Raw genomic sequence first — 72089 nt, forward strand, 5'->3', positions numbered from 1 at the left:
TGGGTCCAGCTTAGACTCAAGGACATGTCAATGTCATTGGAGCCTATGAACAGGACCAGGAGTTTTTTCTGGGTCTGGTCATATCAACAGGGAAACTCTGGGCCCTAGTTGTAGCATGTAGTTGTCGCATAGAGCTAGTTAGTTGAATTTGCATTCAAATGATCAGCCATTCAAATGCTGCCGTGGCATGATTGTGTTGCTGCCATGGCAAGCCTGCTCAAATTAAAGGAGCACATCTATAGCATACAGTCGGTTTATAAAATATAATTATAGCATATAACTCAGAGCTTTTCCTGACAGGTCATACAGCAAAAACTGTCCCTACCTATAAGATCAGTGATCACCCCCCCCAAAAAAAAACAGACAGACTCCAGACATTTTACATTATTTCTAACATAGACATAGCCAAAATAAAGGAAGCACTTGAGTAATTGAAGGATACAAAGTATATTGAAAGCAGGTGCTTCCACACAGGTGTGGTTCCTAAGTTAACGAAGCAATTAACATCCCATCATGCTTAGGGTCATGTATAGAAATGCCCATTATTTTGGCTACCATGGCTAGAAGAAGAGATTTCAGTGACTTTGAAAGAGGGGTCTCAAAGGAGCATAAGGGGTTTAAATGGTGTGTGTGTGTCTCAGTTACCAGATCTCAACACAATTGAACACTTATGGGAGATTCTGGAGCATTTTTTACCATCATCAACAAATTGAAGCATTGAAGCTGTTCTGGCGGCTCGTGGTGGCCCAACGCCATATTAAGACACTTTATGTTGGTGTTTCCTTTATTTTGGGCAGTTACCTGTACATTCTACATTCTTACTCACTCTTTCAGTATTATCAGTAACCATCTGTCCTATGAGGAACTTTAAACTGTACATGATGCACCACAGACACTCATCATTCCACTCAAGTTCATCCCTCACACTAATAAGAAGTCTAGTGCAATCTCAGACCTGTCATTAGGAGATTTAGGGTTAATAACATATCATTACATGCAAGACAACTTAAAACTATGTCTCATCTCATAGCTAGACTAAAGACTTGTCCAATCGTAGCTGATTAAAAATGAAATGTTATTGTAGTGTGACTCTCAAGGGTGTTTTTCTAGATTAACTGCTATAGCCAATGACTGTTATCATTCAATATACTGTATTTCAAACACCCTAAGTGCAGCTGGCTTTCTACCATCTCAATTCACATCATTTTCTCACATGCAAGAAACACCTTGGACTGGTTGAGTTGGTGGATTGCATGATGGTAACTTGCCAATCTAATGACCACAGGTTGCCCAAAGCCAGCCAAGCAAAGCTAGCTAAAAGCTAGCCCATAGTCAGCCCAAAGTTAGCCCATAATCAGCCTAATGCCAGCCCAAAGCTAACCCAAAGGCAGCCTAAAGCTAGCCCAAAGCTAACCCATAGTTAACCCTAAAGCTAGCGCAAAGCTATACCAAAGCTAACCCAAAGCTAGCCTGCCAAATGAGCTCTATGCTCTGCTGGACTTCGAGGAGACAGCCAAGGCAGTAACTCTGCATGTTAACAGTAACAGTGTGAACATTGACACGTGCTGAGGCACAACTCCCAGTCAAAACACACACACGCGCGCACATCAGCTACCTCACACGCGCGCACATGCAGAGTCAATACAGGACTAAGATTGAATCGTACTACACTGGCTCTGAAGCTCGTCGGATGTGGCAGGGCTTGAAAACTATTACAGACTACAAAGGGAAGCACAGCCGCGAGCTGCCCAGTGACACAAGACTTCCAGACGAGCTAAACCACTTCTATGCTCGCTTCGAGGCAAGCAACACTGAAGCATGCATGAGAGCACCAGCTGTTCCGGATGACTATGTGATCACGCTCTCCGTAGCCGATGTGAGTAAGACTTTTAAGCAGGTCAACATTCACAAGGCCGCAGGGCCAGACGGATTACCAGGACATGTACTCCGAGCATGTGCTGACCAACTGGCAAGAGTCTTCACTGACATTTTCAACATGTCCCTGACTGAGTCTGTAATACCAACATGTTTCAAGCAGACCACCATAGTCCCCGTGCCCAAGGACTCTAAGATAACCTGCCTAAATGACTACCGACCCGTAGCACTGATGTCTGTAGCCATGAAGTGCTTTGAAAGGCTGGTCATGGCTCACATCAACAGCATTATCCCAGAAACCCTAGACCCACTCCAATTTGCATACCGCCCCAACAGATCCACAGATGATGCAATCTCTATTGCACTCCACACTGCCCTTTCCCACCTGGACAAGAGGAACACCTACGTGAGAATGCTATTCATTGACTACAGCTCAGCATTCAACACCATAGTGCCCTCAAAGCTCATCACTAAGCTAAGGATCCTGGGACTAAACACCTCCCTCTGCAACTGGATCCTGGACTTCCTGACAGGCCCCCCCAAGTGGTAAGGGTAGGTAACAACACATCTGCCACACTGATCCTCAACACGGGGGCCCCTCAGGGGTGCGTGCTCAGTCCCCTCCTGTACTCCCTGTTCACCCATGACTGCATGGCCAGGCATGACTCCAACACCATCATTAAGTTTGCCGACGACACAACAGTGGTAGGCCTGATCACCGACAACGATGAGACAGCCTATAGGGAGGATGTCAGAGACCTGGCCGTGTGGTGCCAGGACAACAACCTCTCCCTCAACGTGACCAAGACAAAGGAGATGATTGTGGACTACAGGAAAAAAAAGAGGACTGAGCACGCCCCCATTCTCATCGACGGGGCTGTAGTGGAACAGGTTGAGAGCTTCAAGTTCCTTGGTGTCCACATCACCAACGAACTATCATGGTCCAAACACACCAAGACAGTCGTGAAGAGGGCACTACAAAGCCTATTCCCCCTCAGGAGACTGAAAAGATTTGGCATGGGTCCTCAGATCCTCAAAACATTCTACAGCTGCACCATCGAGAGCATCCTGACTGGTTGCATCACCGCCTGGTATGGCAACTGCTTGGCCTCCGACCGCAAGGCACTACAGAGGGTAGTGCGTACGGCCTAGTACATCACTGGGGCCAAGCTTCCTGCCATCCAGGACCTCTATACCAGGCGGTGTCAGAGGAAAGCCCTCAAAATTGTCAAAGACTCCAGCCACCCTAGTCATAGACTGTTCTCTCTGCTACCGCACGGCAAGCGGTACCGGAGTGCCAAGTCTAGGTCCAAAAGACTTCTCAACAGCTTCTACCCCCAAGCCATAAAACTCCTGAACAGCTAATCATGGCTACCCGGACTATTTGCACTGCCCCCCCACCCCATCCTTTTACGCTGCTGCTACTCTGTTAATTATTTATGCATAGTCACTTTAACTCTGCCCACATGTACATATTACTTCAACTACCTCAACTAGCCGGTGCCCCCGCACATTGACTCTGCACCGGTGCCCCCCTGTATATATAGCCTCCCTACTGTTATTTTATTTTACTTCTGCTCTTTTTTCTCAACACTTTTTTAGTTGTTGTTTTTATGTTTGTATTTAGTTATTTTTTTAAATTTTTTTAATTTATTTTTTAAAACTTTTTTGTTAAAAATAAATGCACTGTTGGTTAAGGGCTGTAAGTAAGCATTTCACTGTAATGTCTGCACCTGTTGTATTCGGCGCATGTGGCCAATACAATTTGATTTGATTTGATTTGACATGCACACACACACACACACACAGCATCAGCGAGACAGCCTCAGTCTGTCCTGCCTCCTCAACTGTGTGTGTGGCTCAGGGACATCACAGAATCATACATATTTCTGCAAACACTATTGGAACCTCTGAGAGGTGACTTCTAGGCATTGCCTCGTCTAAAGTCAGTCAGAAAACTAAATAATAACCAGGTGGCGAATCGCATCTCTGCATGTCTGGCAGACATATCAGTGTGGATGTCGGATCACCACCTCAAGCTGAACCTCGGCAAGACGGAGCTGCTCTTCCTCCCGGGGAAGGACTGCCCGCTCCATGATCTCGCCATCACGGTTGACAACTCCATTGTGTCCTCCTCCCAGAGTGCAAAGAACCTTGGCGTGACCCTGGACAACACTCTGTCGTTCTCCGCTAACATCAAAGCGGTGACCTGATCCTGCAGGTTCATGCTCTACAACATTCGCAGAGTATGACCCTACCTTACACAGAAAGCGGCACAGGTCCTAATCCAGGCACTTGTCATCTCCCGTCTGGATTACTGCAACGCTGATAGATTAATTTGTATTTTAAGAATAATGACTAAAGGATTTCACCCCAAATACAGTATAAATGTGTGAACGGTGTTAGAGTTATAATGTAGTGTCAACCCACTAACAGAGGGGGAGGAGTTAGAAACTGCTGAAAAAGCATTCCAGGGTGAAGGGGACTGAGAAGCTGTTTAAAGGTGGGCGGAGCAAAGTGCCTTTGTGTGTAAGGGGGTATAAAGGCTGTGTATGTATTTTTTGGCGCCAGAGCTCTCCATGATTAAAAATACAGATCATTCTTGCTGGTTGCGGACCTTTGTTTAATTCATGATTAAACCAGAGAATTTACACCCTCTGTGTCACACCCTGGCTCTGGGGACTCTATATGTTGAGCCAGGGTGTGTAGATTCTATGTGTTCTAGTTCTGTGTTATAGTTCTATGTGTTATATTTCTATGTTGGCCAGATTGGTTCCCAATCAGAGGCAACGAGTGTCAGCTGTTGCTGGTTGTCTCTGATTGGGAACCATATTTAAACAGTCTGTTTTTACCTTAGTGTTTGTGGGATCTTGTTTCCGTTTGGTTTGTTTCCGTGTTGGTTGTGTTAACCGTAGGACTGCACGTTTCGTTTGTTGTTTTGTTGTTTATATTATCACTAAAGATAATAAACATTAAGTATGTTTGCAACTAACGCTGCGCATTGGTCTACTCCGTCTAACGATCGTGACAGAAGATCCCACCATACCAGGACCAAGCACCGTGTCCAGGAGCAGGCAGCCTGGACGTGGGAGCAAATATTGGACGGGCAGGGGTCCTGGACCTGGGAGGAAATCCAGGCCGGGATGGACCGCCGTCCATGGAGTGAGACGGTAGAGGCGCGACGGAGAGAGGAGCAACGGCGTCAACAGTGTCGTCGTCGGACGGACGAGAGGCAACCCCAAAAACATTTTAGGGGGGGGCATACGGCATGGGCGACGGGGCAGCAGGAGGCAGCTACAGGGCGTAGTAGGAGGTTAGGTGAGGAGGCCACCAGGTTAAGGGGGCTATTGGCGCAGAGGGAGCAGGAGTTAGTGGTGCAGAGGGTGGAGCTATTGGAGGCGATAAGGGAGAAGGTGAGAATTGAGGCACGGCGAGAGGAACTCGGTAGGCAGCTGAGGGAGCGGAGGGTTATGACGAAACCCAGTCCCGCTCCTCACACCAAGCAAGTGGTGTGCGTCACCAGTCCGGTCCGGCCCGTTCCTGCTCCCCGCACTAAGGGGATGGTGCGCGTCGCCAGCCCGGCCCGGCCTGTTCCTGCTCCTCGCACCAAGCCTACGGTGTGCGTCGCCAGCCCGGCCCGGCCTGTTCCTGCCCCTCGCACCAAGCCTACGGTGCGCGTCGCCAGCCCGGCCTGTTCCTGCTCCCCGCACCAAGCCTACGGTGTGCGTCGCCAGCCCGGCCCGGCCTGTTCCTGCCCCTCTCACCAAGCCTACGGTGCGCGTCGCCAGCCCAGCCCGGCCCTTTCCTGCTCCCCGCACCAAGATTACGGTGTGCGTCGCCAGCCCGGCCCGGCCTGTTCCTGCCACTCGCACCAAAGCTACGGTGCGCGTCGCCAGCCCGGCCCGGCCTGTTCCTGCCACTCGCACCAAAGCTACGGTGCGCGTCGCCAGCCCGGCCCGGCCTGTTCCTGCCACTCGCACCAAGCCAGGGGTGCGAGTCGTCAGCCCGGTCCAGCCCGTTCCTGCTCCACGCACCAAGCCAGGGGTGCGCATCGTCAGCCCGGTCCGGCCCGTTCCTGCTCCACGCACCAAGCCAGGGGTGCGCATCGTCAGCCCGGTCCGGCCCGTTCCTGCTCCACGCACCAAGCCAGGGGTGCGCATCGTCAGCCCGGTCCGGCCCGTTGCTGCTCCACGCACCAAGCCAGGGGTGCGCATCGTCAGCCCGGTCCGACCCGTTCCTGCTCCACGCACCAAGCCAGGGGTGCGCATCGTCAGCCCGGTCCGGCCCGTTGCTGCTCCACGCACCAAGCCAGGGGTGCGCATCGTCAGTCCGGTCCGGCCCGTTCCTGCTCCACGCACCAAGCCAGGGGTGTGCGTCGTCAGTCCGGCACAACCCGTGCCTGGGTCACCGGTGCCTGGTCAGGTACCGGTCAGCTGTTCCACACCGGAGCTGAAGCAATCCGCTCCTACGATGTCCAGTCCAGCTCCAGCCAGCGGGGCCAGACCGGACCAGGGGCGCTACGGGGGGATTATTGGAGGGTGGTGGTCAAGCCCGGAGCCGGAACCGCCTCCGAGGAGGACTGCCCACCCAGCCCTCCCCTGGTTTGTCTATGTTGAGGCGCGGTCGCAGTCCGCGCCTTTGGGGGGGGGGTACTGTCACATCCTGGCTCTGGGGACTCTATATGTTGAGCCAGGGTGTGTAGATTCTATGTGTTCTAGTTCTGTGTTATAGTTCTATGTGTTATATTTCTATGTTGGCCAGATTGGTTCCCAATCAGAGGCAACAAGTGTCAGCTGTTGCTGGTTGTCTCTGATTGGGAACCATATTTAAACAGTCTGTTTTTCCCTTAGTGTTTGTGGGATCTTGTTTCCGTTTGGTTTGTTTCCGTGTTGGTTGTGTTAACCGTAGGACTGCACGTTTCGTTTGTTGTTTTGTTGTTTATATTATCACTAAAGATAATAAACATTAAGTATGTTTGCAACTAACGCTGCGCATTGGTCTACTCCGTCTAACGATCGTGACACTCTGGGAATTATTCAGAGCATTAAGTTTGATTAATTAGAGATAGAAATTCTCGTGACAAATGTTCCTTCGGGCGGAACTCAAAATACGTCTTTATCGTTCTGAGGACACCCAAAACCGTGCACAGGCGGATGATAGCGTCCGTATAGAATAGACCTGGCCTTCGACGTTAATGTTATAAACAGGCCGGTGATTAATCTTATGAACGATAAAGACGTTAACGAGATTGAAAAAGCATTTAAATCCGAACTGCAAGGAGAAGGTCAGTAATTTTTATTCATGGATTTTGGTGTAATTTTTTGAACTTGTATGAGAATAGTAATTCTTGTGGAGGGCAGAGAATAGTTACCAAAATCTCATAAGAGAATTAAAAGGGAAGAAGGGGGTCTGAAATGACTCAAGATGAATGGCCATCACCAAAATAAACTAGTTAATATTGAGATTGTACGGGGTACAGTGTTTACAATATAAACAGGAAGGGAGATAATTATCATCGTGTAAGATAGATAGCTAATGATCCATCGAAATACGTGATAATTGTTTCAAGGAAGGGACTAAAATAGGTCGCGTGAGAAAAAAAATGGTTGTCTCATCCGTTTCATGAAACTGGTGTTTTAAAAAAACTCTGGGTTATGGGTTGGATAATTTAAATGGTTAATTACAAAAGCAGATCATAAACATTGGGTCAAGAGTCGCACCAAATAATAAGTCCCAGGAAAATAATTCTGGATTGAATTATTACTAAACGGGGGGGATTTCTTATTTTTCCACCATGGGAAATAAATATTCTAAAGAGGTCAGAGAATTAACGGGGGATGAAAGATATAGCATATGTTAAGGGGATTGAAGAAATATGTTTTATGGATCCATTTGGGAGAAGAGGTATGGATTTATTGGGCATCTCGATGTGGAGAAATTAGAGGCTAAACTGTGGAACGGATTTGAAGAAACAGCGAGGGGAGGGGCTAGACACAGCGAGAGTATGGCTTTTGGAGAGTCAGGAAAGACTAGAGAATTTTGCTAGAGAGTGTAAGGCCCTGTGTAAATACTGTAACAAAACAGGTCATAACCATCGCGACTGCAGAGCTAAGGGAAAGGGCAATGTCCGGGAAATGACAGTCTATTTTTTGGTTCCACGCGTAAAATGTTTGAAGAAGTGATTTGTGTCGATTAAGAATTGGCTAAAAACACCACGAAGCGATTATTTGAGAGTTACCTATACATTTCTAACGATATATACGTATGAACTTTCTCACCCAAACGTAGACATACGTCATGGGTGAGAAAGTAGAGAATATTTACATTTGCATTTTGGTCATTTAGCAGACGCTCTTGTCCAGAGCGACTTGCAGGAGCAATTGGGGTTGGGTGCCTTGCTCAGGGGCACATCGGCAGATTTTTCGCCTGGTCGGCTCGGGGATTGGAACCGGCGACCTCTCGGTTGCTGACACAGTGCTCTTGGTTACTGGGCTACCTGCCGCCCCATATGAGTTTAAGGTTGTGCCGTTGTTTGATTATGTGATAAGGTTATGTGATAAGGTTTAAAGGTAATCGGACCATAACTAATGTGGTTATAGAAGTAATGTATAAATAGTAGAGAGCCAATAGAGGGTTCCATTGAACTATTATGTTTTGTTGGGCATTTCAATGGCATAAGGTGAAATCTGTGTGTATGAGTGAATTCAACGGCTGGTATGAATGGTAACCGGATACTACTGAGTATTTGGTTTGTTGATGTTGAATGGAAGATTCTTAGCGTGGTTGGGGTTAAATAGAAAGACTCACTTATTCAATAGGGAATGGGTGTAGGGAGAGAGAGTTTGTACTTGTATTAAAAGTTGAATTAGATAGCTTTAGAAGTATTCTAGATAGGTCTATGAAAATATGTTACAAGTACGAATGACATTATTTCCTAAGAAGGAAGATGGTTAGGGCAGGTCCCCGCGCCTCCCCCGTTGTGTAGGAAGGAGCGGGGGGGGGGGGGGGGGGGGGGGGGGGGGTGAGAGACAGTACATAGTTCAGATGATAGGAATATCATTACATGTATGCTTATCAACAATATCAAGTATTTGTTTTATTAATTAGGGCCGAATCAGAGAGAACAGTTAAAGAAATTGAATAGCGGACTGAAATGGCGATAGAGCTGTGAAAATTGAGTTGAGGACAAAGGAGAATAATTTATTGCTCTGGTTAGCGGGAAAAAATAGAGACAGTCCAGCGAGTTAGATTGAGCTGTAAGATTTCAAGTAGAGGTCTAAATACTTGACTGGAAGGAAGTGCTTTGATAAATTCAAATGGTTATTACTTTATTGTATAGGTTGGGTAACACCAGTGGTGTATGAAAATAAGTGGTGAATTCTAAAACGATAATTTGGTTTCGTTACGTGAACAATGGGATGTCATTTTTACTATTAGGATGATGGATTGAACAAACATTGGTTGTAAGTATGAAGTTATTAAACAATAGGTTTATATTAAAAAAATATAAATGCAACAGGTTGCAATGCTTAAATTAATAGAAAGGGGTTATAGGGTTATATTAGAAGGTGTAGTGAACTTAATGAAACGTGGTATTATATAGTGTCTTCCAGGATTGATGGAAGTCTCCTATAGCATTATGTTAAGGGGATGCCTGGGATAAAATATAATGTCTTACTTACACGGAGTATGTGATTGTATTGGCTAATGAATGAAATATGACATTTACAGGGGCGAAAGGAACAATAGATGGGGAGACAGATTTTCCTATGGTGTTGGTAAAATAATTGATAATGGATCATTTGAGATGAGATCACATGGAGCAGATTTAGGGGTTAAATAATCATTGTGAGATTAGTTATGAGGAATTAGATTGATACAAACGATTATTGATGAGTTAGGACTGGGGATATCTGTATCATGTTTTGTGTGTACTTACCATCTTTAGATTACTGATGGTAATGGAAGGTTGACAAAATGTATAACCAGGAGAAAGAGATTAGCTTATCTCATTGGAATGTTGCCCAGGGCTAGGGGGAGCAGTAGTGAAGTTAGGCAGTATTTAGGTCGTAAAAGGGAGCTACCAAATTAAGTGGGGCCTGGCTATCTTTGATTGTTGTTTTTCAATTGGGTTTTTCAAATAAAAAACAACACACCTAGTATGATGTTTATAAAGGGTTGTTATGTTGAATTTAGGGGATTTTCAACAGTTCATAGGTGGTGTTTACTATGCTGTGGGATGGAACGGTTTGTTGGGTGATTTCAATGGCCTCTGGGCTCTGTTTTGACTTTCTGGTGTTGATTGGTCATCCACACTGGTGGTTCTGGGGGCATGAGAGGAGGACTTTGGAATGGTTTATTTGATCAAATTGAGGGTAATTTATAGTGCTGTGAAAAGTGTGAAGAATATTATAATTTGGTAATAATAGGATTTGAAACATTAAAATAACAGAAGAGGGAGAGAGCTTTCCCTAAATGAAAGATACCTGTTGCTAGTCAATTGTACTAATCTTGGATTACTTTTACGGGATAGAAGTAAGTTGAGATATTATCAAATGTTGTCATTTTACATTTCATTTTTATTATGCTTTAATAAACAACAAGTTGGTATTTGAAACTAAATTAATGCAGTAATCAGAGGAAGGCACAATCTAATGCGAAACAGCTATTACCTAGATCATTGATTTAGTAATAAGATCAGGAAGATAGTAATAACAGGAAGCTGGATATGATAATTTAAGATAGGGACTAGCTGTCCAGAAATAGATGAAGAATGATGAGCTTTTTGGGAATGATAGACTGCTGTAAAGCTTGGGTACTCCATTATGTACTGCATACTGGTAAATTAAGTGATCTTATCTATGGGAAGGCAATGGCAGCCCATGGTAAAATCATTTGGAACTCTGAGGAGGAAGAACAATTTATGAAGAGAAAACGTTGCTCACTTCCCAAACAGTCTTAGCTTTTCCTACATATAACAGGGATTTTACCCAAATGGTAGAGAGTAAAGAGGGATATATGACATTGGTCGTGATTTAAAGATGGTGATGAGGGAGTTTTTTTAGTGGGCTATTAGATATTACTGGGTTAATCACAAACATAGAGTTTTTTTATTCTTTGTTGCTAGGCAGAAGACTTAGGTGACCGAGGGTCGAAGTGCTTGCTCTTACTTCAATCCATGGCTGTCTTTTGTCTCTCTTCAAACATTGTGAAGGGGGCGGCACCAGGGTTGAGCAGAGTTCAGGCTAAAACCTGTCTATCCTTTGCTATCTTCTTGATTGATTAAAGCATGAAGGGGGGTTTGTGTTAGGTTTGAAAGATTTAAGTATGGACCTGTCATGTCCAACCATCAGTCTTCAGGTCAAGCCCGGGAGAGCCGGGGTAGAACAGAGTTTGAACTAAACATGAGTGTTTTTACAAGATAAGAGATTGATTGATTGGATTACTATTGATTCTGAACTGAATGAAAGTCGAATTTAGCCGCCATAAAAGACAAAGGAAGTGGGAGGAGCAATAAAGAAGCAAGGGACAGTCTCAAAAATAAATAAGGGATGGCAATTGGATGATAAATTACCAATATTACCTAAGTGATTGTTTAGGTAGGTGGTAATATTGACACATGAGCAGAACCATGTGTCAAGAGGGGGGAAGAGGCTAGTGGTAGGATTAAATAATATACGAAGGAGAGGACAAAATACTTTTTAAAAAAAACTTTTTTTTTAGATACAGTCTAGAAAGAGAATACTGATGTGAGCGGTATGTCAGAGGTTTTGTGCCCCACAGGTGAACTAAAGGAGAAGGTGACCCACTCTATCTAACCAGGTGACTGGTGAGCATCCAGTCCCTAAAGAAGAAAGACTGGAAGCAGGCCTGTTGGGAAGGGCCCTATCAGGTTATATTGGTCACTGCCTTTGCCATTAGAATAGCAGAAAGAGCAACCTGGGTCCACGTTACCCACTGCAAAAAGGTAAGAACACATACAAGCACCACTGAACACACGCAGAGTTAGAGAGAAGAACTGGACCAATAGGGTCTGGGGATCACCTCTGTTAACGAAGATCTCCAACCCCGACCTATCATCACTGTAGTGTGTTCTCAGGGTGTGAGTATGGGGTGATACCAAGCAGAAAGACTGAGGACAGGAGAGGGTTGGCGGTTTTTGGGAATAGGGGTAACTTGAGCTGCATCATAGTCTCGGCAATGGTCTTGATATGTCAAGATCCACCACCAATTACGCTATGCCCTTACCATTGTTAAGAAGTAAAAGAGAAGAGAAGCGACCCGACATACTGACCGTCAAGGACGAGTGGCCTACAAAATGGGAGTCAGAGAAGGGCAGACTGTCGGATTCAAAATAAGGGTTAGGGACGTAGCCAATGGGTGGGGTACATGTCAATAAGCAATTTGGGATGATAAAATCCCATTATATTCGTGTTCAGCCCCCACGGCAGATTGTTCCTAGACTCAAGTGTTTAAACACACTTGGGGACGGGAATATGAGACCGGGCGGGACTGAACATCCAGATGGGGGGTAAAGAGAAACAAAGACATCACCAATTATCAATTGGAGATAGTAGTAATGTGATTGACTTGAGTTCAGAAGCACAGGAGAGAATTCTGAACCTCACAGCCCCTGTAACCGATGTGTGGTGGGCGTGTGCCAGTAAAGGCAGTATAAGGCAGAGAATACCAAAAGGGTGGCTGGATACGTGCGCCCTGGTTCTACTGATTCAGCTAGTTAGAACTAGTCACCAGGAACCAAGGAAAGGGTTAAACAGACGTAGGAGGAGTTTTAACAAGAAGGAGAATAGCCCTATTTAGATGGATGCGATTGGGATACCAAGGGGGGTATCGGATGGATAACAAGCTATGAAAGAATTAGGGGAAGGGTTTACTACCACGTTCTTTTGGTGGGTGACAATAAACAAAATTGTGAAGTGGATTAATTATATCTATTACGACCAACAACGATTTATTGGCGGGACTAGGGATGCAGTAAAAGGGATCTCTGAAATTATCCGCCATCCCACTCATGACTTAGTAAAAGAGATTGGCTCTAGATCAGGCAGAAAGGGCCAATGTCTATAGAATGATAAGCCATTGTTGCAAATTTATTCCTAACAACACCACACTGGATGGGACAGTCACCAGAGCTCTTGCAGAATTAACTGCACTAAGTGAAGAATGTACTGAGAACTCAGAAGTTAGTACATCGTGGATAGGGTGGTTTGATGAAATGTTTGGTAAATGGAAAACCATAGCAGCCACCATCTTAGGGGCGGTCAGTGTTTGTATGGTATTCTTGTATTATGTGGTTGTTGTCTTGTTCCCTGTGTCCGAGGATTGGTGAGTAAGGCGTTGGTGAAATGCAGTATCTCAACAATGATGAGAGATGGACCGACTCCGGACTCTGACCAGGGGAATGTGAAAAACGATCCTCCAGGCTTGGTGGATGACGAGGATTTTGACCCTGAAAGACCGCAATTGGATGAAATGTTTATTAGTTCTGACGTAATCTCTGAGATGAATCATGCTTGTAAATACATTTATCCTGAATGTGAAAACATTTAGTCAAAGGGGTGGATTGATAGATTAATTTGTATTTTAAGAATAATGACTAAAGGATTTCACCCCAAATACAGTATAAATGTGTGAACGGTGTTAGAGTTATAATGTAGTGTCAACCCACTAACAGAGGGGGAGGAGTTAGAAACTGCTGAAAAAGCATTCCAGGGTGAAGGGGACTGAGAAGCTGTTTAAAGGTGGGCGGAGCAAAGTGCCTTTGTGTGTCAGGGGGTATAAAGGCTGTGTATGTATTTTTTGGCGCCAGAGCTCTTCATGATTAAAAATACAGATCATTCTTGCTGGTTGCGGACCTTTGTTTAATTCATGATTAAACCAGAGAATTTACACCCTCTGGGAATTATTCAGAGCATTAAGTTTGATTAATTAGAGATAGAAATTCTCGTGACAAACTCGCTGTTGGCTGGGCTCCCTGCCTGTGCCATTAAACCCCTACAACTTATCCAGAACGCTGCAGCCCGTCTGGTGTTCAACCTTCCCAAGTTCTCTCATGTCACCCTGCCCCTCCGCACATTCCACTGGCTTCCAGTTGAGGCTTGCATCTACTACAAGACCATGGTGCTTGCCTACGGAGCTGTGAGGGGAACGGCACCTCCTTACCTTCAGGCTCTGATCAGACCCTACACCCAAACGAGGGCACTACGTTCATCCACCTCTGGCCTGCTAGCCCCCCTACCGCTACGGAAGCACAGTTCCCGCTCAGCCCAGTCAAAGCTATTCGCTGCTCTGGCACCCCAATGGTGGAACAAGCTCCCCCACGACGCCAGGACAGCAGAGTCACTGACCACCTTCCGGAGACACTTGAAACCCTACCTCTTCAAGGAATACCTGGAATAGTATAAAGTAATCCTTCTTCCTCCACCCCCCTTAAAAACAAATAAAAAATAAAAAAAAGGTTGTTCTCCCACTGGCTATCATAAGTTGAATGCACCAATTTGTAAGTCGCTCTGGATAAGAGCGTCTGCTAAATGATGGAAATGGAAATGGAAAAAGCCTGAGTCGTGAATCCAACAATTGATGCATTTTTTGTGTGGGTAAGTGGACTTGGAGTATGCTAGCTCACTTTGTTACAAAGTACCACATAATCTTAAACCGTAGCCTTTGTTGTAGTTAAAACATTTTTTTAAAATTCAACATCGAAGTAAACATAGGAGTTTAGCTAACAGAAAAGTGTGATAACTAATTAAACCTATATGGGTCACCACAACATCGCACCTGCAATGAAGAAGAGGCAGCTCACTTGCATGCTCGCTCACTCGCTCTCTCTCTCTCTCTTTTGCCACACTGTGGTTCAATTCAGTCGGAAACGGCAGCATCCAATATGTCAAAGCGATCAAGTGGGTTCTTGAGCAATTACTGTTTGATCACAGGTGAGTTAGCCCAGACACAACACACACACACTCACATACAAGGGCACAAGCACACACACACACACACACACACACACACACACACACTGTCTGTTTTAACAGTGGGGTAATTCACTGGGCATAATAACTCAGCTGGATGGTTTTTATGTGCCGCGCTTATGCTGGCAAAATGTATTCCTCAAGAGCTTGGTGTGACGGCTCTGGGTTCTCTTTTTAATTAACACGTAAGCCTGTTGATGTTAATTCATTCATTCATTGAAAACAGACTTATCATTCCCCACTAGGAAAGATCAGACAGAAAATAAATGATGGATCCTAACCAGTCACGAGCGCAGCAGTTGAAATGTCTACCATTTATTCTGCTTGTTTTTCCCTTCAATAAAATGTCTGGTTTTTAGGTAGCACTTTGTTAATTCCTTTAGTTGATCAAGCACATCAGAGAGTATGATATAGTATGTTGATGTTAAAAGAGTAAAGAAGAGTAAAAGAAGCAAAGTAAATGGTGGCCTTTCTAGGCATACATGGGGCATAAATAGGACATAAATAGGGCATAAATAGGGCATAAATAGGGCATAAATAGGACATAAATAGGGCATAAATAGGGCATAAATAGGGCATACATGGGGCATAAATAGGTCATACATAGGGCATACATAGGGCATACATAGGGCATACATGGGGCATAAATAGGGCATAAATAGGACATAAATAGGGCATAAATAGGGCATACATAGGACATAAATAGGACATAAATATGGCATAAATAGGGCATACATGGGGCATAAATAGGGCAGACATAGGGCATAAATAAGGTATAAATAGAGTATAAATAGGGTATACATAGGGTATACATAGGGCATAAATAGGGTATACATAGGGTATAAATAGGGTATAAATAGGGCATAAATAGGGCATAAATAGGACATAAATAGGACATAAATAGGGCATACATGGGGCATAAATAGGGCATAAATAGGGCAGACATAGGGCATAAATAGGGTATAAATAGAGTATAAATAGGGTATACATAGGGTATACATAGGGCATAAATAGGGTATACATAGGGTATAAATAGGGTATAAATAGGGCATAAATAGGGTATAAATAGGACATAAATAGGACATAAATAGGACATAAATAGGGCATACATGGGGCATAAATAGGGTATAAATAGGGCATAAATAGGGCATAAATAGGCAAACGCAATGTATTATGATATCATGAACGTTCATAAATAGATGATAGAACGGGGGCATTGAAGGTCTTTTCTTTGTCAACATGTTTTCCCTCTGCAACAGACACTACAGACACTACAGACACTACTTGAAGAGATGTCCGGTAGGTCATCCTTGATCATTCTTGTACATTTTATACAAACGATTGGTACTTACTTCATGGGCTTGAACAGCGCCTGTCCGTAGTTCTGGAAAGTCATGATGAGCTTCAGTTGAGTTCCTCCTGACTTCATGGCTGTTTAGGGAAGAGACAAAAAGGTAAAAGGTCAATTTACTTTACCATCTTGAGGTACAGAGACACAGACACGCACACAGGCACACACACACACACACCAATGACCCCCCCCCCCCCCCCACACTAGGGATGTGACAAATTGAAACATTTTCTTAACGATTAAACAGCCATCTTTTGATCGGTTTTCCACATGAATTCACAAAGCAGAATATGTTCCTGTCGCGTATGAGCACTAGGGGGGGCAATGAAGTTCTATTTACCGCAGTAGGCTGAATCTCAAACCGAACACTTGGCTCCTAAGCCCTTTATCGAGTGGCCACTTACTGTTGTGTTCGATAGTGATAATTCGAGTCTGAAGGTGTTTTAGCCAAAATGAGCATTGAGACGATGCGTACTCGATGTCCCAACTGCCACTTAATATAAATACATTTGCAAGCATTGTCTCCCTCGACCTGTCCAGTAGCGGTGTATGGGTAAAATCACATTGTTTGCTCTATAACCTGTTAGTTCATATACCTTGCGACCGTGATAAATATAGGCCTAAAGGCCGAGAAAATAAGAAGACACAGTGGCAGAATATATTCAACCACACCTTTGTTTTATCACAAAACCGGAGAGCAACATCTGTCCAGTGAAGTCCACAAAACATATTGCATGTAACAAACAGTTACATGACCTACAGAATGGTCAAGAAAGTTAATGTTTCTGACATTTTCGGACCACTAAACTATTGATTTAGAACCACAGAGAGTTACCACAAGTCGCAAAGAAAACAGGAGCTGCCTCCACTATTCCAGCACCATTTCAACTTCAATCAAATCACCTCTGCTTAGTCTAATACAGTGACAACTAAAAGATACCAGAAACGATTTAGTCCAATCAACATAAGCTAAATATGATGTGGCTGTCCATTGTTCTGATTTATGTGTGTGTGCGTGCGTGTTCGTGCAAGTAGACAATCATGTTGACTCACCCAACTTGTAGAGAAATGCCAACGCCATCCTCCTCTCTTTCATGTTGATGAAACGGTCTATCACTCTGTCATACAGTACATGCTTTTATTTTTGTTGTTGTCCTAGGCTACCTGGCTAAACTGCTTGCTCGCTAGCCTAACTTCCATTCATGGGAAACGTTAGCTAGTTAGCCTTCTACATCTAGCTACATACAGTGGGGAAAAAAAGTATTTAGTCAGCCACCAATTGTGCAAGTTCTCCCACTTAAAAAGATGAGAGAGGCCTGTCATTTTCATCATAGGTACACGTCAACTATGACAGACAAAATGAGAAAAAAGAATCTAGAAAATCACATTGTAGGATTTTTAAGGAATTTATTTGCAAATTATGGTGGAAAATAAGTATTTGATCAATAACAAAAGTTTCTCAATACTTTGTTATATACCCTTTGTTGGCAATGACACAGGTCAAACATTTTCTGTCTTCACAAGGTTTTCACACACTGTTGCTGGTATTTTGGCCCATTCCTCCATGCAGATCTCCTCTAGAGCAGTAATGTTTTGGGGCTGTCGCTGGGCAACACGGACTTTCAACTCCCTCCAAAGATTTTCTATGGGGTTGAGATCTGGAGACTGGCTAGGCCACTCCAGGACCTTGAAATGCTTCTTACGAAGCCACTCCTTCATTGCCCGGGCGGTGTGTTTGGGATCATTGTCATGCTGAAAGACCCAGCCACGTTTCATCTTCAATGCCCTTGCTGATGGAAGGAGGTTTTCACTCAAAATCTCACGATACATGGCCCCATTCATTCTTTCCTTTACACGGATCAGTCGTCCTGGTCCCTTTGCAGAAAAACAGCCCCAAAGCATGATGTTTCCACCCCCATGCTTCAGAGTAGGTATGGTGTTCTTTGGATGCAACTCAGCATTCTTTGTCCTCCAAACACGACGAGTTGAGTTTTTACCAAAAAGTTATATTTTGGTTTCATCTGACCATATGACATTCTCCCAATCCTCTTCTGGATCATCCAAATGCACTCTAGCAAACTTCAGACGGGCCTGGACATTTACTGGCTTAAGCAGGGGGACACGTCTGGCACTGCAGGATTTGAGTCCCTGGCGGCATAGTGTGTTACTGATGGTAGGCTTTGTTACTTTGGTCCCAGCTCTCTGCAGGTCATTCACTAGGTCCCCCCGTGTGGTTCTGGGATTTTTGCTCACCGTTCTTGTGATCATTTTGACCCCACAGGGTGAGATCTTGCGTGGAGCCCCAGATCGAGGGAGATTATCAGTGGTCTTGTATGTCTTCCATTTTCTAATAATTGCTCCCACAGTTGATTTCTTCAAACCAAGCTGCTTACCTCTTGCAGATTCAAGTTCAAACAGGTGCCATTAATACAGGTAACGAGTGGAGGACAGAGGAGCCTCTTAAAGAAGAAGTTACAGGTCTGTGAGAGCCAGAAATCTTGCTTGTTTGTAGGTGACCAAATACTTATTTTCCACCATAATTTGCAAATAAATTCATTAAAATTCCTACAATGTGATTTTCTGGACTTTTTTCTCAATTTGTCTGTCATAGTTGACATGTACCTATGATGAAAATTACAGGCCTCTCTCATCTTTTTAAGTGGGAGAACATGCACAATTGGTGGCTGACTAAATACTTTTTTCCCCCACTGTATTGAACTTCCATCCTATCAGGCCAGGGGCACAACAATGTATGAATTAATGGTTGGATCAGAATCGCCGTTATAATCATTGGCCAGTACAGAGAATTAAGTAAAACCACAATTCCAAATCCCTATTTCCATCCATGGCTAATTTAGGAAAGGGACAATTTTAGCTAGCTAGCTAGCTAGCTAGCCACCAGAGGACAACAACACAAGGAGATGCAACAATTCAAGTTGTTTCTGTCAATGAAATATGCTCTCAATGTGATTTGAGTGAAGCCAAAATCCAAGTTGGCTTCCTTTGACACTTTGTTTTGGTGCGCCAGGACCATTCACAGTTGAGCTTACTCAGTTTAGCTCAGCGCTGATTGGCTAATTATTAATATTTTTTTAATCAAGGGAGGCCAAATGCTCGCTAGCTTCCCTTGCATTCAATGCTACGGGCGGCAACAATGTAATGCTCGTTTGAACCAGACAGCATCAGATAGATGGCCTACACGTAGAGAGATAGAGAGGCGCTGTTTCGCTCGCTCGTATGCTTTCTCCTGTGAGATACATTCACTCTCTTGCGAATTGTAGGAAAATTATGAAACACAGAGAGACGAAAGATAAATAATTTAATGTTAACAAAAAAAAACATTGGTCAATTTTGGGGGAAAGCCTGGCTTCCCTGGGCAACCATGAATAGGTGCCACTGGACCTGTCTTGTGTATGAGTCACTAGCTAAGAAACACAGGCACTGGGGCAGACAGACACATACTCTGATAGACAGTGAGATGTGCAAGTATATCGGTCGCAAGTGATTTCATCAGCTGGTTAAGCTTGTTGTAGCCTGCCTGCTGCTAGCTAACTTCACTGACAAACACAGGGATTTAATGTTAGCTAGCTAGCTAAGGATGTTGGGAACTGCACTGATAAACAGCATGTAGCTTGTCACTTATTTACAATAGTTTGACAGCTTGTTGATGAAGTTGCACACTGTAGACAGTGCAGCGTAGCAGCAGTGTAGCGCAGCAGCAGGCTCGATAGGGGCAGAGCAGGCTGTTCGCTGCTGTCGCTGCTGTTGCTTGTCTTTCTCTGCCACCCCCCCCCCCCGCTACAGTACACTCAAAAAAAAAAAGAGTTATTTAGAACCTAAAAGGTGTTATCTAGAACCTAAAATGGTTCTTCGGCTTTCCACATAGGATAACTCTTTGAAAAACCCTTTTTGTTTCCAGGTAGAACCCTTTTTGTTCCATGTAGAACCCTTTTGGGTTCCATGTAGAACCCTTTCCACAGACTGTTCTCCATGGAACCCAAAAGGGTTCTACCTGTAACCAAAAAGCGTTCTCCTATGGGGACAGCCAAAGAACCCTTTTGGAATCATTTTTTCTAAGAGTGTTCACATACAGGAGCAAACATCTGCTACACATTTTGCTAGTCATTGTGCATCAACATAATGAGATTGTAGCAGGTAGTAACATAGATAAGTGTGTGTGTGTGTGTGTGTGTGTGTGTGTGTGTGTGTGTGTGTGTGTGTGTGTGTGTGTGTGTGTGTATGTTTGTGTGTGTGTGTGTGTGTGTGTGTGTGTGTGTGTTGGGGAGGGGGTGTTCTACAAGCACCTGCAGGTGGGACTTGGGCTGATTAGGTGGGAAGTGTGACAGAGAACACAATCCAAGGGCTTTGTTTTTCCGAGTGTGTGTGTGTGTGTGTGTGTGTGTGTGTGTGTTACCATAACATAGGCATACCTAATAAAACAAACGATTGGTAACACTTTCTATGAAAACCCTCTTCATAATGCATTATAAGCATTTTGAAGTGTTGTAAATGCACTTACAGTTATATGTGTATTCATAGGAGGTCTTACCAAACAATTGCCTTCAGTTCTTTTCAGTGATCATATTCCAGTGATGTACAAAGACACTGTATTATGCAGGAAACATGAGCTACTACACTTTAGCTCAATCCATGTATGGATCTCCTCCTTTATTGTAAAGAAAAGACTCAATAACCCTGTTAGAGTTGGACCTGGTTAGGCTGTACAGTAACTGGAAGACTCCAGACTACCCAGGAGGCTAGAAGCCTTTGAACTCCAACACTAAACTCACTCTCTGCCCGTGTAAAAGAACAGGACTATTACCTACGCCCATCTTTCCCTTTAGATCTGTCCGTTGCTCCGTTTCACACGGATGGAGTGGGCCAGGCTAAATCAGACACGCTGATTATCTGTCTAACAAAAGGCCTGAGAGGGCTGTCTAAATGGTTTGTGTTTCTGTCATAATGGACAGGCTTTCAGGGGATTTTCCCATCTATTACAGAGCATTAACTTGAGCATATTACACAACCCTGCAGCTCTGCCTAACCACAATGTAAACAAGCCCTGCAGTCTCCTCTTTCACTCTTTCTTTCTCCTTTGCTCTCACACTCACTTTTTCTATTTCTCTGTCTTTCTCTCTCAATCTCTCATTCTTTCTCTTTCTCTCTCTCTCTCAATCTCTCATTCTTTCTCTTTATTTCTTTCTCACTCTCACTCTCACTCTCTCACTCTCTCTCTCCCTCTCTCTCTCTCTCTCTCCACCAGCTGGGTCTCTCTCTCTTACCATTTCTCCACTCCACCTATTTTTAAGGGCACATATTAGGCTGTCCGAGGACAAACTCCATTCATTTCAGTGACTCTATCCTGACCCCTGAGTGCACACAGAATACACCTACAGGCACAGTACACCAAGCACCTATTCAGTGTGTCAGGGCAGAGAGAGCTGAGAGAGAGGTGACTAGTCAGAGATACAGAATGAAAGGGTAGTCACTGAGTAACCACTGAGGGTATTATAACATAACTATATAATACCTTTAATGTCGATCAAAGCAGAAATGTGTATATTTCTGTCTGTTGTTATAGGGCAAGATGTATTAGATTTTCCGGTAGCTGGGTCATGTTGATAGTACTATCAGATAATCTAACATTAATCCTTTAGTTGTCCTAAACGCTTTGCCACCGTGACCTGCCTATATATAGTTTTCGAAAATGTATTGTGAACCGCCCCCATGACATAAACAAAACCATTGTTTGTATCTAGGACACTGATCATAAGCCGCGACCCGTGATCCAAAAGGAACTGGATGCGATCCACCAGTTGGGAAGCGCTGATCTAATCAACAAAACTCAAAAAGGTCATCCCTGATTAAACATTCCAATGAGATTCATCGTTCAAGTGGATTGAAACTAGGCCAGCGTTAGCGCAGAGTAGCCTACAGTGTGAGTCACGGTAACCTATAGTAGAAGCACTGCTATGCATTCCACATTGGTTATGATGGCCATCTATAGTGCCCTCTCTATCTGAGCATCCCTGAATTCATGAATGACAATGTATTTTTTTACAAAAGCTCCCACTCGGTGGAACACTTCTGTATCATAATGATGAATGCGTAGCTCTCGCTCTCTCTCTCTCTCTCTCTCTCTCTCTCTCTCTCTCTCTCTCTCTCTCTCTCTCTTCTCTTTCTTTCTCACTCCCTCTCTCTCAAACACAGACAGGCGTACGCACGTACACGTACACGCACACACACACACATACACACACATACACACACATGCACACACACACACCTGGGCTGCTGTAGATGTATGAGTTATGAGATGTTCTGCACACTGAGAAAAAGGCCATATCTTTACAGAGAGACAGGCTCAACAAAACATTATCAGCAGGAAAAATGCTGAAGTGGAAACGTTCCTAAATATCTGCCCCCTGTGTTTTCTCTCTCACTGATCCAGGCTGGACTGATTGGGAAGGCTGCTGTCTGTGTGGAGGTACAGTATGCACGCACACACACACACACACACACACACACACAAACACACACACACACACTCCTCCTCAACCCCCCCATCCCTTCCCCCACACACACATCGTTTTATATGGCCGTCTCTGAGTGCAGATGCAGTTGATTGATGGGCAATGCAAAGGAAACAGTGGGTGACACACCTAGAACAAGAGATGCCATGGAGCATGAGTGATTACACGCTGTCCGGGAGTGATTGAGGAACTAATATCAATGCTGGAGGGAACTTCAATGGCGTGGGGCAGTGGTTCTTATTTTAGCCCTAGTCTTTGCATGCACACAAACATCAGCATAGACATGAGACTATGTACATATGTATCCCTCGCACGCACGCACGCACGCACACACACAAGCACACCCGTACACACACCCACACAGCCACACCGCCCCCCTTACACACACACGTCTATGACATGGCAGACCTCAGGCTCTTGAGCGAGGGAGGCAGTACTTCATTGCAGCAGTAGCTCTCCAGTGGGAACAGTAGCAGTCACAGAGGGGACCCATTTGGCCTGCGACAACCACATAATGTCACCTAAGCACTCTGTATGATTGCTTTGAGGTCTGACAGATTATTTTCCATAGCCAAACTGTTTGACACAGACGCATTAATGGCTTTTCATCTATTTTTCACTTCCTCTGAACGTATTTGCTATCTGTAACAAGGGCCTCAGGTAAAAATAAAAGGGGGTTTAATTGAAACTCAGGATTGGGACAAAAGCACAGGATGCAGTTGATTGAACATGGCTTTCTATATAATGCCTTTATTTAAGTGTCTATGTGTGTATCATAGTTCATCCCTCCCTCCCTCTCTCGCTATCTATCCATCCATCCATCCAATACACACAACAGTCTCATAGAGATGCACAGCACAGTATTCTTAGAATTTCTAGTTTTCCCCCAGACTCACCCACACTGGTGATCCTCTGGGTGACCAGATCCTTGAGCAGGGAGTCCAGGACAGGGTTGTGTCTGGAGTAGAGTTCGTAGCGGTTGATACCGATGTGGAAGCGAAGCCAGTTGGGGTCGGACTCAGCTGTCACCTCCCCTGTAGGGGGGTACTCCTCCTCTTCCACGTTGGCTTCATTGTGCCTGGTGTACGGAGGACAGACGTGAGGGATGAGTTGTAGGAAAGGAGAAGAGGGGAGGGGCTCCACTGTCAATGTATTGTCCCCTGTAGCTCAGTTGGTAGAGCATGGCGCTTTGGGCTTGGATGTATTTCAGATTTTTATGATTATATTTTACATTACATTTTAGTCATTTAGCAGATGCTCTTATCCAGAGCGACATACAGGAGCAATTAGGGTTAAGTGCCTTGCTTAAGGGCACATCGACAGATTTTTCACCTAGTCGGCCCAGGGATTAGAACCAGCGACCTTTCGGTTACTGACACAACGCTCTTACCCACTAAACTACCTGCCGCCCCAGGTATCCAGATTATCAAGTCTAATCAAATGCCACTAAATAAATCAAATATCACACCGGCAGTCAAAGTAGAGTCCTACATGCAATTTCAAGGAAGCTGACATTTAATTAAGGTGTAAAATTGAAATTCAATCAATATGTTGTTTACACATGATTGAACATAAACAGCATCGTTGTTGAAGTCATACATAGGCTACAATCAAATCAAATAACCTAACATCTGTATGCCTACTTTAAACAGTGTTTGTTTTCTGTGGCCAAACTCTCTATTCTTAATTAAGTTATTACATTGCAATAACAAAATAAGTGTGAAAATAGTATGCCTACCCCCAATGCTCAGAAGACCATAAGATATTACAGTGAACCACGGCAGAATAAGATAGGTTCTTAGAAGATCATAAGATATTACAGTAAACCACGGCAGAATAAGATAGGCAAGTAGCCTACAAGTGCATGGGGTAGGGGGGTGCTCAGAAAACCATCACAGTTCAGATAAAAAGAAAGGGCATCGTTTGAGTGTGCATGGATGGATAGTTCATTCACTCCACAACGGTAGAGGTGGAGAGGAAGAGTTGAATAGATTGATTGGATTGTCTTCCAGTTAATGATATCCCCAGAGAATGGAGAGTGTGAGGAGAAATGAGAGGATAGATAGATAGATAGATAGATAGATAGATAGATAGATAGATAGATAGATAGATAGATAGATAGATAGATAGATAGATAGATAGATAGATAGATAGATAGATAGATAGATAGATAGATAGATAGATAGATAGATAGATAGATAGATAGATAGATAGATAGATAGATAAAGAATGGTTAGCATACAGGAGTACTGCTTTGCAGCAGGTGCAATGCATAGCATATGAGCAATAAGTAATGTATATAGTCATGTAGCCTTTAAGCTACAGGATATAGTGGATAGCGAGCAGAGATTGTACACTGACTGATGCTCAGTTAAAGTATCTGGACAAGTGGACTATTAGTTATATTCATATCACTTTTGTATTCATTTAATTCAAACAGAGAAAGCCAGGGAGGAAGTCAATTTAAGTAACTGTTGCTTGAGTGTAATAATCAATTTATGGCACTATACACCTGTCACCTTGATTTCTTATAAGGTGATACGCCTGCTTCCTTTTATCCCCACCTTACCATTCTTGATTCCCCGCTGCTTTCGGATAGAACCTGATGTCAGTATTGACGTTGAACAAGGTGTCGTCGTCTGTGAGGGTCGGCAGGTCCGTCTTGTATAAAGGATGTTCGAACAGAGCCGACAGCCGGTAGACACCGGGCGCAGCAACGGTTTTACCGCCGCTGGCGTCTCTGATGAGCAGCTTCTGGTTATCCGCTGCCCCGTCGTACTGTTTCATTCGTTTGAAAGACTCCGCTCTCTCCCCAGCGGCAGGGATTTTTTCCAGGGAATGGGACGTGAGGTTTGAGCTCGGCTCGTTGCTAAAATCTTGCAGGATTCTCAGCGTGTGTTTGTTAGGCCAGCCCGGTTCCGCCACCGACCTAACGCGTTGCTTCCCCCAGCTCCCGGCCTCCTCGCTCGGGTTGTGCGCGCACTGGCAGCCACCGTTACCGGTTTCCGATCCCGCCGCTCGCTTCTCTAGTTTTGGGAGCAAGTCTATCATAATGTGCATGGTGCACGCCACCAAAAACACCATGAGTATCAAAACTCGAAATTTACGAAACAGTATCATCTTGATCATTTTGTACAGGATACACGTCTAAGTAGTTGTTATATCACTAAACCATAAAAGCAGTACACAACACCGATATTGATTGAAATTATAGTCAGTGTGAAATATGGAGCAAAAACCCAATATAGATCATTTTTAGATTTTTTTCTGGTCATTCCAAACATAATCCGTGTTATATCAGAAACTCCATGTTTACGCACAGAGCGCTGGTCTTTTAGAAAATACTGAATTATTCATATTCAGCCAGATGGACATGCCGACTCATTGCGGAGAACAGGCACCTTACATCGAATGGATCTGTGGCTATTCTGAATACACCACAAAACGATATCTAATCGTAATAGCAGTGAATAGTTTAGGGAATTTTAAACGTTGTGTTTTAGCACGATTGCGTCTCGAAAGCACTGTTACATCCTCAGAACCTGCAATGCTGAGCATAAAAACGTGTCAATGCTGTCCAATCGTCATTTTTGTTAAAAGTCCGAGGGACAGTCTCTATTCAATTTCAGACAAAACATTTAGCCACAGTCCTTGTAGGAAATAGCAACAGGCAAAAATAAATGCGTTAAAGAAAAGCAACGCAAAAAAATCGAAGATATTTTAAAAAACTGGTGATGCACTATCAAGTTGAATATACCTGGATGTGAGCCTAGGCCAGATCCTGTCAAAAATATTAATCTCCCGTCACCGTTTTCCGTTCAAGGAACAGCAGAGAGAGTAGGCTACACGGCTTGGCAGGTGCAGAGATTTTCGTTTCCACTTGTCCGGTGGCTGTTATACTTCTCAGTCGAACTAGTCTAGTGCTCTTACTGGGTGGGTGTGTTAAATATTATGATCAAACCCTTCTGAGCCCAGCGTCGCTGGCGTCATAGCGAAGAGCTTGGCTGCGTCTACATGCAAACTGCGATAGTGACATGAAACGAGAGAGAGCTTCAGAAAGCGCGTTGGAACGATTTACTGTTAACCTGGCTGCAACTCTCCACAGCGCAAGAAGAGGGCGTCTTCTATTTTTAAATACAATGCTGCTGTGTACCACTGTGCAGTCGACCAGACTCTGTGCCAGGATAAAGGGGGAAGTTGAAATCGGTGAGGGAACACCATTTTTTGGGGTTCTTGCATTTGAATTATATTACATTCTTCTTATATCACGCTTTACCACAATAAACATAAAGTTCAAATTTCGAGACTCCAAGACCATTGATTGAGTGCTTTTGAAGTGACAGGTTGGTGCGAAATCTGTCGCCTTTCTCGGTTGCGCTGTATCAGTCCAATGGACAGCGACCAGCACACTAAAACAAGGCCGTTTTAGTAATGAATATAGGCTACAAGATAGATAGGGTAAATCACCTATTACAAACAGCCTATATGAATGCAGCCATATACACAGCTGTCTTACCAGAATATTGCAAACTAAATGCTGAAAGTAGTAGCCTAGTTATTCATGCAACAAACAAAAATACTGAATAGCAGTTTGGCTTACACAACTGCTAATGCAAATGAATTAATGCAAAGAGAACAAAACAGCAGTACCAAGTAGGCCTAGTAAACAAAATATAAGATAGATAAAGGCATGACACAATCTACACTGAACCAAAATATAAACGCAACATGTAAAGTGTTGGTCCCATGTTTCATGAGTTGAAATAAAAGATCCCAGAAATGTTCTATATGTACAAAAAGCTTTTTTCTCTCAAATTCTGTGCACAAATTTGTTTATATACCTGTTAATGAGCATTTCTCCTTTGTCAAGATAATCCATCCACCTGACAGGTGTAGCATATCAAAAAGCTGATTAAAGAGCATGATCATTACACAGGTGCACCTTGTGCTGGGGCCAATAATAGGTTAAGGCTAATAACACTAACGCTTTTTACAGCTAGCTAAGAAGCTAACTAAACTCTGTAGTGGTGGGGTGTGAGGCAGAGTTGAGTGAAGCCACAGAGTTTCTAAACCCGGAGATGCAACATCGCAAGACTTCTGGGAATGCTTGTGAAGCAGACTAAGTAGACTGGGCCGGGGTTTGAGGTTTGAGAAGTCAATGAGAGAATTGAACAATTCTTCATTACTTGTTAAGTTTCTCGAAATCTAAAGGCACAACCTATATGTCTTAAGTATTTGAACATGTTATTACTCCAACTTCGTGAAAGTGACAAACTGACAGGGTTTTTCATTTAAAAAAATGTATTTATATCGAAGGAGTGCCTTTGATGGCATGCACATGCGCAGTTCGGCGCGAGACAACTGTTAGACCCGATTATGATTTTTTGCGCATGAGCTTAGCTAGCCAACGTCGCCATGACATCGCCTACAAGTTTGATCGGGGATTTCTATTGGAGAAGCAGTTTGAGACTATCTTCATACTGTACTGTCTTTGGTAAAGCAGCTTCAATGGTAAACTTGACCCCGCCCTTATTAATCAAAATCAAATATTACAGGCAGAGGCATATCACGTTATTCACTTACAGTAGCCTACCACAGATGAGAAGCATTTTTCCCCACTTTTTATGGAAACCCAAAGGAGTCATACCTAACCACCCCAGTGGCCTTCCATAGCCCCCCGACACTCTGTCCATTGTGCTGACACAGCGCAGCGAAGACAACCTGTCACTCAATCATTTGAACTTTTTTGCTATTTTTATATAGTGACATAAAACTAAAACTGAGGGGGCACAAGTTTCAACTGAGGGGGCTAAGCCCCCCTTTTCCCCTCGTGGAGCTGGGCCCACAGTCAACACTGATGCTCTGAGGCCAATAATATAGGAAATCTGTTCCATTAGGCTACAGAAACTGCAGGCCTAGACACCACTGGAACATGCTGGTCCAACTTGGTGGATACACTTGATGCGCAATTGCGCATAACTTATTTTGGAGATTTTATCATACTCCATGACATGAAGCTACATTCTTAGAAAAAAGGGTTCCAAAAGGGTTCTTCAGCTGTTCCCATAGGATAACCCTTTTTGGTTCCAGTTAGAACCCTTTTTGGTTCCAATTAGAACCCTTTTGGGTTCCATGTAGAACCCCCTGTGGAAAGAGTTCTACATGGAACAGAAAAGGGTTCTACCTGGAACCAAAAGGGTTCAACCTGGAAGAAAAACAGTTTTTCAAAGGGTTATCCTATGGGGACAGCCAAAGAACCCTTTAAGGTTCTAGATAGCACCTTTTTTGGGAATGGCAAGCCTATGCCCCCACTCCCCTCTGTGTGTGTCTGTGTGTGTGTGTGTGTGTGTGTGTGTGTGTGTGTGTGTGTGTGTGTGTGTGTGTGTGTGTGTGTGTTTGTGTCTGTTTGTCTGTCTGTGTCTGTCTGCAGAGGTGGACTGGGACCAGAAATCAGCCCAAGCATTTTTAATACACCATTCCATTTTTTTTTTAAATTGAGGCCCCCATTACTAGCCAAATAAATATCATTTTGTGAGAAAAGAAAACTAGTTAGACAGGCCTACTGGACTTAAAATGGACCAGCTCACATGGCATTTGCCCAAAATGCCAGATGACCAGTCTGCGTCTGTCTGTCTGTCTGTCTGTCTGTCTGTCTGTCTGTCTGTCTGTCTGTCTGTCTGTCTGTCTGTCTGTCTGTCTGTCTGTCTGTCTGTCTGTCTGTCTGTCTGTCTGTCTGTCTGTCTGTCTGTCTGTCTGTCTATGTGTGTGTGTGATTAACTGTCTTTAGATGATGGGCTATGATAGGCACTATACCTAAACTCTGTATTTAACCTAAATAATTCAATACTGTCCATAAGGATCTCATTAATGCATATTAATGTGTTGTGATGGCTGTTATGCATAAAAAAAATACCTCCTTCTGAAAGTGAATGATAACAATAACTATCTGTTGTGAGAAAATGAGACAAACATTACATTACGACAGCAAAAAAAACATGCAATTATTACATGCTGCAGCAAGAGCTAGCCTGGCACCTAAGCACTCGGATTTGCATCCCAAATGGCACCCTTTTCCCTAGTGCACTACTTCCATAGGGCTCTGGTCAAAAGTAGTACACTATGTAGGGAATAGGGTGCCATTTGTGATGCAAACAGAGACATCAGAGGATTGAATGAATAACCGCTTAAGTGCCTTGGAGTTTATTCAATCTGCCAATTATAGGCCTTTTGACTGGTTAAATATACAACACACTCCTCATGCAGAAAATCTATTTACCTCATCATGTGCCACACAGGTTCAACCGTGTCGGACGCAGAGCACAGTGTACAAGTGTGTGTACACTGTGCTTCTAAAGGCACCACTAACTGGGACAGAATTGAAGAGTTTCACTTGGCTTCTGTCTCTTGTCCCAGAGGCATTTGTGTTCAAGTTCATGCCCCTGCCAGATTTGCGCATCTAAATAAATAAAAGAGGATCTTAAAGCTAACATGCAAACAAATTGTTCTCCCCAAAGGCGAGCCTGCTGTCCCAATTCATCTTGTGTTTCCAGACAAAACAATTTGGCATGAACAGACGTCTGAGAATCCACTGATGCTAAGCTCTAAGTGTAAAGGTAGTCAATGCCCCAGCTCGCATCAATATGCAATTGACTCTGACTGAGAGAAATAGAGAGAGGGAAATATGTAATGTTTTATTACATCTGAGAAACAATGCTCATTTCAAAGCAGTAGGAACCAGTCTGAACATGTCGTTTTTGAGGACATACATAGTTGATTTCAGCCCTGTACACTTTCTGCATACAAATGGAAGAGAAAATAAAATGTCAAGAATAAAGGGCATTATAATACTTCATAATGCTTCATTTGGCCTTACACAGCCTGTTCATAATGCTTAATTTGGCATTACACAGCCTGCTCATGATGCTTTATGCATGTAGTTACAGGGTTATGAGCAGTTATTAAAGCCTATGTTGTGCATTATAATGCATTATGCATCGCTAATAAGGCGTAATATATGGCATACTTATAATACATGGCATAAGGCATACTTATAATGCATTATGACGAGGGTATTCATCATATGAAGAGTAACTACCATTCCCATTGTTCAGCACAGTCTACCTCTGTTATAAAGATAACAAAAGCCCATGTACTGGAATCTGATAGTTTAAAAGGACAAAGCTATTGTCTGTTGTATGAATATCTTTATTGATGGCCAGGTACTAATGTCAAGCAAGCAACAAAGGATTTGGGTAATATGAATCATGAGATTTTAAAGGGGCAATCTGTGATTCAAGCAACAATAAAGCGAACACCCCGCCACTTGTTTTGGTTAAGAGTTGATGGATGGGGCTGGATAAATGTAACCACTCTCAAATTCATAGGCGGAGCTATAGATTCAAGGATCCATGAAATTAAAATGTAAAAGTAAAAACATTGATGTGCCAACCCCAGATTATCAGTTTAATAAAAGGGTAGAGACTGAAGTCATGAGAGGAGGCAGAAGAACATCAGAGGTACATTTTAAAAGTCTTAAATCTCTTAAAATACATGATGGCTGCCAGTGTGATTTATAGGAAGTGGCATTCATTATTTCACTCAGCTAGGCAGACACCCACTGGGCAGGTATAGAAATGGCATCTATAATAAACTGTAATCACCATCACCCTCGGGCTATTAACGCCAGGACCATGATTTTATTTCAAAAACTTTAGATCTGGTGTACTGACCACTGATTATAATGCTGTGCCATTTACTTAGAAAGAAAGCACACACGTTTTTCTCACACTGAGAGATAGCAGTCGTTCAGACCACTGATTATAATGCTATGCCATTTACTTAGAAAGGAAGCACACACGTTTTTTTCTGTGCCATTTACCTAACCCTAAACCTAATTCTAACCCTAACAATAATTCTAACCTTAACCCTAAACCCCCTAGAAATACCATTTGACCTTGTGAGGACCAACAAAATGTCCCCTGTTGGTCAAATTTCTCTTGGTTTACTATTCTTGCGGGGACTTCTGGTCCCCACAAGTATAGTTAAACACGTCCACACACACACACACACACACACACACACACACACACACACACACACACACACACACACACTCTCTCTCTCACACACACACACACACACACACACACACACACACACACACACACACACACACACACACACACACACACACACACACACACACCTTGACTTTTTCCACATTTTGTTGTCTTACAGCCTGAATTTAAAATGGATGGTGAAGTTATTCATTACACTTTGGATGGTGTATCAATACACCCAGTCACTACAAAGATACAAGCGTCATTCCTAACTCAGTTACCGGAGAGGAAGGAAACCGCTCAGGGATTTCACCATGAGGCAAATGGTGACTTTAAAACAGTTACAGAGTTTAATGGCTGTGATAGGAGAAAACTGAGGATGGATCAACAACATTGTAGTTACTCCACAATACTAACCTAAATGACAGAGTGAAAAGAAAGAAGCCTGTACAGAATAAAAATATTACAAAGCATGCATGTTTGCAACAAGGCAAAGCAATTCACTTTTTGTCATGAATACAAAGTGTTATGTTTGGGGCAAATCCAATACAACACATTACCTAGTACCACTCTCCATATATTCAAGCATAGTGGTGGCTGCATCATGTTATGGGTATGCTTGTAATCGTTAAGGACTGTGGAATTTTTCACGATAAAAAGAAACGGAATGGAGCTAAGCAAAGGCAAAATCCTAGAGGAAAACCTGGTTCAGTCTTCTTTCCACCAGACACTGGGAGATTAATTCACCTTTCAGCAAGACAATAACCTAAAACACAAGGCGAAATCTACTAGAGCTGCTTACCAAGAAGACAGTGAATGTTCCTGAGTGGCCGAGTTACAGTTTTGACTGAAATCTGCTTGAAAATCTATGGCAAGACCTGAAAATGGTTGTCTAGCAATGATAAACAACCAATTTGACAGCTAGAACAATTTTGAAAATAATAATAGCAAATATTACACAATCCAGGTGTGGAAAGCTCTTACCCAGAAAACTCACAGCTGTAATTGCTGCCAAAAGTGCTTCTACAAAGTATTGACTCAGGGGTGTGAATACTTATGTTCATTAGATATTTATGTATTTCATTTTTGATGATTTAGCAAAAAATTCTAAAAACATGTTTTCACTCTGTCATTATGGGGTATTGTGTGTAAATGGGTGAGAGAAAAAAATATATTTAATCAATTTTAAATTCAGGTTGTAACACAACAAAGTGTGGAATAAGTAAAGGGCATTGAATACTTTCTGAAGGCACTGTATATAACCAGTACTCATTTTAAAGTATAGAGTGTACAGTAGTAACACATTATGAATAATAAGGAAAAATTCAGTTTGCAAATTAGCCTTTGAGGGTGGCTCGCACCGGTTGTGAGGATGATCAGCCAACACAACTGGTCTTGAGAATAATAACTAGGGCTTACTGTCACGAGTGTTGAGAGACGGGTCGGACCAAAGTGCAGCGTGAAAAGCGTACATGTTTATTATATAGAATAAACATACAAAAACAACAAAACAAAACAACGTGACGTGATGTGACGTGACGTGACGTGACGTGACGTGAAAGTCCTATGGGCTATACAACAACCAGTCTACACGGAACAAGATCCCACAAACAAGGACTGCAACCAGGCTACTTAAGTATGAGCCCCAATCAGAGACAACGAGCGACAGCTGCCTCTGATTGGGAATCATACCCAGCCAAACATAGAAGTATAACAACTAGAATCTAAACATAGATATACAACAACCTAGAACTAAACATGCACACCCTGACCAAACTAACTAGAGTTCTATAGGTCAGGGCGTGACACTTACATTTAATTTGATTACAATGCCTGTGGAGGCATCCATCCCTATTTAGCCCAGGTAAACAACACCACAACACCACGTCAATGTGAAGTTCACCATGGTTAGATTTACCATATTACTATATCGCCCAGACTCTCTCCTCTTCGTGAGTCAGATTTATACCCTCACTGTTGCCCTAGGTTGGTAACCCTTGACTCCTAAGAGACGGGGTGAACTCAGACAGGTGTAGTTACCCTCGGCGGGACTGGAATTATTCACACCATTGATTGGTTGGAGCTGAAGAGCTGGAGGACTCAATCTCTCTCAGTTTCTGTACAAAATAAGAGAATAAGGGAGGGAACACACAAACACACTATTTTTCTGTACAAAATAGAAAATAAAAGAAGGGAGAAATCGATGCATATTCCAGATTCTAGACATTGGTCTGTCAAACAGTGGCTATATACACAGAGGAGTGTGGGTTTGACTGAGGCAGCAGTGCTCATCTTGCCCTGAGGGCTGAGCTGGACTGTTGTAGACTGACTGAAGGGGATAAGATTATATGGATGCTCACTGTAGAATGTTGAACTGGACCTCTTTGGCTCAATAGAATGGTTAATTAATTACAGGGCTGAAATCAATTTCTCTCTGACTGAGAGAAAGAGAGAGAGGGAAATATGTAATGTTTTATTACATCTGAGAAACAATGCTCATTTCAAAGCAGTAGGAACCAGTCTGAACATGTCGTTTTTGAGGACATACATAGTTGATTTCAGCCCTGTACACTTTCTGCATACAAATGGAAGAGAAAATATAATGTCAAGAATAAAGGGCATTATAATACTTCATAATGCTTCATTTGGCCTTACACAGCCTGTTCATAATGCTTAATTTGGCATTACACAGCCTGCTCATGATGCTTTATGCATGTAGTTACAGGGTTATGAGCAGTTATTAAAGCCTATGTTGTGCATTATAATGCATTATGCATCGCTAATAAGGCGTAATATATGGCATACTTATAATACATGGCATAAGGCATACTTATAATGCATTATGACGAGGGTATTCATCATATGAAGAGTAGCTACCATTCCCATTGTTCAGCACAGTCTACCTCTGTTATAAAGATAACAAAAGCCCATGTACTGGAATCTGATAGTTTAAAAGGACAAAGCTATTGTCTGTTGTATGAATATCTTTATTGATGGCCAGGTACTAATGTCAAGCAAGCAACAAAGGATTTGGGTAATATGAATCATGAGATTTTAAAGGGGCAATCTGTGATTCAAGCAACAATAAAGCGAACACCCCGCCACTTGTTTTGGTTAAGAGTTGATGGATGGGGCTGGATAAATGTAACCACTCTCAAATTCATAGGCGGAGCTATAGATTCAAGGATCCATGAAATTAAAATGTAAAAGTAAAAACATTGATGTGCCAACCCCAGATTATCAGTTTAATAAAAGGGTAGAGACTGAAGTCATGAGAGGAGGCAGAAGAACATCAGAGGTACATTTTAAAAGTCTTAAATCTCTTAAAATACATGATGGCTGCCAGTGTGATTTATAGGAAGTGGCATTCATTATTTCACTCAGCTAGGCAGACACCCACTGGGCAGGTATAGAAATGGCATCTATAATAAACTGTAATCACCATCACCCTCAGGCTATTAACGCCAGGACCATGATTTTATTTCAAAAACTTTAGATCTGGTGTACTGACCACTGATTATAATGCTGTGCCATTTACTTAGAAAGAAAGCACACACGTTTTTCTCACACTGAGAGATAGCAGTCGTTCAGACCACTGATTATAATGCTATGCCATTTACTTAGAAAGGAAGCACACACGTTTTTTTCTGTGCCATTTACCTAACCCTAAACCTAATTCTAACCCTAACAATAATTCTAACCTTAACCCTAAACCCCCTAGAAATACCATTTGACCTTGTGAGGACCAACAAAATGTCCCCTGTTGGTCAAATTTCTCTTGGTTTACTATTCTTGTGGGGACTTCTGGTCCCCACAAGTATAGTTAAACACGTCCACACACACACACACACACACACACACACACACACACACACACTCTCTCTCACACACACACACACACACACACACACACACACACACACACACACACACACACACACACACACACACACACACACACACACACACACACACACACCTTGACTTTTTCCACATTTTGTTGTCTTACAGCCTGAATTTAAAATGGATGGTGAAGTTATTCATTACACTTTGGATGGTGTATCAATACACCCAGTCACTACAAAGATACAAGCGTCATTCCTAACTCAGTTACCGGAGAGGAAGGAAACCGCTCAGGGATTTCACCATGAGGCAAATGGTGACTTTAAAACAGTTACAGAGTTTAATGGCTGTGATAGGAGAAAACTGAGGATGGATCAACAACATTGTAGTTACTCCACAATACTAACCTAAATGACAGAGTGAAAAGAAAGAAGCCTGTACAGAATAAAAATATTACAAAGCATGCATGTTTGCAACAAGGCAAAGCAATTCACTTTTTGTCATGAATACAAAGTGTTATGTTTGGGGCAAATCCAATACAACACATTACCTAGTACCACTCTCCATATATTCAAGCATAGTGGTGGCTGCATCATGTTATGGGTATGCTTGTAATCGTTAAGGACTGTGGAATTTTTCACGATAAAAAGAAACGGAATGGAGCTAAGCAAAGGCAAAATCCTAGAGGAAAACCTGGTTCAGTCTTCTTTCCACCAGACACTGGGAGATTAATTCACCTTTCAGCAAGACAATAACCTAAAACACAAGGCGAAATCTACTAGAGCTGCTTACCAAGAAGACAGTGAATGTTCCTGAGTGGCCGAGTTACAGTTTTGACTGAAATCTGCTTGAAAATCTATGGCAAGACCTGAAAATGGTTGTCTAGCAATGATAAACAACCAATTTGACAACTAGAACAATTTTGAAAATAATAATAGCAAATATTACACAATCCAGGTGTGGAAAGCTCTTACCCAGAAAACTCACAGCTGTAATTGCTGCCAAAAGTGCTTCTACAAAGTATTGACTCAGGGGTGTGAATACTTATGTTCATTAGATATTTATGTATTTCATTTTTGATGATTTAGCAAAAAATTCTAAAAACATGTTTTCACTCTGTCATTATGGGGTATTGTGTGTAAATGGGTGAGAGAGAAAAAATATATTTAATCAATTTTAAATTCAGGTTGTAACACAACAAAGTGTGGAATAAGTAAAGGGCATTGAATACTTTCTGAAGGCACTGTATATAACCAGTACTCATTTTAAAGTATAGAGTGTACAGTAGTAACACATTATGAATAATAAGGAAAAATTCAGTTTGCAAATTAGCCTTTGAGGGTGGCTCGCACCGGTTGTGAGGATGATCAGCCAACACAACTGGTCTTGAGAATAATAACTAGGGCTTACTGTCACGAGTGTTGAGAGACGGGTCGGACCAAAGTGCAGCGTGAAAAGCGTACATGTTTATTATATAGAATAAACATACAAAAACAACAAAACAAAACAACGTGACGTGACGTGACGTGACGTGACGTGACGTGACGTGACGTGACGTGAAAGTCCTATGGGCTATACAACAACCAGTCTACACGGAACAAGATCCCACAAACAAGGACTGCAACCAGGCTACTTAAGTATGAGCCCCAATCAGAGACAACGAGCGACAGCTGCCTCTGATTGGGAATCATACCCAGCCAAACATAGAAGTATAACAACTAGAATCTAAACATAGATATACAACAACCTAGAACTAAACATGCACACCCTGACCAAACTAACTAGAGTTCTATAGGTCAGGGCGTGACACTTACATTTAATTTGATTACAATGCCTGTGGAGGCATCCATCCCTATTTAGCCCAGGTAAACAACACCACAACACCACGTCAATGTGAAGTTCACCATGGTTAGATTTACCATATTACTATATCGCCCAGACTCTCTCCTCTTCGTGAGTCAAATTTATACCCTCACTGTTGCCCTAGGTTGGTAACCCTTGACTCCTAAGAGACGGGGTGAACTCAGACAGGTGTAGTTACCCTCGGCGGGACTGGAATTATTCACACCATTGATTGGTTGGAGCTGAAGAGCTGGAGGACTCAATCTCTCTCAGTTTCTGTACAAAATAAGAGAATAAGGGAGGGAACACACAAACACACTCTTTTTCTGTACAAAATAGAAAATAAAAGAAGGGAGAAATCGATGCATATTCCAGATTCTAGACATTGGTCTGTCAAACAGTGGCTTTTAAAAGGTAGGACTGAGCGCGAGGTTATTTGCGAGCGTACTTATATAGTTTTCTGAACCAAGTTTTTTTTTTTTTGTGTCTGTGTGTGTGTGTGTTGTGTGTGTGTGTGCGTGCATGGGGGTCTGTCCGTCCGTCCGCTTCCTGTGTCTGCTTTACTGTGGGTCGATGATAGGTGGTGTATTCTGTTCATTCTGCTAACCTCTGAAACAGCTCCCATTCAACAAGCTGAACACATCAGTCTGTAGAGGTGTCTGTAGAGCATTCACTGCAATATGAAATAATTCATAAGAAATGACACAGTGTCTGAGGTAAATATGATGCATATTGCAATCCTCAAAGAGGTTGGTAAAGAAAAGACAGAAAGACAGAAAAGAGTCCATCTATTATGTGTCTTCTGATAACAGTCTGAAGGGGACCTTGGAGGAGTGAGGACGACAGTGTCTGTCTGCTACCCAGGGCATTGTGGGTATGATGGATGCATGAGGCATCTCCACCCCAACTCTCAGCTAGAGATGATAGACAGATCTGGATGGATGACAGAAGTGATGTGTTATTGGCATGTGTTGTCTTGTGTGTTTTGTGTGTGTGTGCATGTGTGTCCGCGCACACCTGTGTGTGTGTGTGTGTGTGTGTGTGTGTGTGTGCATTGCGCTGAGCTATGTCACTCTACCTGTAGGAACCAACGCCTTGCACATGCTTGAAGAGAACCAATGACATCACACCCTAGTTCCCCCTCACATACTAGCCATGCACGTCATGCAATATTCAGAACAATTCTATAATTACAAAGAACATAACCCAGAGAGTGGTTGTCTTTAGCTATAGTTCCATACCATTTAATCTGCTGCAATTAATGGTCTTTGTGCTGTGCAGACCTATAGAATGACATGTTAAGAATGTGGGCTGATGTATAGAAGGTCTGCGTCCCAAATGGCACCCTATACCCTATAAAACGCATTACTTTTGACCAGAGCCTTATGGGCCAATGGGAATAGGGTTCAGTTTGGGATGCACACAATGTTTCCAAAGTAATGTACAGCGCAGACAAACTAATTAATCTCAACAATTATATATATATATATATATATATATATATATAAAAAACATTTTAAGTGAGAAGTAGGCATTTACTTGAAGCCGAAAAAGAAAGGAAACTCACATGAGCACCACAATGCCTGCTCCACCCATGCTCTACCAAGGTTTTCCAGCACACAGCTTTGACCTACTACAGTAGCTATGTTGGTCTACAGGATTCAAACAGGATTCAAACCTTCTCAAACATTCTAATTCATACTCTTAGAGGAGGTGCTCCCACAATAATGTGATTTATACCGCATACAAGTTCAAGTATTGGATTCTTCACACACCACACTAATCCCATTCCACTAATCCTTTTCTACCTTTTTTTTATTATATGAAAGCAAGCTTTGCTTTTATCCTTACAAGACCAGCATGCTTGATTGAGTGAGCTGTTTTGTCTTGTAGTAATGTGGTGCCTGCCTGTATTTCCTTAATACCTTTATGTTAGCAATACATGTCATTGAGAAAATATATATTTCATAACATATTTTTTTGGTCAGTAGGAGGTGTGTTAGACACAGACACTCATACTATATATAGAGCTCTATAGAGCCTGTCTCCATTCCTAATTTCTGTAACCATTAGCTTACCTGTGTAATATTGATATAAGCTCAGAAACACTTGTTTTGCAAAGATGGTCCTGTTTTATCAATTGCTGTGCTGATCAATGGGCAGTTCATTACATGAATATGTAGCTCAAAGTTTTGTGTATTTGCATTTATTTTTGCAATAAAGATGGTGACGCTACAATAATTATTATTCAGACCGCTTCACTTTTTGTTACGTTACAGCCTTATTCTAAAATTGATGAAATTGTTTTTTCCCTCATCAATCTACACACAATACCCCATAATGACAAAGCAAAAACAGGTTTCTAGAAATGTTTGCAAAAAAACCCCCAAAAAACCAGAAATATCAAATTTACATAAGTTTCAGACCCTTTACTCAGTACTTTGTTGAAGCACCTTTGGCAGTGATTGCAGCCTTGAGTCTTCTTGGGTATGACGCTACAAGCTTGGCACACCTGTATTTGGGGAGTTTCTCCTATTCTTCTCTGCAGATCCTCTCAAGCTCTGTCAGGTTGGATGGGGAGCGTCGCTGCACAGCTATTTCCAGGTCTCTCCAGAGTGGTTCGATCGGGTTCATGTCCGGGCTCTGGCTGGGCCACTCAAGGACTTTCAGAGACTTGTCCCAAAGCCACACCTGGGTTGTATTGACAGTGTGCTTAGGGTCATTGTCCTGTTGGAAGGTGAACCTTTGCCCCAGTCTGCGGTCCTGAGCCCTCTGGAGCAGGTTTTCATCAAGGATCTCACTGTACTTTGCTCCGTTAATCTTTCCCTCGATCCTGACTAGTCTCCCAGTCCCTGCCGCTGAAAAACATCCCCACAGCTGCCACCACCATTCTTCACCGTAGAGATGGTATTAGCCAGGTGATGAGCGGTGCCTGGTTTTCTCCAGACGTGACGCTTGGCAGTCAGGTCAAAGAGTTCTTGGTTCTTGGTTCAATCTTGGTTTCATCAGACCAGAGAATCTTGTTTCTCATGGTCTGAGAGTCCTTTAGGTGCCTTTTGGCAAACTCCAAGCGGGCTGTCATGTGCCTTTTACTGAGGAGTGGCTTCCGTCTGGCCACTCTACCATAAAGGCCTGATTGGTGGAGAGCGGCAGAGATGGTTGTCCTTCTGGAAGGTTCTCCCATCTCCACAAAGGAACTCTGGAGCTCTGTCAGAGTGACCATCAGGTTCTTGGTCACCTCCCTGACTAAGGCCCTTCTCCCCCGATTGCTCGGTTTGGCCGGGCGGTCAACACTAGGAAGAGTCTATGTGGTTCCAAACTTCTTCCATTTAAGAATGATGGAGGCCACTGTGTTCTTGGGGACCTTCAATGCGGCAGAAATGTTTTGGTACACTTCCCCAGATCTGTGCCTCCACACAATCCTGTCTCGGAGCTGTACGGACAATTCCTTCGACCTCATGGCTTGGTTTTTGCTCTGACATATAGACAGGTGTGTGCCTTTCCAAATCATGTCCAATCAATTGAATTTACCACAGGTGGACTCCAATCAAGTTGTAGAAACATCTGAAGGATGATCAATGGTAACAGGATGAACCTGAGCTCAATTTCAAGTCTCATATCAAAGCGTCTGAATACTGTAATACTGTAAATAAGGTATTTCTGTTTTTAACATTTAATACATTTGCAAACATTTCTAAAAACCTGTTTTTGCTTTGTCATTATGGGGTATTGTGTGTAGATTGGTGAGAAAATGTTTTAATTTAATCCATTTTAGAATAAGGCTGTAACGTCCAAAAATTTGGAAAAAGGGACATATATCAGTGGTGATATAAAATCTTGACATTTAACCATTGTAATTATATGTCACACAGGCTGACATAGGTGTATGTAGTTAATAAGTAATTAGTTGATAAGATTTAGGCTATTAGAGAAATTATATTATCACACACACTCTCCTCTACCCTCTTACGAGATACCAAGTCCCCATTCCAAGCTAAAAGACTATAATCAATCAAAGCAATAATCCCAATTAAAAACACTACTTCTCAGTTTCACCCCCGGTTCTCATTTGTCACTAACGAGCAATCGAGCTGGTTAATGAAGGTCAAAAGTCCTCCTCACCTACTGATTGCACTTACCCCCATCCCCCTTTCCTCCCTCTCCACATCTCCCTTTCCCCCTCCATCCCTCGCATTGTGAGTGACAGTGACCCTCCTCCACCCCTCCATCTCTGCCATGTAAATCTGAAGGACCAGAGGAGATACTGTCTGACCCAGGCTCTCAGCCTCTTCCTAATCCCTGAAAGAGACAACCCTGAGCAGGGACAGACACACATTTTTACACAACACCAGGCTTATCTACAGCCAGCCCCTACCTACTCTATGCTGTAGCCACGGTGATATTGGAACAGAACAAATCCTCGGCTGTCACAGTGCTATCAGAGAGAGAGAAAGAGAGAAAGAGATAAAGAGCGAGGCCCCCTCCTCCTCCTCCTTCTGACAAGATATTGTCCTCTCACACGGCGTCTGTATCAGTGGCTCATGTCAATGGCCGATAGAGATAATGGAGCACTGAGGGTGGTTTGATCATTTGGGTGGCTCCCAGGCAATAAAACTGTGTGTGTGTAATGTAATGTAACTCTTAGTAAATTACACGTTAAATGACATGTGGCCTCCACAATAGTATAGGCATTGGTTGAAGCGCAGTGTTAAATTCAAATCTCCCTATCATTATATCGAAACCAATATGACACCAATCTCGATAGAAATTCGCAAATCAACTTGATTGGAGGTACACAACACACTTCCCGCCTCTCCTCATGAGCCGTCCGGCCGTTACAGAGAACCACATACAAGATTTTTTAACAGGGTCGTTAGCAATTGAGTTTTAAGTGTATTTTCTGTGCCTTCCTAGCTTCTATTCTAGACGTCGGATTAAAACGGGACTATAGCGTCCATAAAGTGACCATTGGACTTAAAAAATGTCATATTGACTAAGTTTGTAGGTGCAACAGTTTTTATCAAATTGATCATTTATCGCTCTCACATGCTCATTTCTGTCCAGTAAGCAAAATTACGTATCAAATACTTATTTTCCCAGATGTTGAAGTTGGCTTCATTTGAGGTTCTGTATGAAATGTGAAAATATGTATTTTCCGGATGTTGAAAATTTGTTTTTTTCTCGGACATTGAAAATACGTATTTTCCGGACATTGAAAATACATATTTTCCATATTTTTCATTTTCAGTTCTGAATGAATGTTGAAAATACTTTCTCTACTTTTTTTACTGGGAGACTATTCAGGAACAGAGTAAAGTACAGAGAGATCCTTGATGAAAACCTGCTCCAGAGCTCTCAGGACCTCAGACTGGGGCGAAGGTTCACCTTCCAACAGGACAATGACCATAAGCACACAGCCAAGACAATGCAGGAGTGGCTTCGGGACAAGAAAAAAAAAAAATATAATTTTTTTTAAATTTGTTTTAAAAAATATTATAATATGTAAAAATTAAAAATGTAAACAAAAATGTTACGTATATATATAGAGAACAAATGAAAATAAAAAATATACTCAAAAATAAAAAATAAAATATAGGGAAAAATAAAAAATAAAAAATTAATAGAACTGAAATAAAAACATAGGAAAATAAATTAATAAAAAATATAAATTAATAAAATTTTTTTTTTTAAAGTGGTTGTCCCACTAGCTATCATAAGGTGAATGCACCAATTTGTAAGTCGCTCTGGATAAGAGCGTCTGCTAAATGACGTAAATGTAAATGTAAGTCTCTGAATGTCCTTGAGTGTCCCAGCCATAGCCCTGACTTGAACCCGATCGAACATCTCTGGAGAGACCTCGAAATAGCTGTGCAGCGACGCTCCCCATCCAACCTGACAGAGCATGAGAGGATTTGCAGAGAAGAATAGGAGAGACTCCCCAAATACAGGTGTGCCAAGCTTGTAGCGTCATACCCAAGAAGACACAAGGCTGCAATCGCTGCCAAAGGTGCTTCAACTAAGTACTGAGTAAAGGGTCTGAATACTTATGTAAATATGATATTTCAGTTTTTTATATGTAATACATTTGCAAAAATGTCTAAAACCTGTTTTTGCTTTGTCATTATGGGCTATTGTGTGTAGATTGATGAGGAAAAAAACAACATTTAGTCCATTTTAGAATAAGGCTGTAACGTAACAAAATGTGGAAAAAGTCAAGGGGTCTGAATACTTTCCGAATGCACTGTATCTCAGTCATAGTAGGTAAATTTTTTCAATAAAGTAGCTATCAGCAAAGTCAGTGCTAGTATGGGGAGGGGGGGGGGGGGGGGGGGGGGGAGTTGAGTGCATATAACTACAAGGATTGAATATCACGATTTTGACATATTCAAATTAGACCGTGTTGCTCTATTATCATCATCGAAGGGGAGCTGAAGATATCCCAATAAATCAATAGGCTTACAGAGGGTTAAATTGCCAGCTTGTCAACGGCGAGGGTTAAAATGTCAGCCAGTCAAAGTAACGATACAATAACACAGGGTGAAGGGGTGGGTCCTTTCAGTCCACTAGGGCTGAGTCTGAGGATGAGAAGAGTTATTGGGAAGCCCTGTGGTTCTCTGTCATATTAGGAAATAGGGTGCCATTTGGGACACATGTCAGTCGCTTCCCTGGAAAGCAGCAGATCTAGGATGACATCCAGGGAAGCGACTGACATGTGTCTCAAATGGCACCCTATTTCCTATGGGCTCTAGTCAAAAGCAGTGCACTATATAGGGAAAAGAGTGCCATTTGGGACACAATCGTTGAGCCGTTTCTCCAGCAAGAGGGATATTGGATCAATGTGCACCCAAACAAAAGTAACGTGTGCAAACAGATAGGTGATATTGCCAGTAAGATATCATAAAGTATGTCCTGTAATAGATATTTGGGATATTGCCCTGAGACATCAACAAACTGTATTTGATAATAGTATTCCTACCATGGTGTGTTTGGATGTGGTAAAGTGATGCATTTCTATAGCCTGGTCCCAGATCTGTTTGTGCTGTCTTACCGACTCGTAAAGTTATAGTCATGACATGCCAAATATTGACAATGGCTTGACAATGACCATAGTAGATGGCAAGACAGCACAAATAGATATAAGACCAGGCCAGTATTGCTATGCATAAAAAAGCAAATAATTAATCAATAATTATATAAATCTACAGCTAATAAATGGTCAAAGGGTACCATTGAGCGTCACAACACTATCTCATATAGCTCTGGGGTGCTTTCCCTTATCGTAACCTCAACCATTAGTGGGGAAAATGCAAAACTGACCCAAGATCAGCCTCTAGGGGCAACGTCTTCACCCCACTCCATCTCATATACAGTTGAAGTTGGAAGTTTACATACACCTTAGCCAAATACATTTAAACTCAGTTTTTCACAATTCCTGACATTTAATCCTAGTAAAAATGCCCTGTCTCAGGTCAGTTAGGATCACCACTTTATTTTAAGAATGTGAAATGTCAGAATAATAGTAGAGTGAATGATTTATTTAAGCTTTTATTTCTTTCATCAAATTCCCAGTGGGTCAGAAGTTTACATACACTCAGTTAGTATTTGGTAGCATTGCCTTTAAATTGTTTAACTTGGGTCAAACATTTCGGGTAGCGTCCCACAAGCTTCCCACAATAAGTTGGGTGAATTTTGGCCCATTCCTCCTGACAGAGCTGGTGTAACTGAGTCAGGTTTGTAGGCCTCCTTGCTCGCACACGCTTTTTTAGTTCTGCTCACAAATGTTCTATAGGATTGAGGTCAGGGCTTTGTGATGGCCACTCCAATACCTTGACTTTGTTGTCCTTAAGCCATTTTGCCACAACTTCGGAAGTATGCTTGGGGTCATTGTCCATTTGGAAGACCCATTTGCGACCAAGCTTTAACTTCCTGACTGATGTCTTGAGATGTTGCTTCAATATATCCACATAATTTTCCTTCCTCATTTTGCCATCTATTTTGTAAAGTGCACCAGTCCCTCCTGCAGCAAAGCACCCCCACAGCATGATGCTGCCACCCCCGTGCTTCACGGTTGGGATGGTGTTCTTCGGCTTGCAATGACCCCCTTTTTCCTCCAAACATAACGATGGTCATTATGGCCAAACAGTTCTATTTTTGTTTCATCAGACTAGAGGACATTTCTCCAAAAGTACGATCTTTGTCCCCATGTGCAGTTGCAAACCTGTCTGGCTTTTTTATGGTGGTTTTGGAGCAGTGGCTTCTTCCTTGCTGAGTGGCCTTTCAGGTTATGTCGATATAGGACTCGTTTTACTGTGGATATAGATACTTTTGTACCTGTTTCCTCCAGCATCTTCACAAGGTCCTTTGCTGTTGTTCTGGGATTGATTTGCACTTTTCGCACCAAAGTACGTTCATCTCTGGTAGACAGAACGCGTCTCCTTCCTGAGCGGTATGATGGCTGCGTGGTCCCATGGTGTTTATACTTGCGTACTATTGTTTGTACAGATGAACGTGGTACCTTCAGGCGTTTGAAAATTGATCCCATGGATGAACCAGACTTGTGGAGGTCTACAATTTTCTTTCTGAGGTCTTGGCTGATTTATTTTGATTTTCCCATGATGAAAGCAAAGAGGCACTGAGTTTGAAGGTAGGCCTTGAAATACATCCACATGTACACCTCCCTTTGACTCAAATGATGTCAATTAGCCTATCAGAAGCTTCTAAAGCCATGACATCATTTTTTGGAATTTTCCAAGCTGTTTAAAGGCACAGTCAACTTAGTGTATGTCAACTTCTGACCCACTGGAATTGTGATACAGTGAATCATAAGTGAAATAATCTGTCTGTAAACAATTGTTGGAAAAATTACTTGTGTCATGCACAAAGTAGATGTCCTAACCCACTTGCCAAAACTATAGTTTGTTAACAAGAAATTTGTGGAGTGGTTGTGGAATTAATTATTCCTGCCTGGTCCCCTGTCTTGTAACACATTGGTCAGTTTAGGGCAGCTACGTCCACACAGACGCACGCTCATGCGCGCGCGCACATACACACACCACTGGAGGCTGGTGGGAGGATCTATAGGAGGAAAGGCTCAAAAGTGGTTTCCATATGTTTGATGTGTTTGATACCATTCCATTTATTCCATTCCAGCCATTACAATGAGCCCGTCCTCATATAGCTGCTCCCACCAGCCTCCACTGACATACACAGCATGTTACAGCTCAGCCTGGATGCTGAAAGAGAAACAGCCAGCCAGGGGGAGAGGGTGTGTGTTTGACCCAGGAACAGGAGCAGTCTGTGTGGCTGTGACTCTGCCTCTCACTGCCTGGTGTTGTGTTTGGCCCTGGCTCTCCTTCCTGAAAGACCATAAGTAGGCCTGCTTGCTGGATGACTGGATGATGACACTCTGGAAGGATGTGGTTACGGATGTGTGTGAGTGTGTGTCTGCGTGCATGTAGGCTATCGGTCTGTTTGCTCTGTGGTTTTGTTTCCATGGGGATGACGACAGTTGTAGGCCGATGAGAGCAGATGAGGGCGGATGACACCCCCATTGGACCAAATTATACATTTCCTCTGATTAAAGGAACTGATCAGCATTGATCCTACGGGGAAGAGATGGGAATTTGAGTTTAATTACATTTGAATAATTCAACATTGATGATTGAAGAGTCTGGTGGCATCCCTGCAGAGAAGCACTAAAGCATGTCAATAACATCAACTGCTATTTCTGCCTGATAGTCAATAACTAGTGTCACTCAAAGAGAAAATGATTGCAATTACCTCTAATGAGTTGTGAAAAACATAAACTACCCATTTAATGAAACAAATCAATCTTATGTGTTTTCTTAAGGTGGCTCTTTCATAATGCGTGGCTTCCAGGCAGTAATACATGTGTGTTTGTGTTTATGTGTGTGTGTGTGTGTGTTTCTATGAGCTTGCGTGCATGCATGTTTTTGTGTGTGTATGTAAGTGTTTGTGTTTGTTTGTGTGTGTATGTATGTGTTTGTGTGTGTGTGTGTGTGTGTGTGTGTGTGTGCGATGTTTGTGTGTATGTGTTTGTGTGTGTGTTTGTGTGTGTGTATTTGTGTGTTTGTGTGTTTGTGTGTGTGTATGTATGTGTTTGTGTGTGTGTTTGTGTGTGTGTGTGTGTGTGTGTGTGTGTGTGTATGTGTGATGTTTGTGTTTGTTTGTGGATGTTTGCACCCCTGTCTGTGCCACACTACAGACGTGTTTCTGTGTGATGTCGCTGAAAGCTGGCAGGTATGCAGATGGCCCTTCTCTGTCTCCCTATGTGACACCCAATATATAATCTAGCCTAGCCCCAGATCTGTTTGTGCTGTCTTGAGGAGTTGGCAGGACAGCATACACAGATCTGGGACCATGGTTGGCAGGACAGCACAAACAGATCTGGGACCAGGGTTGGCAGGACAGCACAAACAGATCTGGGACCAGGGTTGGCAGGACAGCACAAACAGATCTGGACCAGGGTTGGCAGGACAGCACAAACAGATCTGGGACCAGGGTTGGCAGGACAGCACAAACAGATCTGGACCAGGGTTGGCAGGACAGCACAAACAGATCTGGGACCAGGGTTGGCAGGACAGCACAAACAGATCTGGGACCAGGGTTGACAGGACAGCACAAACAGATCTGGGACCAGGGTTGGCAGGACAGCACAAACAGATCTGGGACCAGGGTTGGCAGGACAGCTCAAACAGATCTGGGACCAGGGTTGGCAGGACAGCACAAACAGATCTGGGACCAGGGTTGGCAGGACAGCACAAACAGATCTGGGACCAGGCTATATAATATAAACACATCTTGACCTAACCCATCTCTGATGAGTTTGTCCCTCCATATTGTCCAAGCTGAAGTTAGTTCCTGCGCCAGTCGATCCCAACACTTATAGAACCTCCAGCTTTGCCAATACAAGCCAAATAAGGTTGGAGTTGATCCTGATTGATGATGAGTTGCCTGACGACCTTCATGTCACTGCGGGCAACGTTATGCCACGATGGGTAACCTCCGTGCATCGACAGGTTTTGGGGTTTGGCATCTGTGTGTGCTGGGCCGGTGGCATTCTATATGGACCATGGAGTCAACTGATCGTCTACTCTCCCCTAAAGGAATAATGTATACAGTACCAGTCAAAAGTTTGGACACACCTACTCATTCCAGGGTTTTTCTTTATTTTTTACTATTTTCTACATTGTAGAATAATAGTGAAGACATCAAAACTATGAAATAACACATATGGAATCATGTAGTAACCAAAAAAGTGTTAAACAAATCAAAAAAATTTTTATATAGGAGATCAAATAGCCACCATTTGTCTTGATGACAGCTTTGCACACTCTTGGCATTCTCTCAACTAGCTTCATGTAGTCACCTGGAATGCATTTCAATTAACAGGTGTGCCTTCTTAAAAGTTAATTTGTGGAATATATTTCCTTCTTAATGTGTTTGAGCCAATCAGTTGTGTTGTGACAAGGTGGTGTGTGTGTGTGTGTGTGTGTGTGGGGTGGGGGTGGGGGGGGGGTATACAGAAGATAGCCCTATTTGGTAAAATACCAAGTCCATATTATGGCAAGAACAGCTCAAATATGCAAAGAGAAACTACATTCCATAATTACTTTAAGACATGAAGGTCAGTCAATACGGAACATTTCAAGAACTTTTAAAGTTTCTTCAAGTGCAGTTGCAAAAACCATCAAGCGCTATGATGAAACTGGCTCTCATGAGGACCACCACAGGAATGGAAGACCCAGAGTTACCTCTGCTGCAGAGGATAAGTTCATTAGAGTTACCAGCCTCAGAAATTGCAGCCCAAATAAATGCTTCACAGAGTTCAAGTAACAGACACATCTCAACATCAACTGTTCAGAGGGGATTGTGTGAATCAGGCCTTCATGGTCGAATTGCTGCAAAGAAACCACTACTAAAGGACACCAATAAGAAGAAGAGACCTGCTTAGGCCAAGAAACATGAGCAATGGACATTAGACCGGTGGAAATGTGTCCTTTGGTCTGGATTCCAAATTTGAGATTTTTGGTTCCAACCGCTTTGTCTTTGTGAGACGCGGTGTGGGTGAACGGATGATCTCCGCATGTGTATTTCCCACCATAAAGCACGGAGGAGGAGGTGTTTGTCACGATCGTCTTGAAGCGAAGTAGACCAATACGCAGCGTGTTGCACGAACATGGTGATCTTTATTATCTTTAGAGATAACCTATACAATACACAAAACAATAAACGACTCGTGAAGTCCACGGTGACAAAGACCGACAAGGAAGAAAAACCCACAAACACAAAGTGAAACACAGACAGTTAAATATGGCTCCCAATCAGAGACAACCAGCCAAACAGCTGACACTCGTTGCCTCTGATTGGGAGTCACTCAGGCAAACATAGAAACAGACTAACTAGAACCCCCAACATAGACATATACCACATAGAACAAACACACTCTGGCTCAACAAATAGAGTCCATTAGCCAGGGTGTGACAGTACCCCCCCCTAAAGGCGCGGACTGCGACCGCGCCTAAAAAAAAACGCAAAACAGGGGAGGGCTGGGTGGGCACACCTCCTCGGCGGCGGTTCTGGCTCTGGGCTTGCCCACCACCCTCCAATAAACCCCCCTTAGCGCCCCTGGTCCGGTCTGGTCCCGCTGGCTGGAGCTGACCTGGACGTAGCAGGAGCGGCTAGCTTCAGCTCCGTTGTGGAGCCGTTGACCCGTACCTGGTTAGGCACCGGTGACCCAGGCACGGGTTGTGCCGGACAGACGACTCGCACCCCTGGCTTGGTGCGTGGAGCAGCAACGGGCCGGACCGGGCTGACGATGCGCACCCCTGGCTTGGTGCGTGGAGCCGGAACGGGCCTCACCGGACTGACGACTCGCACCCCTGGCTTGGTGCGAGTGGCAGGAATGGGCTGGACCAGGCTGACGACTCGCACCCCTGGCTTGGTGCGAGTAGCAGGAACGGGCCTCACCGGACTGACGACTCGCACCCCTGGCTTGGTGTGAGTGGCAGGAACGGGCTGGACCAGACTGACGACTCGCACCCCTGGCTTGGTGCGAGTAGCAGGAACGGGCTGGACCAGGCTGACGACTCGCACCCCTGGCTTGGTGCGAGTGGCAGGAACAGGCCGGGCCGGGCTGGCGACGCGCACCTTAGGCTTGGTGCGTGGAGCAGGGACAGGCCGGGCTGGGCTGGCGACGCACACCGTAGGCTTGGTGCGTGGAGCAGGGACAGGCCGGACAGGGCTGGCGACGCACACCGTAGGCTTGGTGCGTGGAGCAGGAACAGGCCGGGCAGGGCTGGCGACGCACACCGTAGGCTTGGTGCGTGGAGCAGGGACAGGCCGGGCTGGGCTGGCGACGCACACCGTAGGCTTGGTGCGTGGAGCAGGGACAGGCCGGACAGGGCTGGCGACGCACACCGTAGGCTTGGTGCGTGGAGCAGGAACAGGCCGGGCTGGGCTGGCGACGCACACCGTAGGCTTGGTGCGTGGAGCAGGGACAGGCCGGGCTGGGCTGGCGACGCACACCGTAGGCTTGGTGCGTGGAGCAGGGACAGGCCGGACAGGGCTGGCGACGCACACCGTAGGCTTGGTGCGAGGAGCAGGAACGGGTTGGACCAGGCTGACGACTCGCAGCGTAGGCTTGGTGCGAGGGGCAGGAACATGCCGGGCTGGGCTGGTGGCGTGCACCTTACACTTAGTGCGGGAAGCAGGAACGGGCCGGACCGGACTGGTGACGCACACCACTTGCTTGGTGTGAGGAACGGGACTGGGTTTCGTCATAACCCCCCGCTCCCTCAGCTGCCTACCGAGTTCCTCTCGCCGTGCCTCCTTTCTCACCCTTTCCCTTATCGCCTCCAAATGCTCCATCCTCTGCAACACTACCTCCTGCTCCCTCGTCGCCCCTGCCGTGTGCCCCCCCCTACAATTTTTTTGGGGTTGCCTCTCGCCTGTCCGACGTTGACCCTGCTGACGCCGCTGCTCCTCTCTCCGTCGCCTCTCCACCGTCTCAATCCATGGCCGGCGATCCATCCCGGCCAGGATCTCCTCCCAGGTCCAGGACCCTTTCCCGTCTAATATCTCCTCCCATGACCAGGCTGCCTGCTCCTGGACACGCTGCTTGGTCCTGGTATGGTGGGTTTTTCTGTCACGATCGTCTTGAAGCGAAGTAGACCAATACGCAGCGTGTTGCACGAACATGGTGATCTTTATTATCTTTAGAGATAACCTATACAATACACAAAACAATAAACGACTCGTGAAGTCCACGGTGACAAAGACCGACAAGGAACAAAAACCCACAAACACAAAGTGAAACACAGACAGTTAAATATGGCTCCCAATCAGAGACAACCAGCCAAACAGCTGACACTCGTTGCCTCTGATTGGGAGTCACTCAGGCAAACATAGAAACAGACTAACTAGAACCCCCAACATAGACATATACCACATAGAACAAACACACTCTGGCTCAACAAATAGAGTCCATTAGCCAGGGTGTGACAGTGTTATAGTGTGGGGGTGCTTTGCTGGTGACATTGTCTGTGATTTATTTAGAATTCAAGGCACACTTAACCAGCATGGCTACCACAGCATTCTACAGCGATACGCCATCCCATCTGGTTTGGGCTTAGTGGGACTATCTCTTGTTTTTCAACAGGACAATGACCCAACACACCTCCAGGCTGTGTAAGGGCTATTTTACCAAGAAGGAGAGTGATGGTGTGCTGCATCAGATGACCTGGCCTCCACAATCCCTTGACCTCAACCCAATTGAAATGGTTTGGGATGAGTCGGACCGCAGAGTGAAGGAAAAGCAGCCAACAAGTGCTCAGCATATGTGGGAACTCCTTCAAGGCTGTTGGAAAGGCTGTGAAGCTGGTTGAGAGAATGCCAAGAGTGTTGAAAGCTGTCATCAAGGCAAAGAGTGGCTATTTGAAGAATCTCACATATAAAATATATTTTGATTTGTTTAGCACTTTTTTGTTATATTCAACTTTACACTAACCAAACCCCTCCCTCCCTCCCTCCTGACCAGGGAACAGTATCATAATGGCGGGTAAGGCTCTGAATGTCAACCTGGCCTTGGGTCACTGTGGCCTGGATATTAACATGGATTCTTGTGTGTGTACAGTACCAGTCATTTTTATTATTTTCTACATTGTAGAATAATAGTGAAGAGATCAAAACTATGAAAAAACACATATGGAACCAAAAAAAGTGTTAAACAAATGAAAATATATTTTATATTTGAGATTCTTCAAATAGCCACCCTTTGCCTTGATGACAGCTTTGCACACTCTTGGCATATATATTTTGAGTTGTTTAACACTTTTTTAGTTACTACATGATGTGTTATTTCATAGTTTTGATGTCTTCACTATTATTCTACAATGTAGAAAATAGTAAAAAATAAAGAAAAACCATTGAATGATTAGGTGTGTCCAAACTTTTGACTGGTACTGTACACACACAAGAATCAGTCATTAGCAGTCTGAAATGCTTGATGATTTAGCCTGCAGTGGGCCTTTCCAAAGCTCTCCATGCCCACATACAGACAGGCTGACATACTGGCTGACCTAGCCTAACCTAACCCTCGAATTGTGGGGTGAATGCTCTGAGGAACCGCCCTCTGACTAAAACCACTTGTTTACCCTGAACTCCCATGTTAATATCCAGGCCACAGTGACCCAAGGCCAGGTTGACGTTTAGAGCCTTACCCGCCATTATGATACTGTTCCCTGGTCAGGAGGGAGGGAGGGAGGGGTTTGGTTAGTGTAAAGCTGAATATAGTCTAGTATATAATTATAAATTGAGATTAAATGCAGTCAGCAAATACAAACATGCATATCTATTGTTCTGCTGGAGTTGACATGATGTATTGTGTAAATATTGTGCGTATATCCCTTAATAATTATACATATACACTACCAGTCAAAAGTTTGGACACACCTACTCATTCAAGGGTTTGTCTTTATTTTTACTATATTTTACATTGTAGAATAATAGTGAAGATATCAAAACTATGAAACAACACATATGGAATCACTTTTTTGGTTACTACATGATTCCATATGTGTTATTTCATAGTTTTGATGTCTTCACTATTATTCTAGTAAAATAAAGAAAAACTCTTGAATAAGTAGGTGTGTCCAAACTTTTGACTGTATGTCAAATCCTTTTACTTAGAAGATCCTCTGTTTGTTCCAATTAAATATATATTGGACTGTTCTGCTGTCTATACTACAGGAACATCTGTAAAAACATATCTCGTCATGTTTTTCTTTTTAGATTGACGTTGGGCTTGCACTTACTTGTGTGCCGTTGGATGGAATTATGTTGTGTTACATCTGACTGTCCACCCTGCGTGGTTATAGCCTGGTTAAACCAGACAGAATGCTTTCCTCAATGGCAAGCACAGTGTTCAGTCTCATTTACCAGGCTAGCATACTCATGACCATACATAATAACAGTGAAAAGAGACATAATTAGCTTGATATAATATGTTTAGCATGACAGTTACAAGTTATGGAATGATGATGATTTGATTTGAATGACGTGACTTCTTTACATGGAATCATTTTGATTGATGGCGATCTGACCGCTCAAACGCGATTTAGCAAAAATGCAATAACCATCACACCAAATGAACATGACAACATTAGGCCATGTCATGTCTCATCCACTCACACACACAATGGCAACGGTGATGATGAACTATGGATGCCCTGGTCCCTTATTGTAATGATATGCTCCGCTACAAGTATGACTGTGTGATGGACCCACTTTGACTGCTGCTGTAGGGTTGGGCAGAGCAGCAGCAATGAGAAAGGATGGATAGGTCCAGAATCAATATCATATACTGTATATGACCCACTGTCAAACAGAGGCTAATGTTGAGAAAATAAATCACACATTGAGGTTGTTATTATACTAGACTAGACTCGACTAGACTATAATATACTATTCTATACTATATTAAACTATATTATACTATACTATACTCTAGTATAATGTAATATACTATAATATACTATTCTATACTATACTATATTCTACTATACTATATACTACTATACCATATTTTACTATACTATAATATACTACATCACACTATATTATACTATAATATAATATACAATACTATATTATACTATACACTACTATACTGTACTATACTATAATATACCATAATATACTATTCTATACCATATTCTACTATACTGTATTCTACTACACTGTATTCTACTATACTATAATATATTCTACTATACTATATTCTACTATACTGTACTATATTATACTATATTATACTGTCCTGTATTATAATATACTATATTATTACAATATACTATATTCTACTATACTATACTATATTATACTGTACTATATTATAATATACTATATTATACTATGCTATACTATATTATAATATACTATGCCATACCATACTATACAACATCCTCTATGTATGTGTGATGAGGTGGTGTTGAAGGAGTCAGGCGCAGGAGGGTAAATCACAGAATAACAGGCTTTAATACACAAAATACAGGTTTACGCAGAAATGTGTGAAACACACTCCAGGGCACAAAACAGGCGCACTGGAAAATACAAGGCACATGGGAAAATATGATAAATGGATCGGCAGTAGCTAGTAAGCCAGTGACGCCAAACGCCGAAACCTGTTCGAACAAGGAGGGGAGGCAGCCTCGGCGGAAGTCGTGACAGTACCCCCCCCTTGACGCGCGGCTCCAGCAGCGCGCCGACCCCGGCCTTGGGGACGGACAGGAGGACGTGGAGCAGGGCGAGCCGGAATGGCGACGGTGGAAATCCCGTAACATGGAGGGATTGAGGATATCCCTCACGGGACCCAGCACCGTTCCTCCTGAAGGCCCCCCACCCGACGCCTCGAATCCAGGATGGAATGGACAGAGTACGCCGGGCCCCCTCGATGTCCAGAAGAGGTGGAGGGACCTCCCGCACCTCAGACACCTGGAGTGGACCAGCTACCACCGGCCTGAGGAGAGACACATGAAACGAGGGGTTAATACGGTAATCAGGGGGAAGTAATAACCTATAAGTGACCTCGTTGACTCTCCTCAGGACTTTGAACAGCCCCACAAACTGCGGGCTCAGCTTCAGGCAGGGCAGGCGGAGGGGCGATTACGGGTTGAGAGCCAGACCTGATCCCCCGGTACAAAGACGGGGGCCTCACTACGGTGGCGGTCAGTGTTGGCCTTCTGACGATGCACGGCGCATTGGAGGTGAACGTGGGCAGCATCCCACGTCTTCTCCACGCGCCGAAACCAGTCATCCACCGCAGGAGCCTCGGTCTGGCTCTGGTGCCACGGTGCCAGAACCGGTTGGTAACCTAGAACACACTGGAAAGGCGTTAGGTTAGTGGAGGAGTGGCGGAGAGAATTCTGGGCATATTCTGCCCATGGCAAGAACACCGACCAGTCCACCAAGCCGGTCCTGGCAGTAGGACAACAGGAACCTACCCACGTCCTGATTTACCCGTTCCACCTGCCCATTACTCTCGGGGTGGAACCCAGAGGTTAGGCTGACCGAGACCCCCAGATGTTACATGAACGCCTTCCAGACCTTGGACGTGAACTGGGGACCTCGGTCAGACACTATATCCTCTGGTACCCCGTAGTGCCGGAAGACGTGTGTAAACAGGGCCTCCGCAGTTTGCAGAGCCATGGGGAGACCGGGCAGAGGAAGGAGGCGGCAGGCTTTAGAAAAGCGGTCCACAACGACCAGGATGGTGGTGTTAACTTGGGAGAGGGGAAGATCAGTTAGAAAATCAACACTTAGGTGAGACCATGGTCGTTGTGGAACTGGTAAAGGTTGTAACTTACCAGCTGGGAGGTGCCTAGGTGCCTTACTCTGGGCGCACACTGAGCAGGAGGAGACATACACCCTCACGTCCTTAGCCAAGGTAGGCCACCAGTATTTTCCGGTCAGGCAGCGCACTGTACGGCCGATACCTGGGTGACCAGAGGAGGGTGATGTGTGTGCCCAGTAGATCAGACGATCACGGATAAGAGCAGGCACGTACTGTAGCCCATCTGGACACTGAGGTGGAGAGGGATCCGTGCGTAATGCCTGTTCTATATCCGCGTCCATTGCCCATACTACCGGCGCCACAATGCAGGAGGCCGGCAGTATGGGGGTGTTATCGCTGGGCCTCTCCGCCGTGTCATACAGCTGGGACAGTGCATCTGCCTTCACGTTCTTCGTACCCGGGATGTATGATAGAGTGAAATCAAACCGGGTGAAGAATAGGGCCCACCTGGCCTGGCGAGGATTCAGCCTCCTCACTGCCCGGATGTACTCCAGGTTACGGTGGTCCGTCCAGACGAGGAAAGGGTGTTTCGCCCCCTCGAGCCAATGCCTCCAAATGGTCAAGGCTCGGACAACAGCCAACAGCTCCCGATCACCAACGCCGTAGTTCTGCTCTGCCGGGCTGAGCCTCTTTGAGAAGAACGCACAGGGGCGGCGCTTGGGTGGCGTACCTGAGCGTTGAGACAGGACAGCTCCTATCCCAACCTCGGAAGCATCCACCTCCACTACGAACAGTAGTGATGAATCGGGGTGGGCCAGTACTGGGGCTGAAGTGAACAGACCCCGCAGTTTGCTGAAGGCCAGGTCAGCCTCAGCAGACCAGCGGAGCCTGGACGGCCTACCCTTCAACAGGGAGGTAATGGGAGCTGCGACCTTGCCAAAGCCCCTGATAAACCTCCGATAGTAGTTGGCAAAGCCAAGGAAGCGCTGCACCTCCTTAACCGTGGTTGGAGTCGGCCAATTACGCACGGCTGAAATGCGATCTCCCTCCATCTCCACACCTGAGGTGGAAATGCGGTATCCAAGGAAGGAGACGGACTGCTGGAAAAACATACACTTCTCTGCCTTAGCATAAAGGTAATTTTCCAACAGTCGGGCCAGCACCTTGCGAACCAGGGACACAAGCTCGGCGCGCGTAGCGGAATACACCAGGATGTCATCGATGTAGACCACTACACTGTGACCAAGCATGTTCTGAAACACCTCGTTCACAAAGGACTGGAAAACTGAGGGAGCATTCATCAAACCATAGGGCATCACCAGGTATTCATAATGCCCCGTGGTTGTGCTGAATGCTGTCTTCCACTTACCTCCTTCTCGGATACGTACCAGGTTGTACGCACTCCTGAGATCTAATTTGGTGAAGAAACGCGCCCCATGCATTGATTCAATCACTGAAGGAATGAGGGGGAGAGGATAACTCAATCTTATCGTCTCCCTGTTCAGTGGTCGATAATCAATGTACGGGTGCAGACCTGCGTCCTTCTTCTTCACAAAGAAGAAACTCGAGGAGGTGGGTGATGTGGAAGGATGTATATACCCCTGGCGCAGGGACTCGGTGACCTATGTCTCCATAGCCACCGTTTCAGCCTGTGACAGGGGGTATACGACTCCTGGGAGGTACAGCGTCTACCCGGTGGTTTATCGCGCAATCCCCCGCCCGATGAGGTGGTAACTTAGTCGCCTGCGTTTTAGAGAACGCTTACGCCAAATCGAGGTATTCAGGGGGAATGCGCACAGTGGAGGTACTGTCTGGACTTTCCACCGTGGTGGCACCAACGGAAACACCTAGACACCTACCCTGACACTCTCGCGACCACCCCGTGAGAACCCTCTGCGGCCATGAGAAGGTGGGGTTGTGGAGTGCTAGCCAAGGGATACCTAATACCACAGGGAAAGCAGGAGACTCAATAATGGAAAAAGTAACCTGCTCACAATGCGTCTCCTGGGTAATCATGGTGACTGGTGCAATAACTTCCTTAACCAACCCGGACTCTAATGGTCGACTATCAAGTGCTCTGATGGGGCGTGGAATGGATAAGGGAATCAATGGACTGCCTATACGGTGTGCGAATGCCCTGTCCATAAAGTTCCCAGCTGCGCCTGAATCGACTAGCGCCTTACACTGGGGAACTACCATGTGCTCAGGAAAGGAGATGTGTATTTTACAGTGCGCAGCAGAGGGCTCTGAACGAGTGTGGATGTTTGATACCTGGGGTGATGCGAGAGTGCCCTGCCTGCCGCCTCCAAACCCAGAAGAGCGTTGACGAAAACGTGTGGTGAAATGTCCCTTCGCGCCACCAGTGTGGCACTGGCGCTGTCGTCCTCCGCTCTCTCGGCTAGCGGTTCCACCCATCTCCATCGGTTCTGGATCCGAGTCGGCCGGGATGGAAATGGGCAGACCTCCTCCAGGACGTCCTCTGGTTGCCAGCAGGTTATCCAAACAAATGGCCATGTCCACCAGTTGCGAGAAGGACAACATGGTGTCACGGCAGGCTAGCTCCCGTCGGACGTCCTCTCGCAGATGGCACCGGAAATGGTCGATCAGGGTCCGCTCGTTCCACCCGGACCCAGCTGCCAGAGTTCGAAACTCCAATGCGAAGTCCTGCACAGTCCTCGTCCCCTGCCTTAGGTGGACCAGCCGCTCGCCCGCCTCTCGGGCGGGTGATCAAAGACCGCCCGGAAGAGGTGAGCAAACTCCCCGTAGTTCCACACCGCGTTGGCCCACTCCAGGGCTTTCCCCGAGAGGAAGGAGACGAGGGCGGACACCCTCTCCCGCTCCGATGGGACCGGCCGGATGCTGGAGAAGTAGAGCTCCAGTTGGAGAAGGAATCCTTGGCACAGTGCCGCTGTCCCGTCGAACTCCCGTGGTCGGAATATCTGGATCCCTCCGGGTGCTAGGGTGTAGGTGGCGGGATCCGGTTGGCCAGCTGGTCTCGACGGATCGGGCTCTCTCCTCTCCAGGCATTGGACGACCTGAAGAACCCGATCCATCGCTTCACCCAAGCTGGCTAGCATAGTTGAATGCTCCTGGACCCGTTCCACGACTCCAGGCATGCGCGTCTCTCCCGCTGACTCCACAGTGGGTGGGTGATTCTGTGATGAGGTGGTGTTGAAGGAGTCAGACGCAGGAGGGTAAATTACAGAATAACAGGCTTTAATCCGCAAAATACAGGTTTACGCAGAAATGCGTCAAACACACTCCAGGGTACAAAACAGGCGCACTGGAAAATACAAGGCACACAGGAAAAACTCCTGTCGATACAAAATACACAAGCTCCACCGAGCTTCACTAACCTCCACAATAAACAATCACCCACACAGACAAGGAAGCAGAGGGAACACTTATACAATGACTAATGAGGGAATAAGGACCAGGTGTGTGTGATTGAAGACAAGACAAATGGAGTGATGATAAATGGATCGGCAGTAGCTAGTAAGCCGGTGACGCCGAACGCCGAAACCTGCCCGAACAAGGAGGGGAGGCAGCCTCGGCGGAAGTCGTGACAGTATGGCTCTGGATAGGCCCTAAGAAAGTTGTCCTTCCTTTCCTTGGTGATTGACCAGAGAGAGACAATCCCTCCCTCGTCCCTTCTTTCCCTCTCTCCTCAGCCTCTGTGGCGGTCCCCGGTGTCCACCGCCCTGCTCTCCCAATGTATGCTGTCTCCTCCAGCACCATGTACACGAGCTGTCTTATCGTTACTGCCTAACTGAATGAGCTGTCCCAATCCTTATTGTGTGGTGCCCAAGGGACAGCCTCTGATTTAATGCAAACTGAGTCATGTTGAGCACAATGTGTATTCTTCATGATTTGAGCATGACTGTAATTATGGAGATAACTGTCATTCAGCCATAGTAGGATGCCAACCAGTTGAGGGAGGGGCTGTGCTAAAAGAGAGAGAGAGAAAGAGAGAGATAGAGAGACAGAGACAGACACAGAGAGAACATCACCTGCCCCTAGTTACTTGGCATCCACTGTATTGTAGAGAGACTCCAATGGCAAAACCTGTAGTGGGAAGTATACGAAAATCACGGGTTTAGATAGAACTTGACTACAGAGGCGTTTAAATACAGTATTTCAAGTGGTCAATCAGCTTGGGTGGTCATTAAACCTACTCCAAGCCCTTTAAATCCATATTCTTATATTCTCTCAGCCCTACAATGATGCTGTTCATCGATAGTGAGATCCCTGAGATGATACACCAGGGAAATAACAAATACTCTTGGTGCCACAGAGACCCCATGCCACTTCACTGTGCCAGTCTATGCCAGTCTGGCTGTGCCCCAGGCTGCAGCCCTGTCTGCCAAGGCCCAGGAATGGTCAAGAGTAACTCATTAACCCCTGAGCTCACAGCTTTACAGGCTGCCTGATAAAAGTATTGCCAGGGCTAACTGGGCATAGTGCTGCCCAGTGACATGACCCAGCTAGAAGGGCCCTCTGTGTAGGCTGCAGGAGGTGCGTGTGTGTGTGAGTGTGTGTGTGTGTGTGTGCGTGCGTGTGCGTGTGTGTGCATGTGTGCGTGGATGCATACGTGTGTGTGAATAAATGACCAAGAATGCACTACCACTGACTACACAATTAACGGGAAAGCATATTGCTGAAAAAATTAAGTTCATACCTATCAAAAAAAACACTGGCACAGCTAAAGACTTGAAATGCACAATGACATTGAAAGCTATACTGAACACTACAGAAATACATTTAAATAGGATCTATATTTGTACATAATCTACAAACGCTGGAAGGCAAACCACATAGTACATTCCAAGTACATTTGTACCACAACAATGGCTATTGTTTACTGTTTCTTTATTTGAAAACCTGTGACAAACATCTCAGAGGGGAGATAAAGTCATTGTATTGTATTATATAGTATTATATTATGTTCCTATTCTATTCTGTTCCTATTCTATCCTATTCTATTCTGTTCCTATTCTATCCTCTTCTATTCTGTTCATATTCTATCCTATTCTGTACTGATTTATTATATTCTCTTCTCTACTATATTCTACTAAATTATCCTCTATTCCGCTAACATGTGTTGTGTTAAACCAGTGTTGCATGGAGCGTCTTCATCACCATATCTGGATGTGGCCTGTTGCTACCAACCCTTACAGAAATACACTCAGTACACTGAGGAGTAAGACGAAACAAGGATTAACACGCAAACCATGAATATTCCTTAACCTCGGGCTGATTTCTTCTAATTCTGAAACAAGACGTGGTTGTGAGAGAAATTAATTTGGTGCATAAACAAGCGACAATATGTTTCCCGCGGTGGTTTCACCCGCCTTTCTTTCGGTGAGGGCAGAACATGATTAATAAGGCTGTCGCTCTCTGTCGGCTGTGAGAATTAATAAAATGGAACATGATTAAAACGGGTTCTTGTGTATTTTGGGTGTTCCTGGGGGAGAGGGGTGGTGGGTGGTGGGGTGGGAGGTGTTGAGATGCTGAGATCTTGTTGTCGATGAACAGCGAGTCGAAGGCAAAGGCGCAAGGGAAACATTTACGATGAAAGAAAACAGACTCACTCCATTAGACTGCTCCCAGTTCATAGTGAAAAGCTATTATTTTATGTCTCTGTCCCAAAAGGCACCCTATTCCCTACATAACGCACTACTTTTGACTATAGCCCTATTGGCCCTGGTCAAAAGTAATGCGCTACATAGGGAATAGGGTGCCATTTAGGACTTACCCTATGTCTGGAGGTTTTTCTGGCCTCTCTTGTTTCTCCAGAGTGTCCTCTGTACATACAGGTCACATACCCCCGCTACCTCCCACTTGCCCCCAAAAGACGAGGTAATGAGTATATTAATATGTACATACCTGTGTAGCTTAATGCCTGACACTCGAATGCCACGCCATGTTTGGCCATGGCAACGTACTGCAGTCCCCTCATCATCGCCTTCTTCCTATCTGATAGATGGATAAACCATGGCCTGGTCAAAAGTAGTGCACTATATAGGGAATAGTGTGCCATTTGTTATGCACACTGAATGTATGATTGACAGCCCGGTGGATACAGAGAATGACTTGTCACATATGAGGGAATGCAACCCAGGTGATGAAGAAGTGAAAACACGCCACATTGCTCTAGTGAGGAAGACAGGAGAGGAAAAGAACGAGTGGAGGTGGAAAGGTTGATATTAAAAAACACTGACACATGACAATCAGCATTTTGTTCAGAGAAAGGACAACATTCAGACAATGTCTCCACATTACTAGTTTTCACCTCTTCAAAGCTCAAACAACACCTAGGATGCAGAGTACGGTGTCTGCAACATCCTGTTTTTAAGGTATTTTCTGATTTTATTGAACAGATAAAGACACCCTACCCTATCCATACACAACATTTGTCTTCTGTGCGGTTGGTTTACAGATTGGGTGCCTATCAGAGTTAGCTGAGTTAGCTAGCTCTGTCTGTAGGTACAGCTGCATGCCCTGAAGTGATGGAGGGGGTGTTTGAAATTATCTAATTTCAGGAAGATCTGTCAATATTTGGCCTCCATTCAAGAAGCCTTACGAGATACATTTTTTTGATAGTCAGTGCAAATGTCAGAGGATAAAACATCTCCTTTCATGTGGAGTGACAGCGTGTGACATGTGTGTGACAGCGAGAGAGCAATCAGACTGAATGCTGGAAGGATTCAGGAGGCTGGGAGGATTCACATCCTATTAATTCCCCCATCATTTCCATTCTATTTACACTATATATACAAAAGTATGTGGACACTCCCTCAAATTAGTGGATTCAGCTATTTCAGCCACACCTGTTGTTGACAGGTGTATGAAATCGAGCACGCAGCCATACAATCTCCATAGACAAACATTGGCAGTAAAATGGCCCATACTGAAGAGCTCAGTGACTTTCAACATGGCACCATCATAGGATGGCACCTTTCCAACAAGTCAGTTCATCAAATTTCTGCTCTGCCAGAGCTGCCCCGGTCAACTGTAAGTGCTGTTATTGTGAAGTGGAAACGTCTAGGAGCAACAACAGCCCAGCCGCGAAGTGGTAGGCCACACAAGCTAACAGAACGGGACCGCCGAGTGCTGAAGTGCCTAGTGCTTAAAAATCGTCTGTCCTCAGTTGCAACACTCACTACCGAGTTCCAAACTGCCTTTGGAAGCAATGTCAGCACAATAACTGTTCATCGGGAGCTTCACGAAATGGATTTCCATGGCTGAGCAGCCGCACACAAGCCTAAGATCACAATTAACAATGCCAAGCGTCAGCTGGAGTGGTGTAAAGCTTGCCGCCATTGGATTCTGGAGCAGTGGAAATGCGTTCTCTGGAGTGATGAATCACGCTTCACCATCTGGCAATCACGCTTCACCATCTGACGGACGAATCTGGGTTTGGCGGATGCCAGGAGAACGCTACCTGTCCGAATGCGTAGTGTCAACTGTAAAGTTTGGTGGAGGAGAAATAATGGTCTGGGGCTGTTTTTCATGGTTCGGGCTAGGTCCCTTAGTTGTAGTGAAGGGAAATCGTAACGCTGCAGCATACAATTACATTGTAGACGATTCTGTGCCTCCAACTTTGTGGCAACAGTTTAGGAAAGGCCCTTTCCTGTTTCAGCATGACAATACCCCCATGCACAAAGCGAGGTCCATACAAAAATGGTTTGTCGAGATTGGTGTGGAAGAACTTGACTGGCCTGCACAGAGCCCTGACCTCAACCCCATCGAACACATTTGGGATGAATTGTAACGCAGACTGCGAGCCAGGCCTAATCGCCCAACATCAGTGCCCGACCTCACTAATGCTCTTGTGGCTGAATGGAAGCAAGTCCCCGTAGCAATGTTCCAACATCTAGTGGAAAGCCTTCCCAGAAGAGTGGAGGCTGTTATAGCAGCCCATGATCTTGGAATGAGATGTTCCACGAGCAGGTGTCCACATACTTTTTTCATGTAGTGTATGTACAGTGGGGGAAAAAAGTATTTAGTCAGCCACCAATTGTGCAAGTTCTCCCACTTAAAAAGATGAGAGAGGCCTGTAATTTTCATCATAGGTACACATCAACTATGACAGACAAAATGAGGAAAAAAAATCCAGAAAATCACATTGTAGGATTTTTAATGAATTTATTTGCAAATTATGGTGGAAAATAAGTATTTGGTCAATAACAAAAGTTTCTCAATACTTTCTTATATACCCTTTGTTGGCAATGACACAGGTCAAACGTTTTCTGTAAGTCTTCACAAGGTTTTCACACACTGTTGCTGATATTTTGGCCCATTCCTCCATGCAGATCTCCTCTAGAGCAGTGATGTTTTGGGGCTGTCGCTGGGCAACACAGACTTTCAACTCCCTCCAAAGATTTTCTATGGGGTTGAGATCTGGAGACTGGCTAGGCCACTCCAGGACCTTGAAATGCTTCTTACGAAGCCACTCCTTCGTTGCCCGGGCGGTGTGTTTGGGATCATTGTCATGCTGAAAGACCCAGCCACGTTTCATCTTCAATGCCCTTGCTGATGGAAGGAGGTTTTCACCATAAATCTCACGATACATGGCCCCATTCATTCTTTCCTTTACACGGATCAGTCGTCCTGGTCCCTTTGCAGAAAAACAGCCCCAAAGCATGATGTTTCCACCCCCATGCTTCACAGTAGGTATGGTGTTCTTTGGATGCAACTCAGCATTCTTTGTCCTCCAAACACGACGAGTTGAGTTTTCACCAAAAAGTTATATTTTGGTTTCATCTGACCATATGACATTCTCCCAATCCTCTTCTGGATCATCCAAATGCACTCTAGCAAACTTCAGACGGGCCTGGACATGTACTGGCTTAAGCAGGGGGACACGTCTAGCACTGCAGGATTTGAGTCCCTGGCGGCGTAGTGTGTTACTGATGGTAGGTTTTGTTACTTTGGTCCCAGCTCTCTGCAGGTCATTCACTAGGACCGTTCTTGTGATCATTTTGACCCCACGGGGTGAGATCTTGCGTGGAGCCCCAGATCGAGGGAGATTATCAGTGGTCTTGAATGTCTTCCATTTCCTAATAATTGCTCCCACAGTTGATTTCTTCAAACCAAGCTGCTTACCTATTGCAGATTCAGTCTTCCCAGCCTGGTACAGGTCTACAATTTTGTTTCTGGTGTCCTTTGACAGCTCTTTGGTCTTGGCCATAGTGGAGTTTGGAGTGTGACTGTTTGAGGTTGTGGACAGGTGTCTTTTATACTGATAACAAGTTCAAACAGGTGCCATTAATACAGGTAACGAGTGGAGGACAGAGGAGCCTCTTAAAGAAGAAGTTACAGGTCTGTGAGAGCCAGAAATCTTGCTTGTTTGTAGGTGACCAAATACTTATTTTCCACCATAATTTGCAAATAAATTCATTAAAAATCCTACAATGTGATTTTCTGGATTTTTTTTCTCTCAATTTGTCTGTCATAGTTGACGTGTACCTATGATGAAAATTACAGGCCTCTCTCATCTTTTTAAGTGGGAGAACTTGCACAATTGGTGGCTGACTAAATACTTTTTTTCCCCACTGTATGTGTGTACTATGTGTCTGTTAATGACAGAAACCTGAGAGATACAGTTGCTTGCGAAAGCATTCACCCCCTTGGCAATTTTCCTATTTTGTTGCCTTACAACCTGGAATTAAAATGGATTTTTGGGGGGTTTACATCATTTGATTTACACAACATGCCTACCACTTTGAAGATGCAAAATATTTTTTCTTGTGAAACAAACAAAAAAGAAGACAAAAAAAGTATCTTGGGGTATGTCTCTATAAGCTTGGCACATCTAGCCACTGGGATTTTTGCCCATTCTTCAAGGCAAAACTGCTCCAGCTCCTTCAAGTTGGATGGGTTCCGCTGGTGTACAGCAATCTTTAAGTCATACCACAGATTCTCAATTGGATTGAGGTCTGGGCTTTGACTAGGCCATTCCAAGACATTTACATGTTTCCCCTTAAACCACTCAAGTGTTGCTTTAACAGTATGCTTAGGGTCATTGTTCTGCTGGAAGGTGAACCATCCCACTCTCAAAATCTGGAAGACTGAAACAGGTTTCCCTCAAGAATTTCCCTGTATTTAGCGCCATTCATCATTCCTTCAATTCTGACCAGTTTCCCAGTCCCTGCCGATGAAAAACATCCCCACAGTATGATGCTGCCACCACCATGGTTCACTGTGGTGAGAGGTGTTGGGTTTGCGCCAGACATAGCGTTTTCCTTGATGGCCAAAAAGCTCAATTTTAGTCTCATCTGACCAGAGTACCTTCTTCCATATGTTTGGGGAGTCTCCCACATGCCTTTTGGCGAACACAAAACGTGTTTGCTTATTTTTTCTTTAAGCAATGGCTTTTTTCTGGCCACTCTTCCGTAAAGCCCAGCTCTGTGGAGTGTACGACTTAAAGTGGTCCTATGGACAGATACTCCAATCTTCGCTGTGGAGCTTTTCAGCTCCTACAGGGTTATCTTTGGTCTCTTTGTTGCCTCTCTGATTAATGCCTTCCTTGCCAGGTCCGTGAGTTTTGGTGGGCAGCCCTCTCTTGGCAGGTTTGTTGTGGTGCCATATTCTTTCAATTTTTTATAATGGATTTAATGGTGCTCCGTGGATTGTTCAAAGTTTCTGATATTTTTTTATAACCCAACCCTGATCTGTACTTCTCCACAACTTTGTCCCTGACCTGTTTGGAGAGCTCCTTGGTCTTCATGGTGCCGCTTGCTTGGTAGTGCCCCTTGCTTAGTGGTGTTGCAGACTCTGGGACCTTTCAGAACAGGTGTATACAGTGAGGGAAATAAGTATTTGACCCCTCTGTAAAACATGACTTAGTACTTGGTGGCAAAACCCTTGTTGGCAATCACAGAGGTCAGACGTTTCTTGTAGTTGGCCACCAGGTTTACACACATCTCAGGAGGGATTTTGTCCCACTCCTCTTTGCAGATCTTCTCCAAGTCATTAAGGTTTCGAGGCTGATGTTTGGCAACTCGAACCTTCAGCTCCCTCCACAGATTTTCTATGGGATTAAGGTCTGGAGACTGGCTAGGCCACTCCAGGACCTTAATGTGCTTCTTCTTGAGGCACTCCTTTGTTGCCTTGGCCGTGTGTTTTGGATCATTGTCATGCTGGAATACCCATCCACGACCCATTTTCAATGCCCTGGCTGAGGGAAGGAGGTTCTCACCCAAGATTTTACGGTACATGGCCCCGTCCATCGTCCCTTTGATGCGGTGAAGTTGTCCTGTCCCCTTAGCAGAAAAACACCCCCAAAGCATAATGTGTCCACCTCCATGTTTGACGGTGGGGATGGTGTTCTTGGGGTCATATGCAGCATTCCTCCTCCTCCAAACACGGCGAGTTGAGTTGATGCCAAAGAGCTAGATTTTGGGTATTTTTTTCTCCTCTGACCACAACACTTTCACCCAGTTACATTTTACATTTTTACATTTTAGTCATTTAGCAGACGCTCTTATCCAGAGCGACTTACAGTTAGTGAATGCATACATGTTATTTTTTTATACTGGCCCCCCGTGGGAATCGAACCCACATCCCTGCAGGCCAAACCCTCCCCTACCTTGGACGACGCTGGACCAATTGTGCACCGCCCATGGGTCTCCCGGTCGCTGCCAGCTGCGACAGAGCCTGGACTCGAACCAGGATCTCTAGTGGCACAGCTAGCACTGCGATGCAGTGCCTTAGACCACTGTTCTCCTCTGAATCATTCAGATGTTCATTGGCAAACTTCAGACGGGCCTGAATATGTGCTTTCTTGAGCAGGGGGACCTTGCGGGCACTGCAGGATTTCAGTCCTTCACGGCGTAGTGTGTTACCAATTGTTTTCTTGGTGACTATGGTCCCAGCTGCCTTGAAATCATTGACAAGATCCTCCTGTGTAGTTCTGGGCTGATTCCTCACCATTCTCATGATAATTGCAACTCCATGAGGTGAGATCTTGCATGGAGCCCCAGGCCGAGGGAGATTGACAGTTATTTTGTGTTTCTTCCATTTGCGAATAATCGCACCAACTGTGTCACTTTCTCACCAAGCTGCTTGGCGATGGTCTTGTAGCCCATTCCAGCCTTGTGTAGGTCTACAATCTTGTCCCTGACATCCTTGGAGAGCTCTTTGGTCTTGGCCATGGTGGAGAGTTTGGAATCTGATTGATTGATTGATTGCCCTCCCCCCCCAAAAAAAAAAAAAAAAAAAAAAAAACATTGTAAAGTGGTTATCCCACTGGCTATAAGGTGAATGCACCAATTTGTAAGTCGCTCTGGATAAGAGCGTCTGCTACATGACGTAAGTGTAAATGTTCTGTGGACAGGTGTATTTTATACAGGTAACAAGCTGAGATTAGGAGCACTCTAAGAGTGTGCTCCTAATCTCAGCTCGTTACCTGTATAAAAGACACCTGGGAGCCAGAAATCTTTCTGATTGAGAGGGGGTCAAATACTTATTTCCCTCATTAAAATCAATTTATAACATTTTTGACATGTGTTTTTCTGGATATTTTTGTTGTTATTCTGTCTCTCACTGTTCAAATAAACCTACCATTAAAATGATAGACTGATAATTTCTTTGTCAGTGGGCAAACATACAAAATCAGCAGGGGATCAAATACTTTTTTCCCTCACTGTATATACTGAGATCATGTGACAGATCATGTGACACTTAGATTGCACACAGGTGGACTTTATTTAACTAATTATGTGACTTCTGAGGGTAATTAGTTGCACCAGATCTTATTTAGGAGCTTCATAGCAAAAGGGGTGAATACATATGCACGCACCACTTTTCCGTTATTAATTCTTTAGAATTTCTTTTAACAAGTTATTTTTTTCATTTCACTTCACCAATTTGGACTATTTTGTGTATGTCCATTACATGAAATCCAAATAAAAATCCATTTTAATTACAGGTTGTAATGCAACAAAATAGGAAAAACGCCAAGGGGGATGAATACTTTTGCAAGGCACTGTACGCCTGTATGTTTCAACGCGACTTGGCCAGCCCTGACAGAGTTGTCTATCTGGCTGATGTCTTTACTATTGGAGCTGTCCATAATGAGTGAAGCTCTCCTCTCCTTCCTCCGATGCTGCCTCTCTGACTCCAGCTGTCACAGCAGATGTACTGAGATGTCTTGATTCATCATAGCTGCTTTTAACTGTTGTTTTACAGGGTAACACCCCACTATGAGTCAGGCCTGCCCTCAGTAGGGTTCTACCACACTGTGGGAATAGAGAGAGAAAGAGGAGGGGAGAGAGGGTGTGGGGGGATGGGGGAGAGAGAGAAGGGGTGGGAAAGAGAGAGAGAGAGAGAGTGAAAGAGAGAGAAAGTGAGATAGAAACAGAGGGGCCGGGGAAAGAGAGAGTTAGAGAATTAGTTGAAACGGGGAGGGGGAAGGAGAGAGAGAGTTTTCCCAATGATGCATCAATGCTGTCAGACTCCATAATATTCCTTCTACAGTCTATGTTTTTAAATAGTTTACAACAACTTATTTCATTCTCCTCTAATTCGACTACTTTAATTCATTGTCATTCCAACGTACAGTACTACTCAGGTATGGATCCTTGGTGTGGCATCTGATATTTTATAATGATTCAGTAGTGTTCCTGAAAAATCTAAGCTGAATTTATAAGAGGGGTTTTGATATTAACCATGTCTGGCATTTTACCCTGACTCTGCTGACATGGGATGCTTCCCAAATGGCACCCTATTCCCTATATGGTGCACTGCTTTGGACCAGAAAATGTGTTTTCCTCAAGGAGTTTGTAAAAAAAAATATCAGACCAAATAGGACAAAATATCTGTCTGCAGTGTTTTCTTGTTCTACCCACACAACCCTGTTGAAGAATACTACATACAGTACAAACTCATACCCCGATTTGGAGACATGAGGTCATCATGATGCTCTTTGCAAACATTCCACTAACAACGTGTAGGATCCTATAGTTACAAATAACAGATGGTTTTGTTATTATCGGATGTAGAACATAGCTCTGACTTCTAAATTATGCTTACATCCACAGCGTTTCCTGTGAATACGATCTTCGTGAATGTAATGGAAATGCAGTGCCCTTGCCATTGAGCAGACACTTTTACCCAAAGTGACTTACAGTTTTCGTATAGGTTGCCCTAGCGAGAATCAAACCCACAATCCTGGTGTTGCAAGCGTCATGCTCTACCAACTGAGCCACAGAGGACAACAATGCGCCTATGATTGAATCCCGGGCCATATGAATTCTGGCCATCCTGGTGTGGCGGTTGGTGTTTGTTGCCATGGTTGTTCAATACTGTCTGCCAGTCATGAGTGATGAAAACCTGCCCACTCTGTTTCTCTCTGCCAGTCTCTATCTCTATCATTCAGCTCAGGTTTTCAACACAATAGTTGCCATTATTCTTGTCTCTGAAACCTCTGCAGGACACAAAGTGAAGGAGTAAACATGTTGTGTTGTTTGCCTTGACTTATTTGGTGATTTATTCCAAATGTCTTTAGGCGAAGAGGAAAGTTCAATAGCGTATAAAACGTGTAAGCATTTGAAATGTCAGGGCCTCGCTCTCTAACTTGTCAACGCAGAGTAACATTCCACTCTATTCTTCCCCTGGCATTCTGGGAAATCAAATGTTGCAGATACAAATATCATGTTTTTTTGTTGGTGTTCGCGAAGAGGCGACAATGGCCAGAGTCAGTATTCAAGGACAAATGCAAAAATGAGATTCCTTTGAGGAATACTGTGCCGATGTGTCCTGAATTGCAATGCCTACTCTCGAAGGTCATGTTGGAAAAATATAAATCAAAGCATGCTATTACAGTGCATTCAGAAAGTATTCAAACCCCTTGACTTTTTCCACATTTTGTTACGTCACAGCCTTATTCTAAAATGTATTAAATTGTTTTTTTCCCTCATCAATCAACACACAATACCCCATAATAACAAAGCACATTTTTTTTGCTAATTTATTAAACATAAAAACTGTAAAAACAGACCCTTTACTCAGTACTTTGTTGAAGCACCTTTGGCAGCGATTACTGCCAGGAGTCTTCTTGTGTATGACGCTACAAGCTTGGCACACCTGTATTTGGGGAGTTTCTCCCATTCCTCTCTGCAGATCCTCTCAAGCTCTGTTAGGTTGGATGGGGTGCGTTGCTGCACAGCTATTTTCAGGTCTCTCCAGAGATGTTAGATCAGGTTCAAGTCCGGGCTCTGGCTGGGCCACTCAAGGACATTCAGAGACTTGTCCCGAAGCCACTCCTGTGTTGTCTTGGCTGTGTGCTTAGGGTCGTTGTCCTGTTGGAAGGTGAACCTTCGCCCCAGTCGGAGGTCATGAGCACTCTGGAGCAGGTTTTCATCAAGGATCTCTCTATACTTTGCTACATTCATCTTTGCCTCGATCCTGACTAGTCTCCCAGTCCCTGCCGCTGAAAAACATCACCACAGCATGATGCTGCCACCACCATGCTTCACCTTAGGGATGGTGCCAGGTTTCCTCCAGACGTGACGCTTGGCATTCAGGCCATTGAGTTCAATCTTGGTTTCATCAGACCAGAGATTCTTTCATGTGTCTTTTACTGAAGAGTGGCTTCCGTCTGGCCACTCTACCATACAGGCCTGATTGGTGGAGTGCTCCAGAGATGGTTGTCCTTCTGCAAGGTTCTCCCATCTCCACAGAGAAGCTCTGGAGCTCTGTCAGAGTGACCATCGGGTTCTTGGTCACCTCCCTGACCAAGGCCCTTCTCCCCCGATTGCTCAGTTTGGCCGGGCCTGC

General features: G+C 44.2%; 1 protein-coding gene across 1 annotated transcript; it reads right to left on the reverse strand.

Moving 5' to 3' along the window:
- Positions 1 to 10843: 10843 nt before the first annotated feature.
- Positions 10844 to 26749, reverse strand: LOC311122664 (extracellular serine/threonine protein kinase FAM20C-like). The gene is made up of 4 exons (XM_084197001.1): positions 25321 to 26749; positions 23648 to 23829; positions 16220 to 16298; positions 10844 to 13345 (listed from the first exon to the last, which is right to left on the reverse strand). Exons 1-4 carry the CDS (start codon positions 25878 to 25880, stop codon positions 13252 to 13254), a joined length of 915 nt encoding a protein of 304 aa, XP_084053127.1. The 5' UTR covers positions 25881 to 26749; the 3' UTR covers positions 10844 to 13251.
- Positions 26750 to 72089: the final 45340 nt, after the last annotated feature.

The sequence above is a fragment of the Coregonus lavaretus genome, assembly GCF_964263955.1.
Source record: "Coregonus lavaretus genome assembly, contig: HAP1_SCAFFOLD_1059, whole genome shotgun sequence".
NCBI classification, from domain to species: Eukaryota; Metazoa; Chordata; class Actinopteri; order Salmoniformes; family Salmonidae; genus Coregonus; species Coregonus lavaretus.

Coding starts and splice junctions, on each gene's coding strand:
- LOC311122664 (XM_084197001.1), bottom strand. CDS start 25,880: ATGATCAAGATGATACTGTTTCGTAAATTTCGAGTTTTGATACTCATG. Junction 23,830..25,320: donor GCAGCGGGGAATCAAGAATG/GTAAGGTGGGGA, acceptor TCCGTACACCAG/GCACAATGAAGCCAACGTGG. Junction 16,299..23,647: donor CCAGAGGATCACCAGTGTGG/GTGAGTCTGGGG, acceptor TTCCCTAAACAG/CCATGAAGTCAGGAGGAACT.